At 31.5% G+C, this 72,089-nt stretch overlaps 1 protein-coding gene and 1 long non-coding RNA gene across 3 annotated transcripts; one reads left to right on the top strand and one right to left on the bottom strand.

The window, feature by feature from the left end:
* Positions 1-26,004: 26,004 nt before the first annotated feature.
* On the top strand, positions 26,005-40,437 carry LOC128221900 (properdin-like). Its single transcript, XM_052930552.1, has 10 exons — positions 26,005-26,072; positions 29,651-29,710; positions 31,068-31,136; positions 32,097-32,129; positions 33,980-34,009; positions 34,942-35,051; positions 36,322-36,414; positions 37,807-37,897; positions 38,916-38,981; positions 40,213-40,437. The coding sequence occupies exons 1-10, from the start codon at positions 26,051-26,053 to the stop codon at positions 40,389-40,391; spliced, it is 753 nt and encodes a 250-aa protein (XP_052786512.1). The 5' UTR covers positions 26,005-26,050; the 3' UTR covers positions 40,392-40,437.
* A 127-nt stretch (positions 40,438-40,564) lies between these two features.
* Positions 40,565-44,550, bottom strand: LOC128221904 (uncharacterized). 2 transcript variants are annotated; one of them, XR_008259023.1, is made up of 4 exons: positions 44,445-44,550; positions 43,024-43,102; positions 42,559-42,599; positions 40,565-42,168 (listed from the first exon to the last, which is right to left on the bottom strand). It is a non-coding gene; the product is annotated as an uncharacterized LOC128221904 (long non-coding RNA). The 2 variants fall into 2 exon arrangements; XR_008259024.1 differs by lacking the exon at positions 44,445-44,550 and adding an exon at positions 44,067-44,322.
* Positions 44,551-72,089: the final 27,539 nt, after the last annotated feature.

The raw sequence follows: 72,089 nt of genomic DNA, 5'->3' as shown, positions 1-72,089 counted from the left end.
TAGTCCCTGTAGTATCCAATGTTTTATTATAAAAGATACTTCTAGTCCTTGTAGTATCCAATGTTTTATTTTAAAAGATACTTCTAGTCCCTGGTGTATCCAATGTTTTATTATAAAAGATACTTCTAGTCCCTGTAGTATCCAATGTTTTATTTTAAAAGATACTTCTAGTCCCTGTAGTATCCAATGTTTTATTATAAAAGATACTTCTAGTCCCTGTAGTATCCAATGTTTTATTATAAAAGATACTTCTAGTCCCTCTAGTATCCAAAGTTTTATTAAAAAAATATTTCTAGTCCCTGTAGTATCCAATGTTTTATTATAAAAGATACTTCTAGTCCTTGTAGTATACAATGTTTTATTATAAAAGATACTTCTAGTCCTTGTAGTATCCAATGTTTTATTTAAAAGATACTTCTAGTCCCTGTAGTATCCAATGTTTTATTATAAAAGATACTTCTAGTCCCTGTAGTATCCAATGTTTTATTATAAAATATACTTCTAGTCCCTGTAGTATCCAATGTTTTATTTTAAAAGATACTTCTAGTCCTTGTAGTATCCAATGTTTTATTATAAAAGATACTTCTAGTCCTTGTAGTATCCAATGTTTTATTTAAAAGATACTTCTAGTCCTTGTAGTATCCAATGTTTTATTATAAAAGATACTTCTAGTCCCTGTAGTATCCAATGTTTTATTATAAAAGATACTTCTAGTCCTTGTAGTATCCAATGTTTTATTAAGAAGATACTTCTAGTCCCTGTAGTATCCAATGTTTTATTTTAAAAGATACTTCTAGTCCTTGTAGTATCCAATGTTTTATTATAAAGATACTTCTAGTCCCTGTAGTATCCAATGTTTTATTTTAAAAGATACTTCTAGTCCTTGTAGTATCCAATGTTTTATTATAAAAGATACTTCTAGTCCCTGTAGTATCCAATGTTTTATTATAGAAGATACTTCTAATCCCTGTAGTATCCAATGTTTTATTATAGAAGATACTTCTAGTCCCTGTAGTATCCAATGTTTTATTATAAAAGATACTTCTAGTCCTTGTAGTATCCAATGTTTTATTTTAAAAGATACTTCTAGTCCCTGTAGTATCCAATGTTTTATTATAAAAGATACTTCTAGTCCCTGCAGTATCCAATGTTTTATTATAAAAGATACTTCTAGTCCTTGTAGTATTCAATGTTTTATTTAAAAGATACTTCAAGTCCCTGTAGTATCCAATGTTTGATTTTAAAAGATACTTCTAGTCCCTGGAGTATCCAATGTTTTATTATAACAGATACTTCTAGTCCCTGTAGTATTCAATGTTTTATTATAAAAGATACTTCTAGTCCCTGTAGTATTCAATGTTTTATTATAAAAGATACTTCTAGTCCTTGTAGTATCCAATGTTTTATTATAAAAGATACTTCTAGTCCCTGTAGTATCCAATGTTTTATTATAAAAGATACTTCTAGTCCTTGTAGTATCCAATGTTTTATTATAAAAGATACTTCTAGTACCTGTAGTATCCAATGTTTTATTATAAAAGATACTTCTAGTCCTTGTAGTATCCAATGTTTTATTATAAAAGATACTTCTAGTCCCTGTAGTATTCAATGTTTTATTTTAAAAGATACTTCTAGTCCCTGTAGTATCCAATGTTTTATTATAAAAGATACTTCTAGTCCTTGTAGTATCCAATGTTTTATTATAAAAGATACTTCTAGTCCCTGTAGTATCCAATGTTTTATTTTAAAAGATACTTCTAGTCCCTGCAGTATCCAATGTTTTATTATAGAAGATACTTCTAGTCCCTGTAGTATTCAATGTTTTATTTTAAAAGATACTTCTAGTCTCTGTAGTATCCAATGTTTTATTATAAAAGATACTTCTAGTCCTTGTAGTATCCAATGTTTTATTATAAAAGATACTTCTAGTCCCTGTAGTATCCAATGTTTTATTTTAAAAGATACTTCTAGTCTCTGTAGTATCCAATGTTTTATTATAAAAGATACTTCTAGCCCTTGCAGTATTCAATGTTTTATTTTAAAAGAAACTTCAAGTCCCTGTAGTATCCAATGTTTTATTATAAAAGATTCTTCTAGTCCTTGTAGTATCCAATGTTTTATTTTAAAAGATACTTCTAGTCCTTGTAGTATCCAATGTTTTATTATAAAACATACTTCAAGTCTCTGTAGTATCCAATGTTTTATTATAAAATATACTTCAAGTCCCTGTAGTATTCAATGTTTTATTATAAAAGATACTTCTAGTCCTTGTAGTATCCAATGTTTTATTTTAAAAGATACTTCTAGTCCTTGTAGTATCCAATGTTTTATTTAAAAGATACTTCTAGTCCTTGTAGTATCCAATGTTTTATTATAAAACATACTTCAAGTCTCTGCAGTATTCAATGTTTTATTATAAAATATACTTCAAGTCCCTGTAGTATTCAATGTTTTATTATAAAAGATACTTCTAGTCCTTGTAGTATCCAATGTTTTATTTTAAAAGATACTTCTAGTCCTTGTAGTATCCAATGTTTTATTTAAAAGATACTTCTAGTCCTTGTAGTATCCAATGTTTTATTTTAAAAGATACTTCTAGTCCTTGTAGTATTCAATGTTTTATTTAAAAGATACTTCTAGTCCTTGTAGTATCCAATGTTTTATTATAAAAGATACTTCTAGTCCTTGTAGTATCCAATGTTTTATTATAAAAGATACTTCTAGTCCCTGTAGTATCCAATGTTTTATTATAAAAGATACTTCTAGTCCTTGTAGTATCCAATGTTTTATTTTAAAAGATACTTCTAGTCCCTGTAGTATTCAATGTTTTATTATAAAAGATACTTCTAGTCCTTGTAGTATCCAATGTTTTATTATAAAAGATACTTCTAGTCCTTGTAGTATCCAAAGCTTTATTATAAAAGATACTTCTAGTCCCTGTAGTATCCAATGTTTTATTTTAAAAGATACTTCTAGTCCCTGTAGTATCCAATGTTTTATTTTAAAAGATACTTCTAGTCCTTGTAGTATCCAATGTTTTATTATAAAAGATACTTCTAGTCCTTGTATTATCCAAAGCTTTATTATAAAAGATACTTCTAGTCCCTGTAGTATCCAATGTTTTATTTTAAAAGATACTTCTAGTCCTTGTAGTATCCAATGTTTTATTTTAAAAGATACTTCTAGTCCCTGTAGTATCCAATGTTTTATTATAAAAGATACTTCTAGTCCCTGTAGTATCCAATGTTTTATTTTAAAAGATACTTCTAGTCCCTGTAGTATCCAATGTTTTATTATAAAAGATACTTCTAGTCCCTGTAGTATCCAATGTTTTATTATAAAAGATACTTCTAGTCCCTGTAGTATCCAATGTTTTATTATAAAAGATACTTCTAGTCCCTGTAGTATTCAATGTTTTATTATAAAAGATACTTCTAGTCCCTGTAGTATCCAATGTTTTATTATAAAAGATACTTCTAGTCTCTGTAGTATCCAATGTTTTATTATAAAAGATACTTCTAGTCCCTGTAGTATCCAATGTTTTATTATAAAAGATACTTCTAGTCCTTGTAGTATCCAATGTTTTATTTTAAAAGATACTTCTAGTCCTTGTAGTATCCAATGTTTTATTAAAAAGATACTTCTAGTCCCTGTAGTATCCAATGTTTTATTTTAAAAGATACTTCTAGTCCCTGTAGTATTCAATGTTTTATTATAAAAGATACTTCTAGTCCCTGTAGTATCCAATGTTTTATTATAAAAGATACTTCTAGTCCTTGTAGTATCCAATGTTTTATTTTAAAAGATACTTCTAGTCCTTGTAATATCCAATGTTTTATTATAAAAGATACTTCTAGTCCTTGTAGTATCCAATGTTTTATTATAAAAGATACTTCTAGTCCTTGTAGTATCCAATGTTTTATTATAAAAGATACTTCTAGTCCCTGTAGTATCCAATGTTTTATGATAAAAGATACTTCTAGTCCTTGTAGTATCCAATGTTTTATTATAAAAGATACTTCTAGTCCCTGTAGTATCCAATGTTTTATTATAAAAGATACTTCTAGTCCTTGTAGTATCCAATGTTTTATTTTAAAAGATACTTCTAGTCCCTGGTAGTATCCAATGTTTTATTATAAAAGATACTTCTAGTCCCTGTAGTATCCAATGTTTTATTTATAAAAGATACTTCTAGTCCCTGTAGTATCCAATGTTTTATTATAAAAGATACTTCTAGTCCCTGTAGTATCCAATGTTTATTATAAAATATACTTCTAGTCCCTGTAGTATCCAATGTTTTATTTTAAAAGATACTTCTAGTCCCTGTAGTATCCAATGTTTTATTATAAAAGATACTTCTAGTCCTTGTAGTATCCAATGTTTTATTATAAAAGATACTTCTAGTCCTTGTAGTATCCAATGTTTTATTTTAAAAGATACTTCTAGTCCCTGTAGTATCCAATGTTTTATTATAAAAGATACTTCTAGTCCCTGTAGTATCCAATGTTTTATTATAAAATATACTTCTAGTCCCTGTAGTATCCAATGTTTTATTTTAAAAGATACTTCTAGTCCTTGTAGTATCCAATGTTTTATTATAAAAGATACTTCTAGTCCTTGTAGTATCCAATGTTTTATTTTAAAAGATACTTCTAGTCCTTGTAGTATCCAATGTTTTATTATAAAAGATACTTCTAGTCCCTGTAGTATCCAATGTTTTATTTTAAAAGATACTTCTAGTCCCTGTAGTGTTCAATGTTTTATTATAAAAGATACTTCTAGTCCCTGTAGTATTCAATGTTTTATTATAAAAGATACTTCTAGTCCTTGTAGTATCCAATGTTTTATTATAAAAGATACTTCTAGTCCCTGTAGTATCCAATGTTTTATTATAAAAGATACTTCTAGTCCTTGTAGTATCCAATGTTTTATTTTAAAAGATACTTCTAGTCCCTGTAGTATCCAATGTTTTATTATAAAAGATACTTCTAGTCCCTGTAGTATCCAATGTTTTATTATAAAAGATACTTCTAGTCCTTGAAGTATCCAATGTTTTATTATAAAAGATACTTCTAGTCCTTGTAGTATCCAATGTTTTATTTTAAAAGATACTTCTAGTCCTTGTAGTATCCAATGTTTTATTATAAAAGATACTTCTAGTCCCTGTAGTATCCAATGTTTTATTTTAAAAGATACTTCTAGTCCCTGTAGTATTCAATGTTTTATTATAAAAGATACTTCTAGTCCCTGTAGTATCCAATGTTTTATTATAAAAGATACTTCTAGTCCTTGTAGTATCCAATGTTTTATTTTAAAAGATACTTCTAGTCCTTGTAGTATCCAATGTTTTATTATAAAAGATACTTCTAGTCCCTGTAGTATCCAATGTTTTATTATAAAAGATACTTCTAGTCCCTGTAGTATTCAATGTTTTTATTATAAAAGATACTTCTAGTCCCTGTAGTATCCAATGTTTTATTATAAAAGATACTTCTAGTCCCTGTAGTATCCAATGTTTTATTATAAAAGATACTTCTAGTCCTTGTAGTATCCAATGTTTTATTATAAAAAATACTTCTAGTCCCTGAAGTATCAAATCTTTTAATATAAAAGATACTTCTAGTCCTTGTAGTATCCAATGTTTTATTATAAAAGATACTTCTAGTCCCTGTAGTATCCAAAGTTTTATTATAAAAGATACTTCTAGTCCTTGTAGTATCCAATGTTTTATTATAGAAGATACTTCTAGTCCTTGTAGTATTCAATGTTTTATTATAGAAGATACTTCTAGTCCCTCTTGCATCCAATGTTTTATTATAAAAGATACTTCTAGTCCCTGTAGTATCCAAAGTTTTGTTATGAAAGATACTTCTAGTCTCTGTAGTATCCAATGTTTTATTATAAAAGATACTTCTAGTCCCTGTAGTATCCAAAGTTTTATTATAAAAGATACTTCTAGTCCTTGTAGTATCCAATGTTTTATTATAAAAGATACTTCTAGTTAATGCAGTGTCCAATGTTTTATTATAAAAATACTTCTAGTCCCTGAAGTATCAAATCTTTTAATATAAAAGATACTTCTAGTCCCTGTAGTATCCAATGTTTTATTATAAAAGATACTTCTAGTCCCTGTAGTATCCAAAGTTTTATTATAAAAGATACTTCTAGTCCTTGTAGTATCCAATGTTTTATTATAGAAGATACTTCTAGTCCTTGTAGTATTCAATGTTTTATTATAGAAGATACTTCTAGTCCCTCTTGCATCCAATGTTTTATTATAAAAGATACTTCTAGTCCCTGTAGTATCCAATGTTTTACTATCAAAAATATTTCTAGTCCCTGTAGTATCCAATGTTTTATTATAAAAAATATTTCTAGTCCCTGTAGTATCCAATGTTTTATTATAGAAGATACTTCTAGTCTCTGTTGCATCCAATGTTTTATTATAAAAGATACTTCTAGTCCCTGTAGTATCCAATGTTTTATTATAAAAGATACTTCTAGTCCTTGTAGTATCCAATGTTTTATTATAAAAGATACTTCTAGTCCCTGTAGTATCCAATGTTTTATTATAGAAGATACTTCTAGTCTCTGTTGCATCCAATGTTTTATTATAAAATATACTTCTAGTCCTTGTAGTATCCAATGTTTTATCATAAAAGATACTTCTAGTCCCTGTAGTATCCAATGTTTTATTATAAAAGATACTTCTAGTCCTTGTAGTATCCAATGTTTTATTATAAAATATACTTCTAGTCCCTGTAGTATCCAATGTTTTATTATAAAATATACTTCTAGTCCCTGTAGTATCCAATGTTTTATTATAAAAGATACTTCTAGTCCCTGTAGTATCCAATGTTTTATTATAAAAGATTCTTAAAGTCCCTGTAGTATCCAATGTTTTATTATAAAAGATACTTCTAGTCCCTGTAGTATCCAATGTTTTATTTTAAAAGATACTTCTAGTCCTTGTAGTATCCAATGTTTTATTATAAAAGATACTTCTAGTCCCTGTAGTATCCAATGTTTTATTATAAAAGATACTTCTAGTCCCTGTAGTATCCAATGTTTTATTTTAAAAGATACTTCTAGTCCCTGTAGTATCCAATGTTTTATTTTAAAAGATACTTCTAGTCCTTGTAGTATCCAATGTTTTATTATAAAATATACTTCTAGTCCTTGTAGTATCTAAAGTTTTATTATAAAAGATACTTCTAGTCCTTGTAGTATCCAATGTTTTATTATAAAAGATACTTCTAGTCCCTGTAGTATCCAATGTTTTATTATAAAAGATTCTTAAAGTCCCTGTAGTATCCAATATTTTATTATAAAAGATACTTCTAGTCCCTGTAGTATCCAATGTTTTATTATAAAAGATACTTCTAGTCCCTGTAGTATCCAATGTTTTATTATAAAAGATACTTCTAGTCCCTGTAGTATCCAATGTTTTATTATAAAAGATACTTCTAGTCCTTGTAGTATCCAATGTTTTATTATAAAAGATTCTTCTATTCCCTGTAGTATTCAATGTTTTATTATAAAAGATACTTCTAGTCCCTGTAGTATCCAATGTTTTATTATAAAAGATACTTCTAGTCCTTGTAGTATCCAATGTTTTATTATAAAAGATACTTCTAGTCCTTGTAGTATTCAATGTTTTATTATAAAAGATACTTCTAGTCCTTGTAGTATCCAATGTTTTATTATAAAAGATACTTCTAGTCCCTGTAGTATTCAATGTTTTATTTTAAAAGATACTTCTAGTCCCTGTAGTATCCAATGTTTTATTATAAAAGATACTTCTAGTCCTTGTAGTATCCAATGTTTTATTATAAAAGATACTTCTAGTCCCTGTAGTATCCAATGTTTTATTTTAAAAGATACTTCTAGTCCCTGCAGTATCCAATGTTTTATTATAGAAGATACTTCTAGTCCCTGTAGTATTCAATGTTTTATTTTAAAAGATACTTCTAGTCTCTGTAGTATCCAATGTTTTATTATAAAAGATACTTCTAGTCCTTGTAGTATCCAATGTTTTATTATAAAAGATACTTCTAGTCCCTGTAGTATCCAATGTTTTATTTAAAAGATACTTCTAGTCTCTGTAGTATCCAATGTTTTATTATAAAAGATACTTCTAGCCCTTGCAGTATTCAATGTTTTATTTTAAAAGAAACTTCAAGTCCCTGTAGTATCCAATGTTTTATTATAAAAGATTCTTCTAGTCCTTGTAGTATCCAATGTTTTATTTTAAAAGATACTTCTAGTCCTTGTAGTATCCAATGTTTTATTATAAAACATACTTCAAGTCTCTGTAGTATCCAATGTTTTATTATAAAATATACTTCAAGTCCCTGTAGTATTCAATGTTTTATTATAAAAGATACTTCTAGTCCTTGTAGTATCCAATGTTTTATTTTAAAAGATACTTCTAGTCCTTGTAGTATCCAATGTTTTATTTTAAAAGATACTTCTAGTCCTTGTAGTATCCAATGTTTTATTATAAAACATACTTGAAGTCTCTGCAGTATTCAATGTTTTATTATAAAATATACTTCAAGTCCCTGTAGTATTCAATGTTTTATTATAAAAGATACTTCTAGTCCTTGTAGTATCCAATGTTTTATTTTAAAAGATACTTCTAGTCCTTGTAGTATCCAATGTTTTATTATAAAAGATACTTCTAGTCCCTGTAGTATTCAATGTTTTATTTTAAAAGATACTTCTAGTCCTTGTAGTATTCAATGTTTTATTATAGAAGATACTTCTAGTCCTTGTAGTATCCAATGTTTTATTATAAAAGATACTTCTAGTCCCTGTAGTATCCAATGTTTTATTATAAAAGATACTTCTAGTCCTTGTAGTATCCAATGTTTTATTTTAAAAGATACTTCTAGTCCCTGTAGTATTCAATGTTTTATTATAAAAGATACTTCTAGTCCCTGTAGTATCCAATGTTTTATTATAAAAGATACTTCTAGTCCTTGTAGTATCCAATGTTTTATTATAAAAGATACTTCTAGTCCCTGTAGTATCCAATGTTTTATTTTAAAAGATACTTCTAGTCCCTGTAGTATCCAATGTTTTATTTTAAAAGATACTTCTAGTCCTTGTAGTATCCAATGTTTTATTATAAAAGATACTTCTAGTCCTTGTATTATCCAAATGCTTTATTATAAAAGATACTTCTAGTCCCTGTAGTATCCAATGTTTTATTTTAAAAGATACTTCTAGTCCTTGTAGTATCCAATGTTTTATTTAAAAGATACTTCTAGTCCCTGTAGTATCCAATGTTTTATTATAAAAGATACTTCTAGTCCCTGTAGTATCCAATGTTTTATTTTAAAAGATACTTCTAGTCCCTGTAGTATTCAATGTTTTATTATAAAAGATACTTCTAGTCCCTGTAGTATCCAATGTTTTATTATAAAAGATACTTCTAAGTCCCTGTAGTATTCAATGTTTTATTATAAAAGATACTTCTAGTCCCTGTAGTATCAATGTTTTATTATAAAAGATACTTCTAGTCCCTGTAGTATCCAATGTTTTATTATAAAAGATACTTCTAGTCTCTGTAGTATCCAATGTTTTATTATAAAAGATACTTCTAGTCCTTGTAGTATCCAATGTTTTATTATAAAAGATACTTCTAGTCCTTGTAGTATCCAATGTTTTATTTTAAAAGATACTTCTAGTCCTTGTAGTATCCAATGTTTTATTATAAAAGATACTTCTAGTCCTTGTAGTATCCAATGTTTTATTTTAAAAGATACTTCTAGTCCCTGTAGTATTCAATGTTTTATTATAAAAGATACTTCTAGTCCCTTGTAGTATCCAATGTTTTATTATAAAAGATACTTCTAGTCCTTGTAGTATCCAATGTTTTATTTAAAAGATACTTCTAGTCCTTGTAATATCCAATGTTTTATTATAAAAGATACTTCTAGTCCTTGTAGTATCCAATGTTTTATTATAAAAGATACTTCTAGTCCTTGTAATATCCAATGTTTTATTATAAAAGATACTTCTAGTCCCTGTAGTATCCAATGTTTTATTATAAAAGATACTTCTAGTCCTTGTAATATCCAATGTTTTATTATAAAAGATACTTCTAGTCCCTGTAGTATCCAATGTTTTATTATAAAAGATACTTCTAGTCCTTGTAGTATCCAATGTTTTATTTTAAAAGATACTTCTAGTCCCTGGTGTATCCAATGTTTTATTATAAAAGATACTTCTAGTCCCTGTAGTATCCAATGTTTTATTTTAAAAGATACTTCTAGTCCCTGTAGTATCCAATGTTTTATTATAAAAGATACTTCTAGTCCCTGTAGTATCCAATGTTTTATTATAAAATATACTTCTAGTCCCTGTAGTATCCAATGTTTTATTTTAAAAGATACTTCTAGTCCCTGTAGTATCCAATGTTTTATTATAAAAGATACTTCTAGTCCTTGTAGTATCCAATGTTTTATTATAAAAGATACTTCTAGTCCTGTAGTATCCAATGTTTTATTTAAAAGATACTTCTAGTCCCTGTAGTATCCAATGTTTTATTATAAAAGATACTTCTAGTCCCTGTAGTATCCAATGTTTTATTATAAAATATACTTCTAGTCCCTGTAGTATCCAATGTTTTATTTTAAAAGATACTTCTAGTCCTTGTAGTATCCAATGTTTTATTATAAAAGATACTTCTAGTCCTTGTAGTATCCAATGTTTTATTTTAAAAGATACTTCTAGTCCTTGTAGTATCCAATGTTTTATTATAAAAGATACTTCTAGTCCCTGTAGTATCCAATGTTTTATTATAAAAGATACTTCTAGTCCTTGTAGTATCCAATGTTTTATTAAGAAGATACTTCTAGTCCCTGTAGTATCCAATGTTTTATTTTAAAAGATACTTCTAGTCCTTGTAGTATCCAATGTTTTATTATAAAAGATACTTCTAGTCCCTGTAGTATCCAATGTTTTATTATAAAAGATTCTTCTAGTCCTTGTAGTATCCAATGTTTTATTATAAAAGATACTTCTAGTCCCTGTAGTATCCAATGTTTTATTATAGAAGATACTTCTAATCCCTGTAGTATCCAATGTTTTATTATAGAAGATACTTCTAGTCCCTGTAGTATCCAATGTTTTATTATAAAAGATACTTCTAGTCCTTGTAGTATCCAATGTTTTATTTTAAAAGATACTTCTAGTCCCTGTAGTATCCAATGTTTTATTATAAAAGATACTTCTAGTCCCTGTAGTATCCAATGTTTTATTATAAAAGATACTTCTAGTCCTTGTAGTATTCAATGTTTTATTTTAAAAGATACTTCAAGTCCCTGTAGTATCCAATGTTTTATTTTAAAAGATACTTCTAGTCCCTGGAGTATCCAATGTTTTATTATAACAGATACTTCTAGTCCCTGTAGTATTCAATGTTTTATTATAAAAGATACTTCTAGTCCCTGTAGTATTCAATGTTTTATTATAAAAGATACTTCTAGTCCTTGTAGTATCCAATGTTTTATTATAAAAGATACTTCTAGTCCCTGTAGTATCCAATGTTTTATTATAAAAGATACTTCTAGTCCTTGTAGTATCCAATGTTTTATTATAAAAGATACTTCTAGTACCTGTAGTATCCAATGTTTTATTATAAAAGATACTTCTAGTCCCTGTAGTATCCAATGTTTTATTATAAAAGATACTTCTAGTCCCTGTAGTATTCAATGTTTTATTTTAAAAGATACTTCTAGTCCCTGTAGTATCCAATGTTTTATTATAAAAGATACTTCTAGTCCTTGTAGTATCCAATGTTTTATTATAAAAGATACTTCTAGTCCCTGTAGTATCCAATGTTTTATTTTAAAAGATACTTCTAGTCCCTGCAGTATCCAATGTTTTATTATAGAAGATACTTCTAGTCCCTGTAGTATTCAATGTTTTATTTTAAAAGATACTTCTAGTCTCTGTAGTATCCAATGTTTTATTATAAAAGATACTTCTAGTCCTTGTAGTATCCAATGTTTTATTATAAAAGATACTTCTAGTCCCTGTAGTATCCAATGTTTTATTTTAAAAGATACTTCTAGTCTCTGTAGTATCCAATGTTTTATTATAAAAGATACTTCTAGCCCTTGCAGTATTCAATGTTTTATTTTAAAAGAAACTTCAAGTCCCTGTAGTATCCAATGTTTTATTATAAAAGATTCTTCTAGTCCTTGTAGTATCCAATGTTTTATTTTAAAAGATACTTCTAGTCCTTGTAGTATCCAATGTTTTATTATAAAACATACTTCAAGTCTCTGTAGTATCCAATGTTTTATTATAAAATATACTTCAAGTCCCTGTAGTATTCAATGTTTTATTATAAAAGATACTTCTAGTCCTTGTAGTATCCAATGTTTTATTTTAAAAGATACTTCTAGTCCTTGTAGTATCCAATGTTTTATTTTAAAAGATACTTCTAGTCCTTGTAGTATCCAATGTTTTATTATAAAACATACTTCAAGTCTCTGCAGTATTCAATGTTTTATTATAAAATATACTTCAAGTCCCTGTAGTATTCAATGTTTTATTATAAAAGATACTTCTAGTCCTTGTAGTATCCAATGTTTTATTTTAAAAGATACTTCTAGTCCTTGTAGTATCCAATGTTTTATTTTAAAAGATACTTCTAGTCCTTGTAGTATCCAATGTTTTATTTTAAAAGATACTTCTAGTCCTTGTAGTATCCAATGTTTTATTTTAAAAGATACTTCTAGTCCTTGTAGTATCCAATGTTTTATTATAAAAGATACTTCTAGTCCCTGTAGTATCCAATGTTTTATTATAAAAGATACTTCTAGTCCCTGTAGTATCCAATGTTTTATTATAAAAGATACTTCTAGTCCTTGTAGTATCCAATGTTTTATTTTAAAAGATACTTCTAGTCCCTGTAGTATTCAATGTTTTATTATAAAAGATACTTCTAGTCCTTGTAGTATCCAATGTTTTATTATAAAAGATACTTCTAGTCCTTGTAGTATCCAAAGCTTTATTATAAAAGATACTTCTAGTCCCTGTAGTATCCAATGTTTTATTTTAAAAGATACTTCTAGTCCCTGTAGTATCCAATGTTTTATTTTAAAAGATACTTCTAGTCCTTGTAGTATCCAATGTTTTATTATAAAAGATACTTCTAGTCCTTGTATTATCCAAAGCTTTATTATAAAAGATACTTCTAGTCCCTGTAGTATCCAATGTTTTATTTTAAAAGATACTTCTAGTCCTTGTAGTATCCAATGTTTTATTTTAAATGATACTTCTAGTCCCTGTAGTATCCAATGTTTTATTATAAAAGATACTTCTAGTCCCTGTAGTATCCAATGTTTTATTTTAAAAGATACTTCTAGTCCCTGTAGTATTCAATGTTTTATTATAAAAGATACTTCTAGTCCCTGTAGTATCCAATGTTTTATTATAAAAGATACTTCTAGTCCCTGTAGTATTCAATGTTTTATTATAAAAGATACTTCTAGTCCCTGTAGTATTCAATGTTTTATTATAAAAGATACTTCTAGTCCCTGTAGTATCCAATGTTTTATTATAAAAGATACTTCTAGTCCCTGTAGTATCCAATGTTTTATTATAAAAGATACTTCTAGTCCCTGTAGTATCCAATGTTTTATTATAAAAGATACTTCTAGTCCTTGTAGTATCCAATGTTTTATTTTAAAAGATACTTCTAGTCCTTGTAGTATCCAATGTTTTATTAAAAAAGATACTTCTAGTCCCTGTAGTATCCAATGTTTTATTTTAAAAGATACTTCTAGTCCCTGTAGTATTCAATGTTTTATTATAAAAGATACTTCTAGTCCCTGTAGTATCCAATGTTTTATTATAAAAGATACTTCTAGTCCTTGTAGTATCCAATGTTTTATTTTAAAAGATACTTCTAGTCCTTGTAATATCCAATGTTTTATTATAAAAGATACTTCTAGTCCTTGTAGTATCCAATGTTTTATTATAAAAGATACTTCTAGTCCTTGTAATATCCAATGTTTTATTATAAAAGATACTTCTAGTCCCTGTAGTATCCAATGTTTTATTATAAAAGATACTTCTAGTCCTTGTAATATCCAATGTTTTATTATAAAAGATACTTCTAGTCCTTGTAGTATCCAATGTTTTATTATAAAAGATACTTCTAGTCCTTGTAGTATCCAATGTTTTATTTTAAAAGATACTTCTAGTCCCTGGTGTATCCAATGTTTTATTATAAAAGATACTTCTAGTCCCTGTAGTATCCAATGTTTTATTTAAAAGATACTTCTAGTCCCTGTAGTATCCAATGTTTTATTATAAAAGATACTTCTAGTCCCTGTAGTATCCAATGTTTTATTATAAAATATACTTCTAGTCCCTGTAGTATCCAACGTTTTATTTTAAAAGATACTTCTAGTCCCTGTAGTATCCAATGTTTTATTATAAAAGATACTTCTAGTCCTTGTAGTATCCAATGTTTTATTTTAAAAGATACTTCTAGTCCCTGTAGTATCCAATGTTTTATTATAAAAGATACTTCTAGTCCCTGTAGTATCCAATGTTTTATTATAAAATATACTTCTAGTCCCTGTAGTATCCAATGTTTTATTTTAAAAGATACTTCTAGTCCTTGTAGTATCCAATGTTTTATTATAAAAGATACTTCTAGTCCTTGTTGCATCCAATGTTTTATTTAAAAGATACTTCTAGTCCTTGTAGTATCCAATGTTTTATTATAAAAGATACTTCTAGTCCCTGTAGTATCCAATGTTTTATTTTAAAAGATACTTCAAGTCCCTGTAGTATCCAATGTTTTATTATAAAAGATACTTCTAGTCCCTGTAGTATTCAATGTTTTATTATAAAAGATACTTCTAGTCCTTGTAGTATCCAATGTTTTATTATAAAAGATACTTCTAGTCCCTGTAGTATCCAATGTTTTATTATAAAAGATACTTCTAGTCCTTGTAGTATCCAATGTTTTATTTTAAAAGATACTTCTAGTCCCTGTAGTATCCAATGTTTTATTATAAAAGATACTTCTAGTCCCTGTAGTATCCAATGTTTTATTATAAAAGATACTTCTAGTCCTTGAAGTATCCAATGTTTTATAATAAAAGATACTTCTAGTCCTTGTAGTATCCAATGTTTTATTATAAAAGATACTTCTAGTCCTTGTAGTATCCAATGTTTTATTATAAAAGATACTTCTAGTCCCTGTAGTATCCAATGTTTTATTTTAAAAGATACTTCTAGTCCCTGTAGTATTCAATGTTTTATTATAAAAGATACTTCTAGTCCCTGTAGTATCCAATGTTTTATTATAAAAGATACTTCTAGTCCTTGTAGTATCCAATGTTTTATTTTAAAAGATACTTCTAGTCCTTGTAGTATCCAATGTTTTATTATAAAAGATACTTCTAGTCCCTGTAGTATCCAATGTTTTATTATAAAAGATACTTCTAGTCCCTGTAGTATTCAATGTTTTATTATAAAAGATACTTCTAGTCCCTGTAGTATCCAATGTTTTATTATAAAAGATACTTCTAGTCCCTGTAGTATCCAATGTTTTATTATAAAAGATACTTCTAGTCCTTGTAGTATCCAATGTTTTATTATAAAAAATACTTCTAGTCCCTGAAGTATCAAATCTTTTAATATAAAAGATACTTCTAGTCCTTGTAGTATCCAATGTTTTATTATAAAAGATACTTCTAGTCCCTGTAGTATCCAAAGTTTTATTATAAAAGATACTTCTAGTCCTTGTAGTATCCAATGTTTTATTATAGAAGATACTTCTAGTCCTTGTAGTATTCAATGTTTTATTATAGAAGATACTTCTAGTCCCTCTTGCATCCAATGTTTTATTATAAAAGATACTTCTAGTCCCTGTAGTATCCAAAGTTTTGTTATGAAAGATACTTCTAGTCCCTGTAGTATCCAATGTTTTATTATAAAAGATACTTCTAGTCCCTGTAGTATCCAAAGTTTTATTATAAAAGATACTTCTAGTCCTTGTAGTATCCAATGTTTTATTATAAAAGATACTTCTAGTTAATGCAGTGTCCAATGTTTTATTATAAAAAATACTTCTAGTCCCTGAAGTATCAAATCTTTTAATATAAAAGATACTTCTAGTCCCTGTAGTATCCAATGTTTTATTATAAAAGATACTTCTAGTCCCTGTAGTATCCAAAGTTTTATTATAAAAGATACTTCTAGTCCTTGTAGTATCCAATGTTTTATTATAGAAGATACTTCTAGTCCTTGTAGTATTCAATGTTTTATTATAGAAGATACTTCTAGTCCCTGTTGCATCCAATGTTTTATTATAAAAGATACTTCTAGTCCCTGTAGTATCCAATGTTTTACTATCAAAAATATTTCTAGTCCCTGTAGTATCCAATGTTTTATTATAAAAAATATTTCTAGTCCCTGTAGTATCCAATGTTTTATTATAGAAGATACTTCTAGTCTCTGTTGCATCCAATGTTTTATTATAAAATATACTTCTAGTCCTTGTAGTATCCAATGTTTTATTATAAAAGATACTTCTAGTCCTTGTAGTATCCAATGTTTTATTATAAAAGATACTTCTAGTCCCTGTAGTATCCAATGTTTTATTATAGAAGATACTTCTAGTCTCTGTTGCATCCAATGTTTTATTATAAAATATACTTCTAGTCCTTGTAGTATCCAAAGCTTTATTATAAAAGATACTTCTAGTCCCTGTAGTATCCAATGTTTTATTTTAAAAGATACTTCTAGTCCTTGTAGTATCCAATGTTTTATTATAAAAGATACTTCTAGTCCCTGTAGTATCCAATGTTTTATTATAAAAGATTCTTAAAGTCCCTGTAGTATCCAATGTTTTATTATAAAAGATACTTCTAGTCCCTGTAGTATCCAATGTTTTATTATAAAAGATACTTCTAGTCCCTGTAGTATCCAATGTTTTATTATAAAAGATACTTCTAGTCCCTGTAGTATCCAATGTTTTATTATAAAAGATACTTCTAGTCCTTGTAGTATCCAATGTTTTATTATAAAAGATTCTTCTATTCCCTGTAGTATTCAATGTTTTATTATAAAAGATACTTCTAGTCCCTGTAGTATCCAATGTTTTATTATAAAAGATACTTCTAGTCCTTGTAGTATCCAATGTTTTATTATAAAAGATACTTCTAGTCCTTGTAGTATTCAATGTTTTATTATAGAAGATACTTCTAGTCCCTGTAGTATCCAATGTTTTATTATAAAATATACTTCTAGTCCTTGTAGTATCCAATGTTTTATTATAAAATATACTTCTAGTCCTTGTAGTATCCAATGTTTTATTATAAAAGATACTTCTAGTCCTTGTAGTATCCAATGTTTTATTATAGAAGATACTTCTAGTCCCTGTAGTATCCAATGTTTTATTATAAAAGATACTTCTAGTCCCTGTAGTATCCAATGTTTTATTATAAAAGATACTTCTAGTCCTTGTAGTATCCAATGTTTTATTATAAAAGATACTTCTAGTCCTTGTAGTATCCAATGTTTTATTATAGAAGATACTTCTAGTCCCTGTAGTATCCAATGTTTTATTATAAAATATACTTCTAGTCCCTGTAGTATCCAATGTTTTATGATAAAATATACTTCTAGTCCTTGTAGTATCCAATGTTTTATTATAAAAGATACTTCTAGTCCCTGTAGTATCCAATGTTTTATTATAAAAGATACTTCTAGTCCCTGTAGTATTCAATGTTTTATTATAGAAGATACTTCTAGTCCCTGTAGTATCCAATGTTTTATTATAAAATATACTTCTTGTCCCTGTAGTATCCAATGTTTTATTATAAAAGATACTTCTAGTCCCTGTAGTATCTAATGTTTTATTATAAAAGATACTTCTAGTCCCTGTAGTATCCAATGTTTTATTTTAAAAGATACTTCTAGTCCCTGTAGTATCCAATGTTTTATTATTAAAGATACTTCTAGTCGCTGTAGTATCCAATGTTTTATTATAAAAGATACTTCTAGTCCCTGTAGTATCCAAAGTTTTATTATAAAAGATACTTCTAGTCCCTGTAGTATCCAACGTTTTATTATAAAAGATACTTCTAGTCCCTGTAGTATCCAAAGTTTTATTATAAAAGATACTTCTAGTCCCTGTAGTATCCAATGTTTTATTATAAAAGATACTTCTAGTCCCTGTAGTATCCAATGTTTTATTATAAAAGATACTTCTAGTCCCTGTAGTATCTAAAGTTTTATTATAAAAGATACTTCTAGTCCCTGTAGTATCCAATGTTTTATTATAGAAGATACTTCTAGTCCCTGTAGTATTCAATGTTTTATTTTAAAAGATACTTCTAGTCCCTGTAGTATCCAATGTTTTATTATAAAAGATACTTCTAGTCCCTGTAGTATCCAATGTTTTATTTTAAAAGATACTTCTAGTCCCTGTAGTATCCAAAGTTTTATTATAAAAGATACTTCTAGTCCCTGTAGTATCCAATGTTTTATTATAAAAGATACTTCTAGTCCCTGTAGTATCCAATGTTTTATTATAAAAGATACTTCTAGTCCCTGTAGTATCCAATGTTTTATTATAAAAGATACTTCTAGTCCCTGTAGTATCCAAAGTTTTATTATAAAAGATACTTCTAGTCCTTGTAGTATCCAATGTTTTATTTTAAAAGATACTTCTAGTCCCTGTAGTATCCAATGTTTTATTATAAAAGATACTTCTAGTCCCTGTAGTATCCAAAGTTTTATTATAAAAGATACTTCTAGTCCCTGTAGTATCCAATGTTTTATTATAAAAGATACTTCTAGTCCCTGTAGTATCCAAAGTTTTATTATAAAAGATACTTCTAGTCCTTGTAGTATCCAATGTTTTATTATAGAAGATACTTCTAGTCCTTGTAGTATTCAATGTTTTATTATAGAAGATACTTCTAGTCCCTCTTGCATCCAATGTTTTATTATAAAAGATACTTCTAGTCCCTGTAGTATCCAATGTTTTACTATCAAAAATATTTCTAGTCCCTGTAGTATCCAATGTTTTATTATAAAAAATATTTCTAGTCCCTGTAGTATCCAATGTTTTATTATAGAAGATACTTCTAGTCTCTGTTGCATCCAATGTATTATTATAAAATATACTTCTAGTCCTTGTAGTATCCAATGTTTTATTATAAAAGATACTTCTAGTCCCTGTAGTATCCAATGTTTTATTATAAAAGATACTTCTAGTCCTTGTAGTATTCAATGTTTTATTATAGAAGATACTTCTAGTCCCTGTAGTGTCCAATGTTTTATTATAAAAGATACTTCTAGTCCCTGTAGTATCCAAAGCTTTATTATAAAAGATACTTCTAGTCCTTGTAGTATCCAATGTTTTATTATAAAAGATACTTCTAGTCCCTGTAGTGTCCAATGTTTTATTATAAAAGATACTTCTAGTCCCTGTAGTGTCCAATGTTTTATGATAAAAGATTCTTCTAGTCCCTGTAGTATCCAATGTTTTATTATAAAAGATACTTCTAGTCCTTGTAGTATCCAATGTTTTATTATAAAAGATACTTCTAGTCCCTGTAGTATTCAATGTTTTATTATAAAAGATACTTCTAGTCCTTGTAGTATTCAATGTTTTATGATAGAAGATTCTTCTATTCCCTGTAAAATCCAATGTTTTATTATAAAAGATACTTCTAGTCCCTGTAGTATCCAATGTTTTATTATAAAAGATACTTCTATTCCTTGTAGTATCCAAAGTTTTATTACAAAAATATACTTCTAGTCCCTCTAGTATCCAATGTTTTATTATAGAAGATACTTCTAGTCCCTGTTGAATCCAATGTTTTATTATAATAGATACCTCTAGTCCCTCTAGTATCCAATGTTTTATTAAAAAAATATTTCTAGTCCCTTTAGTATCCAATGTTTTATTATAAAAGATTCTTCTAGTCCCTGTAGTATCTAATGTTTTATTATAAAAGATACTTCTAGTCCCTGTAGTATCCAATGTTTTATTATAAAAGATACTTCTAGTCCCTGTTGTATCCAATGTTTTATAATAAAAGATACTTCTAGTCCCTGTAGTATTCAATGTTTTATTATAAAATATACTTCTAGTCCCTGTAGTATCCAATGTTTTATGATAAAAGATACTTCTAGTCCCTGTTGTATCCAATGTTTTATTATAAAAGATTCTTCTAGTCCCTGTAGTATTCAATGTTTTATTATAAAAGATACTTCTAGTTCCTGATGTATCCAATGTTTTATTATAAAAGATTCTTCTAGTCCCTGTAGTATCCAATGTTTTATTATAAAAGATTCTTCTAGTCCCTGTAGTATCCAATGTTTTATTATAAAAGATTCTTCTAGTCCCTGAAGTATCCAATGTTTTATTATAAAAGATACTTCTAGTCCCTGTAGTATTCAATGTTTTATTATAAAAGATACTTCTAGTCCCTGATGTATCCAATGTTTTATTATAAAAGATTCTTCTATTCCCTGTAGTATCCAATGTTTTATTATAAAAGATGCTTCTAGTCCCTGTAGTATCCAATGTTTTATTATAAAAGATACTTCTAGTCCTTGTAGAATCCAATGATTTATTATAAAAGATACTTCTAGTCCCTGTAGTATCCAATGTTTTATTATAAAAGATACTTCTAGTCCTTGTAGTATCCAATGTTTTATTATAAAAGATACTTCTAGTCCTTGTAGTATCCAATGTTTTATTATAAAAGATACTTCTAGTCCCTGTAGTATCCAATGTTTTATTATAAAAGATACTTCTAGTCCCTGTAGTATCCAATGTTTTATTATAAAAGATACTTCTAGTCCCTGTAGTATCCAATGTTTTATTATAAAAGATACTTCTAGTCCCTGTAGTATCCAATGTTTTATTATAAAAGATACTTCTAGTCTCTGTAGTATCCAATGTTTTATTATAAAAGATACTTCTAGTCCCTGTATTATCCAATGTTTTATTATAGAAGATACTTCTAGTCCTTGTAGTATCCAAAGTTTTATTATAAAAGATACTTCTAGTCCCTGTATTATCCAATGTTTTATTATAGAAGATACTTCTAGTCCTTGTAGTATCCAATGTTTTATTATAAAAGATACTTCTAGTCCTTGTAGTATCCAATGTTTTATTATAAAAGATACTTCTAGTCCTTGGAGTATCCAATGTTTTATTATAAAAGATACTTCTAGTCCCTGTAGTATCCAATGTTTTATTATAAAAGATGCTTCTAGTCCCTGTAGTATCCAAAGTTTTATTATAAAAGATACTTCTAGTCCTTGTAGTATCCAATGTTTTATTATAGAAGATACTTCTAGTCCCTGTAGTATCCAAAGTTTTATTATAAAAGATACTTCTAGTCCTTGTAGTATCCAATGTTTTATTATAGAAGATACTTCTAGTCCTTGTAGTATCCAATGTTTTATTAAAGAAGATACTTCTAGTCCCTGTAGTATCCAAAGCTTTATTATCAAAGATACTTCTAGTCCTTGTAGTATCCAATGTTTTATTATAAAAGATACTTCTAGTCCCTGTAGTATCCAATGTTTTATTATAAAAGATACTTCTAGTCCTTGTAGTATCCAATGTTTTATTATAAAAGATACTTCTAGTCCTTGTAGTATCCAATGTTTTATTATAAAAGATACTTCTAGTCCTTGTAGTATCCAATGTTTTATTATAAAAGATACTTCTAGTCCTTGTAGTATCCAATGTTTTATTATAAAAGATACTTCTAGTCCCTGTAGTATCCAATGTTTTATTATAAAAGATACTTCTAGTCCCTGTAGTATCCAATGTTTTATTATAAAAGATACTTCTAGTCCTTGTAGTATCCAATGTTTTATTATAAAAGATACTTCTAGTCCCTGTAGTATCCAATGTTTTATTATAAAAGATACTTCTAGTCCTTGTAGTATCCAATGTTTTATTATAGAAGATACTTCTAGTCCCTGTAGTATCCAAAGCTTTATTATAAAAGATACTTCTAGTCCTTGTAGTATCCAATGTTTTATTATAAAAGATACGTCTAGTCCCTGTAGTGTCCAATGTTTTATTATAAAAGATACTTCTAGTCCCTGTAGTGTCCAATGTTTTATGATAAAAGATACTTCTAGTCCCTGTAGTATCCAATGTTTTATTATAAAAGATACTTCTAGTCCTTGTAGTATCCAATGTTTTATTATAAAAGATACTTCTAGTCCCTGTAGTATTCAATGTTTTATTATAAAAGATACTTCTAGTCCTTGTAGTATTCAATGTTTTATGATAGAAGATTCTTCTATTCCCTGTAAAATCCAATGTTTTATTATAAAAGATACTTCTAGTCCCTGTAGTATCCAATGTTTTATTATAAAAGATACTTCTATTCCTTGTAGTATCCAAAGTTTTATTACAAAAATATACTTCTAGTCCCTCTAGTATCCAATGTTTTATTATAGAAGATACTTCTAGTCCCTGTTGAATCCAATGTTTTATTATAATAGATACCTCTAGTCCCTCTAGTATCCAATGTTTTATTATAAAAATATTTCTAGTCCCTGTAGTATCCAATGTTTTATTATAAAAGATTCTTCTAGTCCCTGTAGTATCTAATGTTTTATTATAAAAGATACTTCTAGTCCCTGTAGTATCCAATGTTTTATTATAAAAGATACTTCTAGTCCCTGTTGTATCCAATGTTTTTATAATAAAAGATACTTCTAGTCCCTGTAGTATTCAATGTTTTATTATAAAATATACTTCTAGTCCCTGTAGTATCCAATGTTTTATGATAAAAGATACTTCTAGTCCCTGTTGTATCCAATGTTTTATTATAAAAGATACTTCTAGTCCCTGTAGTATTCAATGTTTTATTATAAAAGATACTTCTAGTTCCTGATGTATCCAATGTTTTATTATAAAAGATTCTTCTAGTCCCTGTAGTATCCAATGTTTTATTATAAAAGATTCTTCTAGTCCCTGTAGTATCCAATGTTTTATTATAAAAGATTCTTCTAGTCCCTGTAGTATCCAATGTTTTATTATAAAAGATACTTCTAGTCCCTGTAGTATTCAATGTTTTATTATAAAAGATACTTCTAGTCCCTGATGTATCCAATGTTTTATTATAAAAGATTCTTCTATTCCCTGTAGTATCCAATGTTTTATTATAAAAGATGCTTCTAGTCCCTGTAGTATCCAATGTTTTATTATAAAATATACTTCTAGTCCCTGTAGTATCCAATGTTTTATTATAAAAGATTCTTCTATTCCCTGTAGTATCTAATGTTTTATTATAAAAGATTCTTCTAGTCCCTGTAGTATCCAATGTTTTATTATAAAAGATACTTCTAGTCCCTGTAGTATCCAATGATTCATTATAAAAGATACTTATAGTCCTTTCATTTTTCAGGTTTTCATTATAAAAGATGTTTTTCCCGAATGATTTGTAAATGAAAGATGATACTGCTGTTCAATAATTTGATAAAAGTTTATAGGTGATCGATATAGGTTGATGCAAAAAGAAAATGCATTTTTATGTTAACTCCTTTGTGTTTAATGAGAATAAAGAATAAAAAGAGGATTTTGCTCTAGGTATAAGGCTATTTTTTAATTTGTTTTTATGAATAGTTTCTTGGCCACAAATACTCAAGGTAATCACGCACCAAAATATCGTTAATAATGTTTTATCTGTACCTATATTTATGCATACTTTTGTTCAGATCATTGAAGTCAATGAGTTTAACAAGATAATGCATTAAAATAAGTAAAATATCAATCTTTATTGTTGCCTTTAAAGAATGTTGACTGTGATGTGTATGCAATTGCTTGTTAGGTTTATACACACATTTAAATTAAACCATTAATTGAGTTTATTCAAAATTAAATTAATTTAATCGTAAGGATCCCAGTGGTGTTTAAGAAACACAATGCTTATTAAGGACTTCGTGAAACGAGCCCCTGTTTTATTGTTTAGACTAAGATCGTTTCAACCATTCGACAATAAAATCGAAAACGTCCTTAGTGACATTAAAACTAGAATCACATAGAGCCTTTTAACTTCCCCTCTTCATATGTTTAACCACAACATGACTAAACAGATTATAAGGACATGCGTCCTGGCATGTATTTCTGTCTTAATATAGAGGAAAGTGGCCTATTTGGTCTCATTATCTTTGAAGGCCTGAGCTGTGACAAGCGAAACTCTCACCTTTCTAGCATAATCATGTTACAAATAGAGGTATATCCATTCAACTCTGATATGCTGATGTATTTGCCCGATTTTCCCTTTTGTGACATATAGCCCTATAACTTCACTTATAAAGTAAGTTTTGTGTAATGTTTTGTTGTTTGATATGACTTTATATTTAGCAATTGGTGTAATTAAATCCTGGCGGTAGGATACAAGATTGAGCGAGAGGTAAAATTGATCCTCTATAGTCGAATATTTATTGAAGGGTGTATGAAATTGACTGATGACGTCAAATAAATATTTAGCGATACGTGTTTTGAAAACCAAAGGACACAACTATTAAGCTACAGATTTTATGAAATTATGACGTCAAAACATATTTAGCGATACGTCTGTTTGAATATCAAAGGACACATGAATTAAGCTACAGATTTTATGAAATTATGACGTCAAAAGCATATTTAGCGATACGTCTGTTTGAATATCAAAGGACACATGAATAAAGCTACAGATTTAATGAAATTATGACGTCAAAGGCATATTTAGCAATACGTGCTTTTTGAATATCAAAGGACACATGAATTAAGCTACAGATTTAATGAAATTCTGACGTCAAAATCATATTTACCGATACGTGTTTTTGAATATCAAAGGACATATGAATCAAGCTACAGATTTAATGAAATTCTGACGTCACAAACACATTAAGTAATACGTTTTATTTTAATATCGAAGGACACATAAATTGAGCTATTAGATATATATATATATATATATATATATATATATATATATATATATATATATATTGAGCGATAGATGAAAGTGTTTACGTAGCTATAGATGTAACGGAATACAATGCATATATAAAGGTACATCTGATTGATAAAGAAAGGAGAAATACATTATGAAAGAGAGAGTATTCGGCAGCACGATCTTTATCAATATTTTTGGAACTCATGAATATCGTGGTCTCGTTCTTCGCCACTTGGAATTGCCAAAAAAGAATACTTGAGCTTATTATCATGTTACATTCTCTCATCGAACTTACTATTCATTTCATAATTAAACATCTTTCTTTATGTATTTTGAAGTGATAACTGATAGGTTTACTGTATAGATTAAACGAAAATAAAGTTATCTCGAGTTTTTTCATTGCATGATACAGCGATTTCCAAAACAGAATTCTACAGGAAACAGAACGTCAATTCAGTAATGATCTGTGCTTCACTGTCAACGATTCATATGCACTACGTACGCCCATTGGCCAAAATGTACAATGATCATTTTTTATGGCAAACAAATTACGAACGGACAACCAAAGTGGCATATGTAAATAATATGAAATACTCTCAACATGAACTTCAAAGGGTCGCATATTTGTATTTTTTAGATTATTTACTACTACACAATGGTGATTTCCTATTCATGTACACTAATGCATATAATGTGAAGATGATCAAAATCCTTTGACCGCTCCAAAAAATTCCAGTATGTTTTTATGATTAAATATGAAACCTGTAATTAGTCAAAGATTAACAAGACAACGCGATAAAACAAAATTAATATCTGCATAAATAAACAAATGCATTCGAGCTAATTTGGGTTCGCTGAGTAAGTTTATCCCTGCTCATCAAACGATATCCCAGAGTAGGAGATTGACAACGTATTATAATCGGACATGAACACCATATTCAATAGCTGTATGTGCGGTCGGACTTTTCCTTTGGCGTGCTTGTAGTGATTTATATAACATATAACATAAATCAACAGGCAACGGTCTTTTGCCTTTCGTTTTCAACTCTCAGGGATCAACGGAAGCCATAACAATGCAACAGTTTCTAACACTTGGTAAGTCATATGTTTTGTACATTGTGTTGCTAATAAAGTGGATCGCACATGGGGAAGGTGGGGGTGTAATTATATACAACGACTAATAAAACGATTTTTCTAAAATTGATTAAAAAGTAATTTTTGGTAAAATTTCGTTTGAAAGGACATATAAATGGTAGATTCGATTTAAATCATAAAACCTTATGTTCATCTTGACAGAGCTAAATACATGAAACGTCGTTTTATAACGTGGTCATTTTCAACGCTATTTATTAATGACATATTGTCACTCTTTGAATAGTAATAGCATTAGTTTTAGAACAACATTTATAATGACTTCATTTCATTAATGCAACGTTATTTATGTTAGCAAATATTTTATCAAAACAGCAACTGAAAAGTTCAATAGTTTTGAAAATAAACGGACTACACTATTGTCTCCGTGTGAAAAGATAAAGACGGTTCGGTTGATAAGTCATGTTCTAATGGGATGTTCACCAAATGACCCTAAAATCATTTAATGAAACGGCCGCCTGATATGTATCAATTTGTCATCTATTGTTGACTGATTGTCTCAATGATAACTGGCGGCTAATATATTGCATGTTATGTAATAGGAAATATACTAGTTCAGCTGGGTGTTTTAATGTATAAATAGTGAGTGCAAAAAAAAAAAAAAAAATCAGCCTAAATGCAATTAAACACAATTTTGTGATTTTTTTTTTCTGAAAATTGCAAATTGTATGTGCAATTTTATGACATAATAATATTTATTTATGAATGCTATCTTAATGATTTTATCTCTATGAACTTAAGATATATTTAAATGTGTCTTCCTATATCAAACTTTTTTTACCGCAAGGACCATAGAAATAATTTCTTTTTAGTGATATCCTTTGTGTATAATGTAGCTGACATGGTCTACCACTTTATAAATGTTGTTCTACTCATGTATATTTTTCCATGTTTTCTTACTGTATACAGAATTAATCATATATATTTTATCTAGCATTAATTATATCTGACGGCTATGTGTCATTCTTTTTTCAAACATGTATACTTTAAAATGACATATAATGATCATATCATCAGAATACGTTATAAAAATAATAATTTACTTATTAGCTGTCAAAGATGTCGTGGTATAGACCGAAATAACATCCAACAACATATCTTAAATCTAATTAATAACTTATCGGTTGTTACTCTATTTCATTACCGAAAAATACACAATTTCTCGTGAGTTTGGCGCTCGACGCAAAATATGTGCCATACTTTATTAGTTTAAGATTTTCCCTAATCATGTTCTGAATTTCTACAAGTCAATATAAGATTATAAATCAAGGCTCTCTTATTATTAATTGTTTCATAACATTGGCATTAGATAACCACTTTCAGTTTAATGTGCGCTTGTGTTCCTTTATCAGTTAAAGGGATCGAGAGGTCCAAGTTTTGATTCCATATTTGTCTTTCGAATTGTTTCTATTATCACGGCATTGACATTCTTTTACATTATCAGTGCCAACATAAGTCAGATTTGGTTAAATAGTTTAAATAAGAATATGAATATTTATTTATTTTCATAATAAAACTTGTTGTTCACAAATAGAATTAACTGAAATGACCGCCTATTGAAATAATTTTTAAAAGTCAGACACACCAAACATTACAAATAATAAACATTTACTTGTTTGATGAAACATTTCAATTGACAATACTTTGTAAGAAACAAATAAAAACATTTGTCAAGATATTGATACAATGCATGAAAAATATCTTTATACATAAGTCTATGAATATAAGATTAAAACCAACAATCTTGGATAAAACAGCACAAATCGTTGATAGAATAATGACACCAACATTTTCAATTGTTGCAAAGATATGTCCAAGATTGTATTTCAACTTCTCTAACACTATGAAATGAAATATGTGCAAGATAGCAGAGATGGTATTAAAACATCTTTAGTCATTTCATGTCTGAAGTCATTTTGTTTGTTGGCTTACACAGAGGCCATTATCATAAGTCAGGCGGTCCGAGGTGGCCGCAATCACTTACATGAAAAAGAAACATAATTATGATGGGTATAATTTATATTAGCAGTAAAATCGAAAATAGATCAACTTGTATTGCTAAAACGTTGGGGCTAAATAAAGTTAAAGTTAGAATGCAGTTTAAAGCTGATTTTCCCTGTCATTTCTTTGTTGTCATTTATAATTAAGAAATTTCACACACCTCTAAGGGTCATATGACATTATCAGGACCGGCCAGTCAGCCCCTGAAGGTGTTTATGGACCGAGGCGTTATTTCTTATTTTTTACCGAACATCTTATATTACTATTCAATATTTGTGAAGAGCTTTTTATGTGTGTTGCATGGAAAATAATGTGTGTGACAATCTTTCGCCGTTATGAAAATCGCAAACCACACACGGTCCATATCATATTTTTGACGAGGTCCGGACCGCAAAATATATAACAGGGACCGCTGACGTCATAAAATTTGATTGTTTTTATTAAAATAAAATGACATACGGACTGATCGACTGTATATATATAAATAAGGAAGGAATCCATTGCTGTAAAGTGTTATATAACATAATGCGCAACATATAGACGTATTGTAGCTTCAACTTTATTCAGAAATCACACGGGCAATACAACCAACATATTAACACCTGTTTAGTATACTGTTGATAAGTTGTGGTATTCAATATCTGTCTTAAGTTATTCTTATGGTAATACATCATTAATTTAATTCACTCTACATGTCACTTATTAATAACCAGTACTTTGATTAGCTACATCGATCTTAGATCCAATTAAGATCAATATTAAATATCAGCCTAGAAAAGTTTTTCTGTTTTCTATTAAAACTGCGACTAAAATGTTTTGTCAACTGAATGTATAATTCCACAAACTTTAATATATTTATATGTGAACGTTTCACATAAACCGTACAGTTTACGTGTAAAGAAACTGTTCTGTTATATTCAGTTTGTTTGCACCTTTAACAAATAAACATGATACAAAGCGAAACAAAATGTTACGTAGTATGGGGTCACCGTACTCTGATGTTGCAGTAAATATAACTGATATAGATATTTATTTGAAAATAAATACTTGTAATCAAACATGTATCACCAAAACTTCTAAAAAATATCCCTGAAACCTATTGTCTATGTTATGTTATTTATTGTTCTGTTTATACTGTTTGTATGCTATGATACTATGTAAACTTTTATCATCCGATTGTCCATTATTAAATGAACGAATGTCCATATTTAAAACGATGGACATTAAGTAGAAATAAAGTCATTGTCGCTATTTATTGCCTTAAACATTTAAATACAAATCGGAATTCCCTTAAGAAAAGTGTCCATATATTAATATAAGGATTGAAAAGTATGTTTATACATAAGTTATTACTATATGATATTTGAATAAACGCTCAAAACAAAACTTTTGGTCAAAATAAAACGTCATATTCAAATCTTAACTTCACAATATATTGCACAATTGTTTGTAATATTCATTTGCACATGCCGTTTAAAGCTGAATAAAGAAATGTTATATTATATATTTTATTTTTTCAGCCCTTGTGCTTATCAGCATTTACATAACCCACGCCCAGGATTGCTCCTCACTCTTGTCAGGTAATAAAAAAACACATTGAAAGGAAATGTTTGCTCGTTCGTTTATCCTTTATGAATCCAAATGAGTATGTGCGGTATTTCCAACAAAGGACTTTCCCAATTGTTCATAAGATACTTAAATATATTTGTAATTAGATTTGTTAGAGATTTCTCCAGAATTACAAACATTACAAATTATAAAAATACTTTGTGTATTTTTCAATCTTTGGTTCTTGATTAGAGGATTGTGGGTGCGCATTTAAAAGTGAGCAATTTTGTGTATATTGTACCTTACATAAATATGTCCCTTGTTTGTATTTTTAAAGTCAATTGGTCCGTTTATCAATGTATTTTGATAAAAATCCAGTTTTATGAAGTCAGCGGTCCATATCATATTTTTGACCGGTCCGGACCTCGCCAAATTGTAATGTAGGCCGCTGACCTCATACAACTGGTAAGTGTTGCTTGCTTTTTTCACAACGCCAAAAAATGTCGCAAGTAAACATTATAAGCTATGTTCAATAAAAACACATCTAAAGTGCTTTAAAAAATGGTGAAATAAGGTGAATGAACCTCTGCTAACGCATCGGTCCATATACACCTTCGTTGGCTTACTGGACGGTCCTTATAATGTCATATGACCTTCAGTGGTGATTGGAGACAACGGTTCTCCCTTCAGTTACACTTGAATGAGTGTGTATATTTCCGCATTGGTACCTTGCGAAACCAATGACACTGCCTTACTGCTTGTTCATGATTACGAGGGACTTTTTTCTACCCCAATCGCCTACGGTACACAACGAAGCATAGCACAAACGTTTATCGGGGTATCTGAAGATAGGTGACAGCACATTTGAAAAATATTTATATTTATCATCAGCATAATAGTAACACAGTTAATACACATTCGCAATTTAAGAAAACGTTAGCCCAGTCCGTGGGAGTGCAGCTTTAATAACTGAATGGATATATAATCTAGCGGTCGATTTTATTGGTCTTGCACTTAATAATAGTGAGCTTTTGGTATCGCAGTAATCTTGAATGAGTAGTTATCACAATGCATAGCCGCGGGGGAGAAAACAATTGCAATTCGATATTATCAGGCTGATAAATGTTCTAAAAACGTGGGGACAAACACTGATACAAATGAATTTACCAACAAATTAACCATTTATTTCAACATTTGCCCGGTGGCTCAAGAATTGTAATCAATATGCAACTTCAGTCGTCGATTTTATTATAATGCATTTTTGAATTCATTTACTGTATAGGTCCGTTATTTGTATCAAGCTAGTTGCAAGCTTGATTAGTTACATCGTTCTAAGATATCCAATAAAGAACAATATTTTAAACTCGTACACGTTTAATATTTTTACAGGGAAGAAAAGGTTTATTTTCGACGATGTATACCAGCATTTCCCAAAGGAAGTCAAAGCAGTATTGCCAGGTAGGAAACGTTCAATCTTTAAGTTATTCTAGTTACAAAAAAGGTTATTTGTTTATCTTCTATTTTGTTAACTTTTGATGGCTGTTGATCTCAAACCAGTGTCAGCAGTGTTAGCTGTTATCTTCTTTGTAAACAGACGACCATCAGGACGTTCGCAACAACATACCTATTCCGCTGCATCTGTTTATCTTCTATTTTGTTATCTTTTGATGGCTGTTGATCTCAAACCAGTGTCAGCAGTGTTAGCTGTTATCTTCTTTGTAAACAGACGACCATCAGAACGTTAGCAACAACATACCTATTCCCCTGCCGAGCGTTCGGGGTAAAATCATTGAACACACTTGTCATAAAAGTGTTTACGACCTCTGCATTCAAAGTTATATTGAAACGAGTCCCCAATCAGTATTTGCCCAGAGCGATTCGACTGCCAACAAACTTGTCTCCAAATATTAGTCTTTCTGTCAATTCCTCGATGGAGGGAAAGAAGTCAGAGATTTTTTGTGATATATCAAAAGCTTTTGATGGAGACTAACATCGTTGTTATTATGTTCGTTACAAAGAAGCGATGCAACAGTGTGTCTTTTTTAATGTTTTAAGAACTATTCATCACAACGAAAACCATGTGTTGTCTTTTCAGTAAAATCTTTAACAGTTTTCATCTCGGTGAGAGTTTCTCGGCCTTTATCGAATTAAATGCCGTTTGAGTGACTATGCATTTTTAGCTTTGACATTCCGTAGAAATATATACAATATGGTTTTAGGATGTATACAATATAATTTTAGAGTGCTCCAATAGTACAATTCAGGCCATAGACTGACGACCTAGCCTTAGCCACTGTGTACCCGATCACACTTAAATAAAGCTATCGGCATAGACTCATAAGAGGCGAAATCGGTTTGATGTGTTTAGTGCGTATGTTTGATGGACTTTTATAATATTTATTATTTTTGTTTAACCAGCTAACTCCGAAGTGACCAACAAATGCCGATTCGGTGAGTAACTTATCGGTTCCAATGGCTCAATTATGTGTAAAGTTTGTGTGTTTCAATTATGGTGAAAAAGTCTTAAAATTGTATATTTTTAATTACTTAAAAAGAGTTATGCTAGCATCATTGTTTTTCAAACAAATATTTCTAAAAAAACATACTCTATTATTTACTATTTAGTTCAAGTATTTTACAAAGCATTTCCATGGTAAAAATAATATAGAAACTTCAATTGTTAACCAGAAAATTTCCTTACATTGTCGCAAAGTCGGTACAGCAACATCTGTATTGTTTTAACGTTATATGTACATGGAAACGTATAGACATCAACTTTTATCTTAAGATATGTATTGATTTGACTATACATGTACAAGGAAACGTATAGACATCAACTTTTATCAAAAGATATGTATTGATTTGACTATAAATGTGCATGGAAACGTATAGACATCAACTTTTATATTAGGATATGTATTGATTTGACTATACATGTACATGGAAACGTATAGACATCAACTTTTAATTTAAAATATGTATTGATTTGACTTTACATGTACATGGAAACGTATAGACATCAACATTTATCTTAAGATATGTATTGATTAGACTATACATGTACATGGAAACGTATAGACATCAACTTTTATCTTAAGATATGTATTGATTTGACTATACATGTACATGGAAACGTACAGACATCAAGTTTTATCTTAAAGCTGCACTCTCACAGATTGAACGCTTCGACAACTTTTTTTTTATTTTTTGTCTCTGAACGAACCAATTTTTGCGAAAATCAATGGAAACTAGTTAAATAAGACTGCTGACAAAAAATAGATTGCAGATTTTATATTAAAGTTAAAAAAATTATGATTTATGCATATTTCTTAAACCATTAGTAACGATTTAAGCTGTAAAACATTAATTTTCGAACGGAAATATGATAATCTGCGATTTGATCTTTTATCAGCAATCTTATATCATTGGTTTGCAGATATAAACTCAAAAATTTGCTCTTTCCAAGACAAAAAAATAAAAAGGTTGTAAAATTAATCAATCTGTGAGATTGCAGCTTTAAGATATGAATTTCAAATCGTAGGGGAACATTTAAGAAGCCTTCGTTGGAGGTCAAATGATATATTTCCTTCCGATTTTATAAAACATATTGTTAACTAGTTTTTAAAGACTTAGGAAAAGAGACTGATCTTGACTGTAATCAGAAAAGAAGGTCAAACTTGATTTCAAACAGTCGATCAGTGTTCGCGGAAGTTTTGAACATTTTAAATTTCGTTTAGGGAGCTCTGATGAATATTTCTGAATTATCAGAAAAGTGTTTTGCCGTTCTAAATTAAATATGATATTGCTGATATCGAACCTGCGTTTTATTTGTATTTTATCCGGCATTTTTAATTTGAAATGCGCGGAGTTTTGCAGATTTGGGTTTCACCTGGTGATATCTGAGTGAAATCAAATCATGCAATAGTCATAAAGGGTCGAATACGATCCAGATAATAAAACATTAAGCCCTTTTAGTATATGCATTACTGGTTTAATTTACCTTTAAGACACAGCATTAACCCAAATAATGTATTTATGCATTTTGATGAAGCTCTAATTAGTTGTATCAAGCCATTTTAGTATCGCGCAATAAAACTTTCTACGATGTGACGTCAGAAGATTGGAATTCGGCTGAGCTTTTCTGCGATATATATAACTTGCGTCAGTTTTTAACTTAAAGATTCTGATTAATTAATTTATGTAAATAAGCTCAATCTGAGTACATTTGATTGGACATGCTTTTATGTATAATTTGGTATAATTAGTTAACCTTTTTTGTAATTATGTTCTTATTTTAACAGATTTATTGAGCCTTTCTGCTGGCGACAAGCGTAAGTACATTTTCTATGTGATGGTATATTCGCGACTTAGTGAAATTAAGTAATTTTAGAAATCAGCAGTCAGACGTATTGGATTTTAACAACGTGAATCGTTATGTTAAAAGGGAAAACTTAAGCACTAGCAGCTAGATAGTCAAAAATACAAATACATATGTATAGCGCAAAAAGTATTGTTCAATTTACGATTGCGTTTCACACGGTTCATGCGCTATTTTATACTAGGCTATAAACAGTCATTTACATATAAAATCAGGGAGACTCTTCAATCATAAAACAGTCTAAACAAATAAGTTTCCAGTTCATTTCTAAAATTAAGTTCACTTTTGATGTGTTTTATGTCCCTGGGAAGAGCATTTCACCATTTTGGCCCACCCAGAGCAAGTGATATGTCTGCAGTTCTGATTCTAGTTTTGGAAACAATATATTAAATGTCATCAGGGGATCTTAGTCTGTATTTCCTTGAAAATGGTTTAGAAAAGAGAAGCTTATACAGGATATAGCCTATTGTGTTACACACACACGTATAACGTTTTAATTTTCCTTTAGGTTTTGTTATTATCATCGTCACAATAATGGCCAGCAACCAAATTCGGGATAGATAATGGAATAAACAAATCTTCAGTATTTTATACATGTTTTCGGAACTTATTTTTATCGGTGAAAATTATATAAATAAAAATGAAATTTGAAACTTTTTACCTCGCATCGACTCAGAAAAAATCAGGTTTTTTATAAAGTGCAAAGTAAATAATAACAGAGAGGTTACTTGTTCTATTGGAATCAAGATTTTACATGTACAAAATGCTTTCCTAATTGCATAGCGACGACAAGAAACGGTTGTATTTGTACAAATGAAAACAAGGTCACGAAGATCCATAAAAAACTGTCTTCACTCCAAAACCAAGTTTTTTGTTGAATTTCAGAAACCATGAAACAACTATACAACGACGGGTATCATCTCTGTATCGGATGTGGTTACAGTGACAGTGACTTTGGGAGGTGCCATGCTATTGACGTGTGCAGCAAGGGGTCGGTAAGTCAAGCATAGAGGAACTGTTTGAATGGCGTATGTGGTTACAGTGACAGTGACTATGGGAGGTGTCATGCTATTGACGTGTGCAGCAAGGGGTCGGTAAGTCAAGCATAGAGGAACTGTTTGAATGGCGTGTGTGGTTACAGTGACAGTGTCTATGGTAGATGCCATGCTTTCGACGTGTGCAACAAGGGGTCTGTAAGTCAAGCATAGGGGAACTGTTTGAATGTCGGATGTGGTATCAATGATAGTGACTTTGGGAGGTGTCATGCAATAGACGTTTGCAGCAAGGGGTCGGTAAGTCAAGGATAGGGGAACTGTCTGAATGTCGGATGTGGTTACAATGACAGTGACTATGGGAGGTGTCATGCTATCGACGTGTGTAACAAGAGAACGGTAAGTCAAGGATAGGGGAACTATTTGAATGTCGTATGTGGTTACAGTGACAATGTCTATGGTAGATGCCATGCTATCGACGCGTGCATCAAGGAATCGGTAAGTCAAGCATAGGGGGACTATTTGAATGTCTTATGTGGTTACAGTGCAAGTGACTATGGTAGATGCCATGCTATCGACTTGCGCAGCAAGGGTTCGGAAAGTCAAGGATTTGGGAAATATTTGAATGTCGTCTGTGGTAACAGTGCCAGTGACTATGGTAGATGTCATGTTATCGACGTGTGCAACAAGGGATCGGTAAGTCGAGCATAGTTGAACTGTGTGAATGTCGGATGTGGTTACAATGATAGTGACTATGGGAAATGTCATGCTATCGACGTGTGCAACAAGGGATCGGTAAGTCAAAAATAGGGGGACTGTTTGAATGTCATATGTGGTTACAATGATAGTGACTATGGGACTTGTCATGCTATCGACGTGTGCAACAAGGGATCAGTAAGTCAAGCATAGGGGGACTGTTTGAATGTCGGATGTGGTAACAGCGACGGTGACTTTGGAATGTGTCATGCTATTGACGTGTGCAGCAAGGGGTCGGTAAGTCAAGGATAGGTGAACTGTTTGAATGTCGTATATGGTTATGTGACTATTGAAGGTTTCAATTTCTAAACAGATTATTTGGCCTTGGTTATCATATTTCTACAAGGCTACTGATATATGATATTGTTTCTACTTTAAATGTATTTCAGTTACGCCTACAATTCCAGTTTTTTATATCTCTGCACGTTACTGCGATGATCACCCTGGCTCAACTTTTTACTTTCCATGGTGCGGCAAACCTTCACTAAATATATCTGAGTTTTATCTTCATTTACAGGTTTGCATAAATGCACATAACCGCGATCAGCGTCCAGCTCCTAGCTACTACTTCCATGGATGTTGCAACCCCTCTGATTCTAAATGCATAACCGTAAGCCTGCGCATGCGCCACCTATTTGAATATTCTAAAACATAAGATTTTAAAGTATGCTTGAAACTTCTTACAGAATAAGATGTGTGGATATAATATCATACCTAAGATGCTAGAACCTTCTTATACATAAGGTTTCAATTGATTTTCTCGTACCAAGGATACTAGACTCTTTTTATAAAGAAGATTTCAGGGTATATTATCATACCTAGGAAACTATAATATTCTTACACATACGATTTCAAAGTATATCCATATACCTATAACACAAGACTTTTCTAATACGTCTTAATTTTTATGCAAACCATACTGGAATCTTTTACATAAGATTTCAAAGTATTTTCTCAAATCAAAACTACATTAATTTTCTGTTACTTTAGACGAAAAGATTTATCGAAAGATTTATAAGGATTGATCGCATTTTTTCTTGCGTGTATGCTGTATGAACGCAGTAGGGCACGCGCGCAAATTTCGTAAAGGGCGCTAGCTCTTTTGGGTCATTTACCATCTTGTCCTACTGCGCTCAAACAGCATAAACGCAAGAAAAATGCAACCAATACTTATATTTACATTTAAGATAAATATCCATTATGATTAAAAAATAGCAGTACCTTTAGCAATTGAGTATTTAATCTAAATGAAATGCAACCGACAAGATAAATGTGTTTACGAGAATAGCTGGATGTTGTAGCGTCATATATCGTTGGTGGATATGACGGAGTCCTTATTCAATCGTTCCGCAATATTGAAATAAGCATTGACATCTCATAAACTCGTTGCGTGTTGTACAATAGAAACGTCAAGCTTCACAATACAAAGAACTAAACGAATGTTAATATTTTATTAAGAAATTTTCCTGTTTCAAAACAGAGAGCTCTTATGCAGTGTGTGTATACCACGTGATAAATTGCTTCATAGATGCTACGTCGGAAGGCAAATTTTTGCTCCGAATGAATACTTTAGCTTCACTATTTCTTCACCATTTAAAATGAAACATGGCGCAGTGTAAGTCGCTTACGGAGCCCCATCTTCGGTCTTCTACCAGAGTTTGATCGAGAGCTTAGTTTCTTATAAAACTTCGACAAATCTTTTCACAAAACGGCCGTCTGACGTGGCACTGTCAAAACATTAGTTTGGAAACATGTTCGTCAAGTGTTTGAGGAAACTTATCGTCTAATTAAACTCCGGTAATACAACGAAGGCGGGGCTCTTTAAGCGGCATAGACTGACCTTTGTGTCATTTAAAATGTGTTAAAACAAAAGTTATCTTTGTTTGAAGTCTTCATTTTAAGCAAAACGGTTCCTTCCAACGTAGTATATATGACGTATTTTATCACGTGGTACACACACACACATGTTATGGTCAAAACGTTTTATTTGCTTATTATCTAGGGCGACGATAACGTACATTTCAACGTCTTTGGCCGGGATGTTACCTTGCACTACATCAAGAAACGTTGTGGTGGTCCTATTTGTAACGAAAGTAAGTCAGACATAAAACAAAGCTTGTTTTCGCTTTTCCGACTTATCTACACATATTCCACATTTTTTTTATTATTACACGATTTCATTCTCATATATATATTGAGATAGTTATGAAAGCAATTATCCCATATGAACGGTTTTAATTAAAGGAACTGCATTTGAAAACTAGTAGTTTTGATACCTTTGTGTTCAAAAAGCACAAATTTTGGATTCAGATTGTGTTAGGCTTCATGTTTTGATGGCGGAGTATTTTGTGTTCAAAATATACAATTAAGTCAATGCCTTTCTCACAGCCAATCACATCCATGCAAGTGACAGTGTGTGTACACCACGTGATTAATTACGCCATAAATGCTTAGACGGCAAGAATGCTTAGAATGCTTCAACAAAGATAATTGTACTATCTCCATACCATTTGAAATCAAACATTGTACAGTCTTCGCCGCTTACACAGCCCCGCCTTCGGTCTGTTAACAGAGTTTAGTTTTATTTCAAAAACCTTTTCGCTAAATCACTGCCTAATGGATCACTGTCAAAACAGTTTTTTGTCGAAGTGTTTGAAAACTTATAACCGTATCGAACTTTAAGCTGCATAGACTGCCATATTTCATTTAAAGCTGCACTCTCACAGATTAACCCTTTAATTTTTACATCTTTTTTTTATTTTTTGTCTTGGAATGAGCATTTTGGGGGTAAATATCTGCAAACCAATGATAAAAGATTGCTGACGAAAGATCGTTTTATGACGACTTACTGTTTAAAAATGCATAAATCATCATTTTTTGAGCTTAAATATAACAATCTGCGATCTATTTTTGTCAGCAGATGTATATAAATAGCTTCCATGTAATTTCGCATAAATTCTCATTCTAAGACAAGAAATAAAAAAAGGTTATAAAAACGTTCAATCTGTTTGAGTGCAGCTTTGGTGTAGTTAAAGAACAGTTCTTTTTCACGTGATATACACACCGGATGTTGAAAATGTAGGTTACATACCACTGATGTTTACATTACAGATGGTTACGCAAATGAAACACAGGCGTTGGTGAACTTCCTGCAATCAGCAGCAACTACAGTATCAAGTAAGTGTAACAATATTCCATTAAAGCGGCAGTGTTTATTGGGTGTTGTTCTATATAGATATTGTAAACTTTGGCTCGATTGTTCAGAACTTTGTTAAAGTTAAAATCTTGATGTTTGACGTCGTTGTTAACTTTAAAAGGTGAACTTTTCGATGATATGCTCATATGTTAAAAAAAAAAACAAGTACAGCTGAAACTGTTGTCTCATCTCTTGTTAGGAATACTGCAGACCATATGTGTATCGAGGAGGATTATCAATTTTAAAGTTAACATAGATGTCAATTACAACGTTGTTAACTTTAACAAAGTTCTGAACAATCGGCCCTTTGTGGGGGGTTTTATACGGTGAAGATAGAAGAACTTTATTCATCGAACTATTTGTTTGAAATAGGTCATATTGACTCTTGATTAAACATTTGAACAGAACACAAAGACAAACAGACATATACATGTGCATTGCATTTACAAATTGATTATCTGACTAGTTGTACATTATGCATTGTACATTACTTAATTGCCTGCTTAAAGTGTAATAAATAGTACACACGTATTAAACATCAAAACATCAAAATTGATAGTGGATGTTAACCTAATGTTCCGTTAGCCTACTTTTTTGGTCACATGTTATTGTTTAATGTTTACACCCTTTAACAAACACGTGAATTAACAAAACAAAGGAATACATATAAAAAGCAAAATACAAATTAATACATATTATATAAAGTTAAATGCATTCAAATACTCATTTCTCTATCAGCCAAATTTAAACACAGATAACTAATTAACGATTTAATAAAACATGTATTGTGATAATAAATTGTACTTTGTTTCGATAATAAAGTAAGCATATCGATGGCCTCACTCACTTCATAATGCCGAAGCTGCATTTTTTCTGTTTAGGAATGTTTGCATCACTAAAATCATAAAGATGAGCCGCATCTAACTGCAAAATGCCGAGAAAATAGTCCAATGAGAAAATGGTGTTGGATCATGTGATCAAAATGTCAAACAATTTTTGGACATCTCACAGAGAAGCAAAAAATGCCGAACCTTTAGAAAATGTAACTTAAAAAATTGTAACTTCGGCTTTTTTAAAAAATATATGTGATCAAACTACTAAGATAAAATAGCATATCTGTGCTACTGAAAACGTGGGATTTTGTAGCTTCGACATTTGGAAGTGAGGCAATTGATATCAGTTTATTTCATAATTATATATTTCTATTTATAGCGCTGCCAGTAGATGGCATGTGGGGTCAATGGGGCTCATGGTCAGCATGTGACAAGTCATGTGACCTCGGAGTACACACTAAGACGAGGTCATGTGATTCGCCCGCACCAATGAACGGCGGTGCAACTTGCGCAGGGGAGGCGAGTCAGACGGACTTCTGCAATGCGTTTTCTTGTTAACTCTCTTTCCTGTATTTTTCAATAAACGGTTGAGCTTAAGAAGTTATATGTTAAATACAATTCAGTTTATTTCATACAATAGTATACTAAATACAGAACGTAAATTGAAACTTATTTATATACACACATGCATATGGAAATTTAATAATAATAAAATAGAAACTAAAGTGAGGAGCTCAGGTAGCAATATCAGCGTAAAAAATTAATGTAATGCGGTATATTAAAGTGATATATCATTTTAAAGGTTACGTCATTACAAACTCAAATATGCACATTTTTTCAAAATCCATCAATTTTTGACAGAATTATGGCCCTTTTAATTTAACATTTTTATCAATTTTTCTGCCAAAATAGGTCAAATTCAAAACTTCGGAATTTAAATGAAATAAATAATGTCAAACAACACATTTTGTTTATTTTCTATAAATTTAATACACATTCCTAAATATCAGAACCTAAACAAAGTTTTAAGCAAATTATTTTACTTTAAAAAAATGATGAAAAAACGTCCATTTTTAAGAAATTTTAAAATTGCTTTATATTTTGAAGAATGAGCTTGAAAAAGGTAAAAGACAAAGAACATTTACATTCTTCCATTCATTGCTTGACTGTTGCATTTTTACAATTAATAGTATTATAAATAGGAAGATTAAAGGCAAACAAAAAATTAGTTGCCATGGTAATCATTCAATAAAAATACAAAAAATGCTTTAAACATCGATTTTTGTTAAAAAGGAGAATTATGTACATCTTGCCATAATTTGCCTGACAGTTGTAATAAAGGTAAACTTCAACCCATCTAGCAATTCTGAATATTTCAATATAAGTATGAGATTGTCAGCAATTTTCAAGGTTAAATTATAAATATAATTGTATACAAAGTATGACCAAATGATTAACAAATATTTCATTGACTGAAGCGGACATGCTAAAAAGTATCACATTGAAAATACAAAGGTTTTTAGACAACAATTACAGTTTCTTAAGAAAACTAGACTCTATAGTTACCATGGCAACTGTTTAAAGTGACACTCTTATTCAGTATCAATGCATACACATGCATAACAAACATATACTTTGACTGTTAACCCTTTAACAACTTACTTAATAATTCATTTTTTGAAAATATTAAGTATTGATAAAAATATTGTAACCGTGTATTTAAGCTGAAAAAGCAAAGATATTAAATGATTGGTGAATGCATAAAGATTTACTGTGATCTACTATGATCTCAAATGGTAGAAATACTGTCTTTTATGCACATTTCCTTCAAGTAGAAGTAGGCATCCTTCATTAGAACCATTGTTTCCAACATTTATTCATCCTTTTTGGAATAATAAAACAAAAGTATTAATTGTGGTAAATCTTATGTGGGAGTAAAAGTGCATCTTTAAAAGAACCGACTTTTTTTTAAATTGACATGGAAACTATAAACACGAATAATACCAGATAATGTTTAGAAACAAACATAAGGACAATATTTCTGTTTCAAACCAAATTTAAAATACTTTAATTATTGGAATCAAAATGTGCATAGATTTGGAATCATAATGAACATGCATGTATTTGTAACCATTCATGACAAGTTTTACACATAAAAAGAAAACATTTTATATGGAAACATTTTCACTCTATAATCACTCAAAAAATGAAGGAAATGTTCATGCTGTACGAGACACTTCATGGTATGACTGTTGCATGATAGAACCACTGTCAAATACTGAAAAATACTGTCAAATTACACCAAGCTTTTTTTTTCTCAGAAACCATCATGAGCCTGAAAATATAACAAAGGAATGTGTTGATTTCAATTAATACACATGTTCACAAAAGAAACTACATGCATTCAGTTTATATGGCAACATACATATACAGATGTATACAAACAGTTTAAAAAGGTTTTATCACATTTAATTAAGAGAATACACTATATTACCAGATATTGTCTTAATATTGTCTTAATAAAGTTGACATACATACAGAGAGAAATAAGGATTTTCTAATTTAAAACTTCATACTGTTCAACATTTTTGTCCACTTTTTGTACATAACAAATTACCTTTTCTCTATAATAATTTATTTTTCCTTTCAAAATTATTCCTCAAAAAAGTCAACATTATATTTTTAATAGAGCAAATAAATACAATTTGACAAAAAAAGTACATACAATTAGGGTACTGAATCTGCATCAGTCAGGTGAGAGTGAAACTGAAAGTAAACAGAAACATAGATAATTATGTATTATTCAGAGAGGGACAACTATGTATCTATATATATATATATATATATGTATATATATATATATATATATATATATATATATATATATATATATATATATATATATATATATATATATATATATATATATATATATATATATATGTAATGAGGTTTGATGTCTATACACAGTTTGGTATTTACCAGAATCAATTTAAGAATCAATTCAACTTTACAGCTCAAAAAAATGTCAAAAGCATTTATTTTACAAATAATAAAATATGTCATCATACAAAATGTCAAAGTTTATAAAGAGTTCTCAATAACTTCAGGTATGATTTCAAAGAAAATTAAGCAAATGGCATGTTTATGAGATATTCTCTGGTAAATATGCATCATAGTTCTAAGTTACCTCAGTTCTGCAATCCTTCCCATCATTCTGACTGGCTGAATTTGAATGGTATGAATGTATTCTATGGCTTTATTTCTCACTGAAAGGAAGAAAAGATTAAATAAAAAAGGGAAAAAAAAGACTAATAAATGACAAAACTGACCATCCCTGAATTGGCAGACATACTAATGTGTAAAAATACTCAAAATATTTAGTCAAAAAGAAAGAACAGCCATTTATGGAATGTGAAGTTTAAAATAATTTCAAATGAATAATCAAAACATTGAGTTGAAAATTAATGACAGCAATTGAAATCCTATCATAACAGGAATTCCAATAAATCTGAAGACAAATAATGTTTGAAAAGTTGAAAAAAAATTTCAGAGAGTGATTTTATAATCCAATTAACTATACAGAACATAAAAATGTTTCCTGAAATTTACACATTAAAACATTGATATGTTGAAATTTGAAACATTCCAATTATTATTTAAGTATTAGTTACTTGGTGATAATGTATGATCTATAAACAATTAAAGTTGGTAGGCATCCAATTAACTGTTTAGAAGATTAAAACAAATGCTTACTTTCTTAGTTTCAATTGTGAAATGCCTATATAAGCCAGCCTGCATTTTTCTTATTAACCAATAAAACACTAAATGGAAACTTGGCGTTGTAATTTGATTAATTGGGTTTTGGTTGTCGAGCTCTTTTAAGTAATTTAATATGAATTTGTCGGTCAATGCCCGTTGCAGAAACATGCGCATAAACAATAACAAACTTCAGCTTGACAGATTCTTAATTAATAATATAGAATGGCTTAATTAAAAATAACTGCCAATTCTCTAATAGTTTATTTACATTTTTTAAAACCGAAAGTGACCAGATCCTTAAAGAACCCGGTCTGTTTATTTCATTAAAACCAATCACAATATTGCAAATGTCTTATTTATTCAAATTTATATTATTTATAAAACATTTGACCAATGTTCATGCAAAAGAATTGGCAACCCCTTATAAATAGCATTCTAAATATAATAAAACAATGATATGCATAAACCTACCTCAATGTTTACTCCAAGTAAATTACTATTTACAGAGGTTGGCATTTAAAAAGTAAACAAAAATTACTTCCTGGTTAATTCGGATACTCTCGGCTTTTAAGGTTGCATGCCTTATGAGTCATCAAATTGTTCTTGTTTTTGGCCACTCTCAGAAACGATGTGTTTATAAATAGCCCTTGCGGAAAAATGCGACAGATTACTGAATCAAATGGATAGTATCACTGTGTAGATAAATGAATGAATTTTCAGAAATTCGATGATGCATTGTCGTTCTCTTTCGATTTGGACCTATAGTTCAGCATGTTTTATCCCCTGTTTCAGTTTTTGTCAAAATAAAAGCAGAAAATATACATAATAATTCATTAAAGTTATACTCACCGATGCACGAGACGTCAATGTATCCTTGTAAAGTCATTGACAATCAAAACAATTCTTAAAATATCCGAAATCGAAAGTATAAAATGACAGTCAAAACGTCCCAAGACCTGCAGAAAAACGACATATTACAAAAAATGCTTGTGAAACTTTTTGCTCGTTTTATTTTGTTTCACATAATTAGATAAAACCCGTACTCCAGTTGATAGATAATTTATTCATGATTATTTTGGTACCATTTTCGGCAGTAAGTATAAAAGTTTGCTGGAGTATTATCCATTGCAGTGAGTAGTGGTATAAGCATTGTGCAGAATAGGGAAGTGTAAAAAACGACGTTACGTTGTTATTGCTAGCTCAGGTACCAAATATCATCTCGCTTAGACTCATTTAATTTGCTTGGATTTTATTTCAACAGTGGATATAACGGCAATACTTTGAAGAGTACTTGCCTTCTTGTTTTTAATGATGAATTGCTTATACAAAATGTATGGTTGAATATGGCGTTCTTACATGACTAAACCTTCAGTGCTTTGATTTTATAAACTTTTGCAGATTCATGTTATCTTTAAAACCGCTTTTTCTGCTGGCTAGGGAATTGCTCCAGCGTGTTACGTCTCTTTCTTGTACAAATTTACTTAGGTAAAATTTGGAAGAAAAGTTAAGCTACATGTAGTTTTTTTATTTGTAATAATGTTGTTTGTTGGGTTTTAGTTTTAGTACAAGGATAATTTTTATTATGAAACTCTATGATCGATTTATCAGTTTTAAGCCTTTTATTTGCTAAGGTAGACTCTGTGTGATGCTCATAGTTTCAAACAATAACTGCATCGTATATTTGAACAGTTTGCCTTAGGTAATCTGAATTGTATTCCTTCGTCTGTAGATAGAGTTGGGATCCCGAATCATTGAAGTACTCGGGGTTAACCTATTAGTTTATTATTATTTGTTGTATCATTAAGGTCCCTCAAGTTTAATATGCATACTTTGATAAGATTTACCTTTGGTGCTTTTACCTTATTCAGGATTGTTGGGATAAGAGTGAGGTTGTTCGAGCAAACTGGTTTAAATCCCAAGAAAATTTATTTTACTGACCGTGTCAAGGCGGTACCTTACAATCATTGATCCACACACCTAGTTTTAAATGGTATATATGCACTGTGTTGTTTGCGGAGTTTTGTGCTGTTGTTTCGTTTTTCTTGTTCGTGATTTTTTTGTTCTATATCTTTGTCGTTTACACAATGCCGTTAAACGGGGGTTATGTTTAAACTTTTGGCTACTGAGCTTGTTTCTGTAGCTTTTCATAAGAATACAGTATAATTAACAATACACGAGTCAGAGAACGCTGCAATATGAATATGAACAACTACAGAAACAACCTCAATAGTCGAAAACGTAAATATCTATCCCGTTCCAAGGCACATGGCCAAAGCCCAGAACACAGAGTAACAACAACAACAACAACAACATCAACAACAGCATCAACAACAACACAGTTAATCTACAAATAACTCACAATACATAGACTGTTTAAGAATAAGGTTGTCAATCAATGATTGTTGGGTGACGCCTTAGAACGGTAAGCAAAATGAATTGTTACTAGGGGTTAAGACTAGTCTACGTTGAAGACAAGACTCATTACACCACTATCACAAAAGCATCATAGGTAATTACATGGCTTACAACCTCGACAACGGAAATGACAACTAAGTAAGAACTTAGTTGGGACACACGTTTGGTGCTTCCGATTTGTATACATAGACACCTTCTTGTAAAACATGCTTTTTATCCTTTACCTTATGAGTATAACTTCAATATACGATCCATCCTTACTATGTGCTATTATTTTATGTTTTGCATTGCGATTTGTTATCATGTATTTATATGTCACAAGAGAATTAAATACTGTTATGTTGTGTTAAAAGATCAAAGTGCCGTGGAAACCGGTTGGATGGCTACGAGATGTCTTAAACCACGAACATACGGTGTATGTCTGTTCGAAGTATTATGCTGTACAAACCTATGTTCATTTTGATTTTCATGGTTAAATCGGTTGGGGTCTGTTATTCAATCGACGAACCTTTGTTATTTGTCGTTCTGAAGTATTATGTATACGTGAAGTATAATATGTAAGTTCTCATTTGCAAGGTTAAAAATAATAATTGTTCGTTGGGAGGTCTGTTACCAAATGTTTTTAATCAACAAGCATATTTCTTATCTATACATCATACTATATATTAGTTGTGAGGTATTGTATTCATTTATCGTTGACTTTTAAAAATAATCCCATTTATTTAATGAAACATTATTCAGTTCTTACTGCAGAATTAATGCTAACCTGTTGCATGACCTTCTATATTTAATAGTACTTACTAGATATATCTGCTTTGCTTTAATCGTTTGTTTTCTTGATTCTTAAGTGCTTCTGAAATGGTTGTTAGAACTCATTCAACATTATCGAATGGTTCTGGGCCAAGTCTCACAAAAATGCTAAAAAAATACTCGATAAAACACTTTTTGACATATGTGACCCCATTTTTGGACACTGGACCCTAGCTATATATTCGAATAGTTTGTGACCCTGCCTACATTCTCGAATGGTTTTGGAGCCTGCTGGACAATAGCTTCATGTTTGGATGTTTTTGGAACCTTTGCACGTTATCGAATGGTTCTGGACCCTTTGAACGTTATCGATGGTTTTGGACCCTTTGCACGTTATCGAATGGTTTTGGACCCTTTGCACGTTATCGAATGGTTTTAAACCTTTTGCACGATTTTAAATGGTTTTAGGACTCTAGCTTCATGTTTGGATGGTTTTACCCTTTGCACGTTATCGAATGTTTTTGGGCCCTTTGAACTTTATCGAATGGTTTTGGACCCTCTGCACGTTATCGAATGGTTTTGGATCCTTTGCACGTTTTGGAATGGTTTTTGGACCCTAGCTTCATTTTTGGATGGTTTCCGACCTTTGCACGTTCTGGAATGGTTTTTGGAGCCTAGTTTCATTTTTGAATTGTTTTGGACGCTTTGCACATTCTCGAATGGTTTTTGGACCCTAGCTTCATTCTTGAATGGTTTTTGAACCCTAGTTTCATTTTCGGATGCTTTTGGACCCTTTGCACGTTGTCGAATGGTTTTGAGACCCTAGCTCCATTTTTGGATGCTATTGGACCATTTGCATGTTATTGAATGGTTTTGGGACCCTAGCTTCATTTTTGAATGGTTTCCGACCTTTGCAAGTTCTCGAATGGTTTTGGACTCTAGTTTCATGTTTGGATGGTTTTGAATCTTTGCACGTTCTGGAAAGGTTTTTGGACCCTAGTTTCATTTTTGGATGGTTTCCGACCTTTGCAATTTCTCGAATGGTTTTGGACTTTAGTTTCATGTTTGGATGGTTTTGAACCTTTGCACGTTCTGGTTTGGTTTTTGGACCCTAGTTTCATTTTTGAATTGTTTTCGACCCTTTGCACATTCTCGAATGGTTTTTGGACACTAGCTTCATTCGCGAATGTTTTTGGAGCCTAGCTTCAATTTTGGATGGTTTTGGACCATTTGCACGTACTCGAATAGTTTTCGGCCCTAGCTTCATTTTTTGATGGTTTTGGACCCTTTGCACGTTATCGAAGTGTTTTGGACCCTACCTTCCTTTTTTGATGGTTTTGGACCCTCTGCACGCTATCGAATGGTTTTGGGACCCTAGCTTTAATTATTGGATGGTTTTGGACCCTTTGCACTTTCTCGAATGGTTTTGGACCCTATCTTCAATTTTGGAAAATTTTGGACCCTTTGCACATTCTCGAATTGTTTTTGGACCCTACATATATTTTTGATGGCTTTACACCCTTTGCACGTTCTTTAATGGCTTTGGACACTAGCTACATTCTCGCATGGTTCTTGGCCAAGTTTTGAATCCTAGCTTCATTCTTGAATGGTTTTTGAACACTAGTGTCATATTTAGATGCTTTTGGACCCTTTGCACGTTGTCGAAGAGTTTTGAGACCCTAGCTCCATTTTTAGATGCGTTTGGACCCTTTGCACGTTCTCAAATGGTTTTGGGACCCTAGCTTCATTTTTGGATGATTTCCGACCTTTGCACGTTCTCGAATGGCTTTGGACTCTAGTTTCATGTTTGGATGGTTTTGAACCTTTGCACGATCTGGAATGGTTTTTGGACCCTATTTTCAATTTTGAATTGTTTTGGACCCTTTGCACATTTTCGAATGGTTTTTGGACACTAGCTTCATTTTCGAATGTTTTTGGAGCCTAGCTTCATTTTGGGATGGTTATGGATCCTTTGCACGTTCTCGAATGGTTTTGGGACCCGAGCTTCATTTTTGGATGGTTTCCGACCTTTGCACGTTCTCAAATGGTTTTGGACTCTAGTTTCATGTTTGGATGGTTTTGAACCTTTGCACGTTTTGGAATGGTTTTTTGGACCCTAGTTTCATTTTTGAATTGTTTTGGACCCTTTGCACATTCTGGAATGGTTTTTGGACCCTAGTTTCATTTTTGGATGGTTTCCGACCTTTGCACGTTCTCGAATGATTTTGGACCCTACCTTCATTTTTGCATGGTTTTGAACCCTTTGCACGTTCTTTATTGGTTTTGGACCCTTTGCACATTCTCGCATGGTTCTTGGCCAAGTTTCAAAAATATTCTGGGTAGCAACTCTTACTTTTAAATCAAAATATGTATTGTTTAATTTATTACGATAGTACAGATAATTGTTCGCTCAAAACATATTTCTTAATAATATGATCCGCTTTAGAAATTTCAGCTTCTTCGGGAAAATCAGGCCTTAATTTCTGGAACATTCTCAAGTCCAATATATCGGGAACGAGCTAACCACAATATTTTGATTATATATGTATCAAAACTTTTCAAAATTAGAATATAAATCAAAATAAACTAAAAAGAAGTTTAAGTTAGGAAAATCAAATAAACTATGTTATAGTTCGACAAATCTTATTTTAGTAAATTATTTCAGTAAAATAAAATAAGATACTTACGTGTGTTATGCTTAAGGTCTACAATTAGGAGAAAGTTGGGCCAGGATTGGTTTTCAATATTGGTCTTATGTAGATCTAAGAACGATGTAGCTAATCGGATGACTTGTCATTAATAACTGACCATTATAATGTATTAAGGCAATGATGTTTGACAATAAGAAAAACTTCTGTTGAATATTGAAAACCACTCCAAGACAAGAAAATGTATACCTTTTACAGAATCGCCATGATTATATAGAGAGGGAATAAATCACCGAGCTCTACGCATTCTTATAACGTTTATTTCTCGGTTATTTGTAAGAAAAAAACTCCACTAATGAAGTGCATACCTCTGTGGGTTGTTTGAGCAACCTGGATTAGGATAAATAATATTCCATGCTGATGTAAAACATTTAACTTGTCTTGCAGGTGTGAATGAAAGATTTTCTTCGCACATACATAACAATTTCTTGGCACATAAAGACGTAAAAATGCCGTTATGATTTATATCACAATTATGTACATAATTTATTATATGGGATATTGAAATATTTCATCCAAAGAATTTATTAGGTCCAAATGTAGTATTTTATTTATTTAAATACGGCGTTATTTCGTTTTATTCCGGTTAATTAGCATTCAGCTGGTATCGATTTAAACCATTCACATTGCTTTATAATATGGTATGACATTGAAGCCCAAAATACATCTTGTGTTATTACTTCTACATTTTGCCTGGATGCATCCTTAATTTGTCATCTGAGCAATTGTAGGATTAAAAGTTTTGTTGGTCATGTTGTTTAATGCTAGATACAAAATACAAGATACACGCGAATTTATTTCACATCGGATATAAATAAATTAAAACACTAGCTCGCATAGCTTTTTCTGACAAATGCAAATCACATAAAATATCATTGATGCAAATCAGAACCACATGGATATTGCAGACACAGCAGATAAAAACGTGACAAATCAATAGAAAAGGGCACTTTTAGAATTGAATTAAATGTAAAAACAACATAAATGGAGATAAGAGATTTTATTGCGAACGGTGAGTGAAATCAGAATTTCATTTCATGGTTATTCTAACGGTCATCAGTATTTTTGTTCCATGTTTGGGCAAGGCGAAGGACACACGCTTGTCTTATTATTTGAATTTGGTGAGGTCTGTTAAGTACATATATACACCGATGTTATTCTTACCTTAGGTTTGCTTCCTTTAGGTTATTGAACCGATCGCAATTTTGTCTGTTCATGATGTTTTTCCGCATTAAATCACGCGTATACATTCCTTGCGGCGCTAAAATGTGATCAATCATTATGTTTACATTTTTATGATTATTCATCGCTAGCAAAAATTATTAAAATCGTGTGCAGTTGAGTATTGATTGTTGAATAGCTGATACTTGTAACGTCGTTTACCTGTCATCGTGTTTCCTTCAGACAATAAAACAATGTACACCTAGAACTCAAATAATGAATACGAAAAATGAAATTTGTACTCATGAATATTCATTGGATAAAAAACGATTTCGTCATTTCTGGTTGATATTGCCAGTACGAATATGTGATCGTGAAAAACATATACATATATAATTAGATCTTGTTTCAATTTTCATTCATATCATTCGAACTCACGAATATTTATTGGTATGAAAATGTGTTTGTTAATTCTGATTGATATTGCCACCTTTGATTGTAAATGGCATGCTTTGATGAGCATTGTTACATTTATGCAATGATTTTTATAGAACAAAGACTTGCACATTTAGGGTGTTCAGAGTGGGTTGATTTATTTTTATTGACAACTTTGACTTTAAATCCTATTTTTAACGGTAAAGTAATTTTTATGAGCCTATGGTTTGATTGTATTTCTGTTTGTATTTGAGTTTGTGGTGTAAATTTGTTTTTGGTCTTTGTTTTTGTGATTGTAATGTCTATATGTTTGTTCTATAGTTCATTGGCGTTTGCGCCCTTGCCTTGTGCCCCTTTACAGGGTTTACCTTTTTTATGTTCGACTATTTGGCTTGTCCCATTATTATAAATGTACGAAAGCATTTATTTTGTTTAAGGAACAAAATTGTTTAAGTGAATTTATTTCAAGATAAAATTGATGTTCATAAAGTATCTAATTAATGCTTCGTACTACAACAAAAACAATAAAAATGAAAAACCCAACGCTGTCCTCTGTTACAAATCGTCAACCAGTGTTCATGTGCACTCAACGAGTTCATGAAAGCTGTGAGAAAGCGAAGTTTGGCCATCGCACTAACATATTTCCTCGAAGATGAAATGTTGTTGTTGTTTTTTTTTTATTTTAAGATGACGATTCTTTTTATCACATACATTATTCCGGAATTAATTGAATAAAAACCTTACCTGTTTGACTTGCGCCTTAACTGAGCCGAATGCCACAAATCGACAAATCAATGTTATTTCGTGCTCTATATGCATTGCAGAATTCTAGTGCTGGTAGAATTTAAAACAAAACTGTTTATCTGATCATAGTTATTCCTTTTGTGAGTAGAATGCTGATATGATATTTGCGAATCATCCTCTTTATTAGCATTTAAAACACAGTTCAAAAAACACCTTATGACAAAACAATGACATTAGTGAATGACTGTCTGTTAAAATTGTGTGTTTAAATGCGATTTTACTTTTATAATTTTGAAAATTGCACTGAGTATATGTTGTGTTTATATGTCGTCGTGTTTGTTATTGTTTGAATGAGAAATGTATACCAATACGTTTGTAGAATCCATTGAAGATCACATTTTAAAGAAGATAATTATGTAACTGAATGTGTTATCTTCGTGAAATAAAGTTATTAGTATTATAGTATTATTAAATTATAAATATCATAAGCACCATAATTTCTTTTTAAATGTAGACTTTACACCTTGTTGGGCATGTTATATGTTCATGACGTAATTGTCCTATTTAAATAAAGAGATGAAGTGTATTTTCATATAATCAAGCGAAAATAACACTTAATTCTCTTGTGATTCAAATGAGAAATAACTACTTTATTCCAATAAAGTAAACCACAAGTAAACGAATAACTTTCTCGAAGATAACTAATTAAGCATTTTTTGTTACCAATTAAAATGTTTACAAATTTGTGGAAAAAATTATTATACGTACTTCTGTGTAATACAAACTACCTGGGTTTTTTAATTGGAGAAAAGGAATAGCATATGATAAAAATACATAAAAACTAAATCAAAAGCTAAATGATGACATTGTTTAAAGGTTCTCAGCGATTGTGATAGATACCACAATGGAAACTTCAGAGAGAAGGCCAACGGTGATCATGTTTAAAGCTTCTCAGAGCGTGTGATACATACTAGAATGGGAAAAACAGGGTGAGGGCCAACGGTGACCATGTTTAAAGGTTCTCAGAGCGTGTGATACTTACTACAATGGAAACTACAGGGTGAAGACCAACGGTGACCTTGTTTAAAGGTTCTCAGAGCGTGTAATGCATACTACAATGGAAACTACAGGAAGAAGACCAACGATGACCTTGTTTAAAGGTTCTCAGAGCGTGTAATGCTTACTAAAATTGGAACTACAGGGTGAAGGCCAACGGTGACCATGTTTAAAGGTTCTCAGAGCGTGTAATGCATACTACAATTGGAACTACAGGGAGAAGACCAACGGTGACCTAGTTTAAAGGTTCTCAGAGCGTGTAATGCATACCACAATTGGAACTACAGGGTGAAGGCCAACGGTGACCTTGTTTAAAGGTTCTCAGAGCGTGTAATGCATACTACAATGGAAACTACAGAGTGAAGGCCAACAGTGACCTTGTTTAAAGGTTCTCAGAGCGTGTGATACATACTTCAATGGGAACTACAGAGTGAAGGCCAACGGTGACCAAGTTTAAAGGTTCTCAGAGCGTGTGATACATACTTCAATTGGAACTACAGAGTGAAGGCCAACGGTGACCTTGTTTAAAGGTTCTCAGAGCGTGTGATACATAATTCAATGGGAACTACAGAGTGAAGGCCAACGGTGACCATGTTTTAAGGTTCTCAGAGCGTGTAATGCATACTACAATGGAAACTACTGGGAGAAGGCCAACGGTGACCTTGTGTAAAGGTTCTCAGAGCGTGTAATGCATACTACAATTGGAACTACAGGGTGAAGGCCAACGGTGACCTTGTTTAAAGGTTCTCAGAGCGTGTGATGCATACAACAATGGGAATACTGGGAGAAGGCCAACGATGACCTTGTATAAAAGGTTCTCAGAGCGTGTAATGCATACTACAATTGGAACTACTGGAAGAAGGCCAACGGTGACCTTGTTTAAAGGTTCTAAGAGCGTGTATTGCATACTACAATGGAAACTACTGGGAGAAGGCCAACGATGACCTTGTTTAAAGGTTCTCAGAGCGTGTAATGCATACTACAATTGGAACTACTGGGAGAAGGCCAACGGGGACCTTGTTTAAAGGTTCTCAGAGCGTGTAATGCATACTACCATTGGAACTACAGGGTGTAGGCCAACGGTGACCTTGTTTAAAGGTTCTCAGAGCGTGTAATGCATACTACAATTGGAACTACAGGGTGAGGGCCAACGGTGACCTTGTTTAAAGGTTCTCAGAGCGTGTAATGCATACTACAATTGGAACTACTGGGAGAAGGCCAACGGTGACCTTGGTTAAAGGTTCTCAGAGCGTTTAATGCATACTACAATTGGAACTACTGGAAGAAGACCAACGGTGACCTTGTTTAACGGTTCTCAGAGCGTGTAATGCATACTACAATTGGAACTACAGGGTGAAGGCCAACGGTGACCTTGTTTAAAGGTTCTCAGAGCGTGTAATGCATACGACAATTGGAACTAGAGGGTGAGGGCCAATGGTGACCTTGTTTAAAGGTTCTCAGAGCGTGTAATGCATACTACAATTGAAACTACAGGGAGAAGACCAACGGTGACCTTGTTTAAATGTTCTCAGAGCGTGTAATGCATACTACAATGGAAACTACTGGGAGAAGGCCAACGGTGACCTTGTTTAAAGGTTCTCAGAGCGTGTAATGCATGCTTCAATTGGAACTACAGGGTGATGGCCAACGGTGATCTTGTTTAATGGTTCTCAGAGCGTGTGATACATACTTCAATTGGAACTACTGGGAGAAGGCCAACGGTGACCTTGTTTAAAAGTTCTCAGAGCGTGTGGTACATACTACAATGGGAACTACAGTGAAAAGGTTTAACATTATAATCTATTTGTTATAGCACTTATTTTGTATTATATATCAGTTATTACTTTTTAACATGGTCGTTTTATTACTGTAAATGATTTATTTGTCGAAATAAACATCAATAGATCAATCTACTTGCACTAGACTGGAGCACAATCTTGGAGCACAGTCGTGGAGCGACGTTATGTCCCAAATAACGTAACATTCCCTTACAATTATGCGTTGTTTTTTTCTAGATAGTATTACAATACCTTGCTTTTTAGAACTCAGGCTACATTCTAAAATGTTTGAGGACCATGTTTCGCAAAGAAACAGTAGACACATTTAACCCCATTAAAGCCTTTCCCGAATCTACTTCCGAAGTATATTCTATATGGTACGCTTATTCTTGTACAAGCAAAAGTTCCAAAACATTGTGCAGATATTATGTTTTGGTCAATATTTTAAGTATGTGTTTACTTTAGAACAAAAAATGTTTAATTGACTTAGTTGTTTTATGCATATACATGATTTTATTACGATAGTACAAATCATAAACATAAAATAAAAACATAAACAATATTAAGCCAATGAAGTACGTACCTCAGACCAAGTTCATGATCATAAATACTCAATGCTGAACAGGTGTGAATTACTGAAACTTTATGGTGTTGCTGGGGCAGGAAATTATTTATTGACCAGGCAAATTGTCTTGTCATGTTCAGAACTAATTCTTGGCACATGAAGGCCTATCTATGATGTATCTCACACGGGTGCCCGTATATAAGGCATTAATCTATAAAGTATACTTGGTGCAAGGGAATGACAGTGTTTTTCGATCTCGCAGTGCTTTTGTTTCGGTAAATAAGCATTCAGCTGTTAAGATTTAAACCCATGCTTCTGGCGTAAAACAGCGTGACATTTGGGCCAATACAAATTAATTAGTAAGAAACTTATAAGCTGGTTCGTGTTAGTTTGTCGATCACGTTCAAATAGATCAAGTATATATAAAGTGACACTAACCTATACAGTGGAACAAACTTCAACTCACAGTCGTTAAAAACAGACAGCTTTAATAATGATACCACAGTGACTCAATTGATTTAGATAAAACATTAATTTAACAATGAATTACCTGATAAACGCATTGTAAGCTTGATTGAAGTTATTGTTTATCATTCAAACCACAAATTCATCATTAGGTGCAAAATTAAGATGTGTTCCTGACTGTATAATATATAAACGTCTAAAGTGTAGGAACAATCCATCATTACAAGACCCCGAGAGAGCATGTTTGAACACTGAATACTTCACGAATACACATGTGCAGCCGACAAGCCTGAACGTGCTAATCCAGACATGATTTATCTACCTGATGGCCAAATACTTTTACCATCCTTCCATCTTATTCGACAACATGTTTTTTCACCATGATCGCACAAAAAGTCCAGAAATGGCTTCACTGTTTTTCGACTGATTTGGTTGCGCTTGACATACTGTCAAACCACGTACTCGCTATATTATTAAGAACGGGCCGAAAATCAACTGAATGTGAAGTTGACTTATTCGGTGAATATTTGAACATTTGGTACCCGGAAAGCGCTGAATAAACATAGTTTTGATTGTACTTCTCTATTATTTGGAATGTTTTGATTGTGCATAGTTGTACACGTACACATTGAATATTTAAATAGTTGGTACCCGGCGCCCTCTGAATAATATAGCGAGTACTTGGGTCCATCGGGTGACGCAATAAACAGCCGTAAGGAGATAGAGAAGTCATGTTTGTGCTTTCTTTGCGAGTATGGTGAAAATACTTATTTGTATATCATAGGATCAAAACTTGAATGTTAACGAGTTTGCCAACGAAGAAACATAATGTCGATTTATGATCCGCGATTTACCAACACCTACAGCTTTGTCTTATAAATTGTTATTTTTTTCATAAATATAAAAAGGAAAAAGATCACGTGGGTAAAATTAATGTTTTTTCGACGAACTGCTGTTCAATAATTGGGATTCAAATAGTTTCTGTGAAAATGAGATTTTAAAAAGTTCATTATTGTTTTTTATAAATCAGTCAACTTTTTTTCTGATTGCGATAAAATAAATGATACATTTCCTGGATAGTGTTTGCGTCTTTATCACTGTAAATACGTTGAAGACGTGATATATACTTTATGGAGTTTAAGGTGACCCAAATATGGTTTCCTGCACCCAATATATCCCATACCGGGTCACCTACTAGCCCTGCCACAACTTGGAAGTTAGGACCTATAGGTTATATAACTCAACAATTGTAAGCCGTTTTCCTGACATTCTAAAATGATGTAGGGCACGTCAGTTTGAGTAAACATGTTCAGTTTATCTTAGGTCGTCCATATGAATATCTAGTTTGCCTTACATTTTTGCGGTTTAGCACAGTCACAATAATAAAATTGGTATGACTTAAAATTCTAATAAGGTCTCTTGAAGCTGTGGTTCCAATGTTTGTCGTCATATTTATTCATAATAGTGTCGATATTAATGAAGAAAAACATTTGCTTTTGTTATACAGCGCACTTTAATCACAACGTAATTATTACGAATGTAGAGTATACTCCTGACGTTAACACATGGTCGATTGACTGATGATTTTTTTTTCAAAACAAATACCTTCGATAAGCTCGATTACGGAATAACATTTCAGATTGGACTGGTTTTCAAGTTGTATAATATCATAATTTTATCTTATTTCGATACAAACTGATTGTGTACGTGTATTTATGTTAATTTCATCGTTTCATGTATTTGTGTAAACACTGAAATTTGTTTTCTAAATTCATTGTATTTTAAAATATTTTATGACTCATTTAAGACGTTAACACACAAGTTGTGTTAAAATATTAAGGTTTAAAATATAAACAATTTGGCCATGCTCAAGGGCAAAGAAAAAAAGTACCAGTAACACTTTTCCTATATATTCTATCGATATATATTCTAAGGTTTGATAATGATATATCTAACCTCTGATTTAATCTCTGCAAAATCGAATGCAAAACTATAAATAGATCATTTTCCTGTTGACATCTTCGATATGTTTAGATACGTGACATGAATATAATTATAACCGTATGCATTAAGACTATGCACTATTGTTAAAGTCTAATAAACTGTCTGTTCTATGTTGTTCTGTCCTGGTCATTAATAACCCATGCTGATGTAACCATTATACCTGTCCTGTAGGTGTGAATTGTTGGTAGTTTACCGTCTGTGTGTCATGGGCAAGAATTTATTTAATGACTAGGCAAATGTTTTTGACACGTGCATAACTAATTCTTGGCATACGAAGCACGTGTACCAATAATGCTCCAATGAATTATTTCATTCGTTTGGGCATACATACTTCTATGGTAAGAGTTTGAGAAATGAAGGTATTCAACAAAAAGGTGTATTTGGTACAATAAATGAGATCTTGTTCAGTATTGCCCTGCATTTGGTTTCAAAACTGGCGGATCCGTGGTCAAGTCGTAGTTTATATAAGCAGCCGCTTCGGAGACTTTGACGATTTTTGTTTTAGCGACTCTACGCATCCATTTACCACGTGCTAATTTCCAAGTCCAGAATGACAGATCTCAGCGCTAAGTATATTTAGCGAAAAGATAACGGGCACCTGCTAGATAGTTCCAAAATGGAGATGCTTTGTTGCTAGATGTCGATCTGAATTAGTGTTTCATGAAACACTTAAGCGTTATAAGAGAAAAGTATTGGCTAAAAATACTTTTAGTGTAAATGTTATGTTTCTATTTCACAATGCAGTGTCAACTATTTTTGAGTTACAGTTGAAGAATATATTTTACATTGGTATGAATCAGTCGATTTGTGGCGTATAGGAAATAAAATGAATATCCAAATGTTAAAAAAGTTACCTAAACGTGCATTATTGTGGCTAGTCTACTCACCTGACTGTCAATACAGGGGTCAATGGAATGGGCCTTGCACGAGTGTGAGTATAAATAAGCTTACACACCGCATAAACCTTTGATTTGAGCTTTTATGATTTGTTTGTATTGTTTACTTAAACAATACCACCAGGTCATAATCACAAACGGAATATCCGCTTTAAATACATATAAATAGTTTACATATCAGATATCTTGAATCATGATATAAATGGGAAATTTCTTAAATTTGATGCAAAAACAAATAATCTCTTGAACATAGATACTTATGAAATATTTCATGATGTTTTGATAAACAAAGTAGAAATACAGTACCGTTTGCATTGCACCAACGTTTGGTTTATCGGGTAGGTGCTTTACCAACTGAGCTAAATTGTCAACTCGTTATCTTATCGCAAACTACAAGCCAAAAACTATTAACTTGCCATTAATCATCGTGTTTTACGAGTTTTACAACGAAAAAAATTACTAGTAATTTTTGACCCGTGGAATACCTTAAACTACAGCTTTGTCTTTTAAGGGGTTTTATTTTCCATCATGGAATATAAACACGAGACTTATGTGTATGTACATTTAAAAGTAGATGTTCAGAACCATTAATCATAATCTGTTTATGTGTTTGTGCGTGTGTGTGTATGTCCGTACGTGAATCTGTTATAATTAACGTATAAGGTTATTATTTAGTGTGTAGTGTCAATGTGAACAAATTATATTGGTAAATTGCTAAAAAGCAAACTTTAACAAAAGCTGTCACAGAGACAGCGCGCTCGACTATTCCACCGCTTTTCAGTGTAAGGATTGAAAAGTTTTGGCGAAACATGCATAGATCACTGTTAATTAGATTTCAATGCAATACATGATGTATTTGCTGACATATTAACATTATGTGGTTTCAGGCAGAATTTTAACCAGAATTTCTAAGTCCAATAATAAAGGTTCATTATTTCCATAATACAGTTATCTAACTTATTCAAGTAGGTTGGGTGGTTGATTACCATTGTATAAAGTCTCAATGCAATTCATCAAGTAGTTGCTGAGACATTAACCTATGTGTGCTTACATGCAAAACCTTAACCAGATTTTCTAAGTCAAATAATAAAGGCCCATTATTTGCATTATTTTTAAAAAAAATGTTATCTAACTACATCAATTAAGTAGGTTAGATAGTTGGAAAAACATATCCAAAGTTCCAATGAAATACATTATGTATTAACTGAGATAATGACTTAAAGGTGCTTACATGCAAAACCTGAACCAAGGTGTGACGCCGACGACGAGGCTAGGGTGAGTAGTACAGCTCTCCTTATTCTTCGTATAGTCGAGATAAAAACTAGTGTTACACTGCAAAACCTGAAACATCATACAGCGTTAAAATATTTTCCCTTAAATAGACACCCTCTATGCCAATCTTACACCTCCATTATGGTAAACAATTTGAGTACAATACAGATAAGAGATTTCCTACGGTAAGAAATCATCTTACCATTATATTGCCTTGTAATTCGCTATTGTTGTTTTGTTTAAGCTGTTAAAGCTTTTCGACATACTTTCCATAGAACATATATTGTCTTTCCCGGATGATTGCTAAAACGGTAATATCGTGGAAAAATCAAATACATACATGGAATCATAATAACAGGGTGGTCATCTTGCGCCTAACCTTATGAAACAACAAGTTCTCGATTACTTAAGTATTCTACTACTTCACCTCGTTACGATTAAACACGTTGTAAACGTTCGTGACAATTTTATCCATTTCATTTATTTCATATCTGTTTAAAGTGTCTCGTAAATCGCCCACAGCGTAGTTGCTTATGTTCTGGTTCTTCGCAGGTCATGTAGGAATATGCATTGTATGACATTTGTCTATTCTGGACTGTCGTAAATTATATAGGGCACATTAATAAACACTTTTGAAAAATAAAGTTATTTTTCGTCATCCACATGAAGAGAGATACTTTGCCTTGAAGTTTTGCGGTTTAACACGGTGACAATAATGACAATTTATGATGATACTTGCAAAAAACGCTAATAAAGTCACTTAAAAATGTGGTTTAAATGATATTCGTCATACTTATTCATAATTGTGTTAAATTATATTCATATATCAATTTTCTGTCGTAAAGTTATAGCACTAAATATTTACAACAGAATCATTACGTTTCAAGAAAAACGTTTCGACAACGAATGTTTTTGATTCAAATATTTACTAATTTTTAAAGAACATAGTATTTACATCATAATCATTACGTTAAAATAAAACAGTTTTGACAACGAATGTTTATGGGGTTTTTTATTTTTATGTTTACTAAAGAACTAAATATTTACAACATAATCAATACGTTTTACAAAACACTTTTGACAATGAATGATTTTGGATTGTATATTCCTTACTTACATTTCAAAACAGATTAAGATGTCGACTACTTTCCTCTGGTGTTGTTTACCACCGCAGACAGGTTGTAATCCATCGCTTCACATCGTTACGATTGGACACGTTTAAAAAAAGGTTACAATTGTTTCCATTTCATTTATTTCATCCGTCTGTTTAAAAGTGCCTCCTAAATCGCCCACAGCGTAGTTGCTTATGTTCTGGTTCCTTTGGGTCATTGTATATGTTTTGTTGTCTCCTTAAAATATATTAAAGGTAAAGCCGGTTGTAGGTGATGGTGCAAGTGTAGGAAATTTCGTCACTATCAATTAACAGTTTCAACCACACCGACACTATTTTGGTATGATTGCCTTCAATTTTGTCATATAAGATAAAGTACAATAGAACATATCTCAATTGGTTTAGAAACTGCCGAAAAGCTCATTTTTTCTTAAAGCTGTAGCAACGAATTTAGCCACAAAACTTCAGTTTTCGAACGTAAATATGAGAAACAGCGATCTGGTATTTGTTCAGCAATCTTGAATCACTGGTTTCGAGACAATAACGCAAATAGTGTTTGAGTGCAGCATTTTTCATTACCTGTCCCCATTTACACAAAGCAGCTTAATTCCTTATAATGAAATATTGAAGTATCTGCAGGTCATGTGGGAATATGCAATGTATGACATCTTTTGTCTATTGTGGACTGTCGTAAACTATGCAGAGCACATTAATAAACACTTTTGAGTTAAAAAAGTTTCGGTATTTTTTCAATTCATCCACATGAAGAGAGATACTTTGCCTTGAAGTGTTGCGGTTTAACACAGTGACAATAATGACAATTTATGATAACACTTACAAAAAACGCTAATAAAGTCACTTAAAAATGTGGTTTATATTATTTTCGTAATTGTGTTAAATTATATTCATATAACAATTTTCTGTCGTAATTTTATAGCACTAAATATCTACAGTATAATCATTACGTTTCAAATAAATTATTTGACAACAAACGTTTTTATTCTTATATTTACTAAAGAACTGAATATTTACAATATAATCATTACATTTAAAAAAACACAGTTTTGACAACGAATGTTTTGTTTTTGTTTTTATTTATTCAAATATTTACTAACGAACTAAAAAATTACAATATAATCATTACATTTCAAGTTGCACTATTACTCCCAAATAAGATTTAACACATTTAATACAATTGTTTTAATATACCAAAAAGGATGAACAAATGTCGAAAACAATGATGCTTCTGAGGGATACCGAGTTTATTTAAAAGAAATGTGCAGAAAACACGATAATGCTACCTAATGAGACGATAGTAGATCGCAATAAATCTTTTATCATTCACCAATATTATTAATTTTTTTTGCGTTTTCAGCTATTAAATACACTGTTATTATATTGTTTCATTAACTGCATTATTTAGTAATTAGTTGAGGGTTTATCAAATCATAATTTATGTTTGTTTTACATGTGTATGTCTTGATTTTGAATAAGAGTGTCACTTTAAAAAAAACAGTTTTGACAACGAATGTTTCTTTTATTATAATATTTACTAAAGAACTAAATATTAACAACATAAGCACTACGTTTCACACAAAAGTTTGACAACGAATGTTTTGATTCGAATTATTTTCCCTATGCATTTCAATTCACACAGGAAACACTTAACATTGCGGATAAAAATGCCATTCCTAACGTTTCACGTAAATAACTACTGTACATTGTATAAACATTAAGTTTAAACCCAATTGAATTAAACAATAAAATGTATTTCGCTTTTATCCAAAAAAATATCCCTTTGATGTTTACCACCGTTTTTTTCCTAGGAATCCATGTAACGTCAGACCGGAAGACAGCCAAAGTTCTGGTTCAGCAAAAACCTATTTGGGCCGGCAGTCGGTACTTACAGTCGAACTTCGTTGGCTCGAACCTCCAGGGAAGAATTCGAGCCAAGCGACAACACTGATACCGCGTATCAACCTTTTATTGTCACAACAATCATCAAAATACCATAACGTCAATGCATTTAGTCTAATCTAAGTTTGTTGCCGTATGGTATTGATAATACAGGGACGAGCCCAGTAGTCGAAAATTCAAAAATAAACCCTGTTTTGGGACACAAGGCAAAGGTCCAAACGGCAATGAACTATAGACACAAACGGCAATGAACTATAGACACAAACGGCAATGAACCATAGACACAAACGGCAATGAACTATAGACACAAACGGCAATGAACTATAGAAACAAACGGCAATGAACTATAGACACAAACGGCAATGAACTATAGACACAAACGGCAATGAACTATAAACACAAACGGCAATGAACTATTAACACAAACGGCAATGAACTATAAACACAAACGGCAATGAACTATAAACACAAACAGCAATGAACTATAGACACAAACGGCAATAAACTATAGACAAAAACGGCAATGAACTATAAACATAAACGGCAATTAACTATAGACACAAACGGCAATGAACTATAAACACAAACGGCAATGAACTATAGACACAAACGGCAATAAACTATAGACACAAACGGCAATGAACTATAGACACAAACGGCAATGAACTATAAAAACAAACGGCAATCAACTATAGACACAGACGGCAGTGAACAATAAACACAAACGGCAATGAACTATAAACACAAACGACAATGAACTATAGACCCAAACGGCAATGAACTATAAACACAAACGGCAATGAACTATAGACAAAAACGGCAATGAACTATAGGCACAAACGGCAATGAACTATAAACACAAACGGCAATGAGCTATAAACACAAACGGCAATGAACTATAGAAACAAACGGCAATGAACTATAAACACAAACGGCAATGAACTATAATCACAAACGGCAATGAACTATAGATACAAACGGCAATGAACTATAGACACAAACGGCAATGAACTATAAACACAAACGGCAATGAACTATAGACACAAACGGCAATGAACTATAAACACAAACGGCAATGAACTATAGACACAAACGGCAATGAACTATAAACACAAACGGCAATGAACTATAGACACAAACGGCAATGAACTATAAACACAAACGGCAATGACCTATAAACAAAAACGGCAATGAACTATAAACACAAACGGCAATGAACTATAAACACAAACGGCAATGAACTATAAACTCAAACGGCAATGAATTATAAACACAAACGGCAATGAACTTTAGACACAAACGGCAATGAACTATAGACACAAACGGCAATGAACTATAGACACAAACGGCAATGAACTATAGACACAAACGGCAATGAACTATAGACACAAACGATAATGAACTATAGACACAAACGGCAATGAACTATAGACACAAACGGCAATGAAGTATAGAACAAACGGCAATGAACTATAGACACAAACAGCAATGAAATATAGACACAAACGGCAATGAACTAAAGACACAAACGGCAATGAACAATAGACACAGACGACAGTGAACTATAGACACAAACGGCAATGAACTATAGACACAAACGGCAATGAACTATAGACACAAACGGCAATGAACTATTATTAACATACTAATATGAACTATAGACACAAACGGCAATGAACTATTATTAGCATACTAATATGAACTATAGACACAAACGGCAATGAACTATTATTAACATTCTAATATGAACTATAGACACAAACGGCAATGAACTATTATTAACATACTAATATGAACTATAGACACAAACGGCAATGAACTATTATTAACATACTAATATGAACTATAGACACAAACGGCAATGAACTATTATTAACATACTAATATGAACTATAGACACAAACGGCAATGAACTATTATTAACATATTAATATGAACTATAGGCACAAACGGCAATGAACTATAGACACAAACGGCAATGAACTATAGACGCAAACGGCAATGAACTATAGACACAAATGGCAATGAACTATAGACACAAACGACAATGAACTATTATTAACATACTAATATGAACTATAGACACAAACGGCAATGAACAATTATTAACATACTAATATGAACAATAGACACAAACGGCAATGAACTATTATTAACATACTAATATGAACTATAGACACAAACGGCAATGAACTATTATTAACATACTAATATGAACTATAGACACAAACGGCAATGAACTATTATTAACATACTAATATGAACTATAGACACAAACGGCAATGAACTATTATTAACATACTAATATGAACTATAGACACAAACGGCAATGAACTATTATTAGCATACTAATATGAACTATAGACACAAACGGCAATGAACTATTATTAACATACTGATATGAACTATAGACATAAACGGCAATGAACTATTATTAACATACTAATATGAACTATAGACACAAACGGCAATCAACTATCATTAACATATTAATATGAACTATCGACACAAACGGCAATGAACTATAGACACAAACGGCAATGAACTATAAACACAAACGGCAATGAACTATAGACACAAACGGCAATGAACTATAGACACAAACGGCAATGAACTATAGACACAAACGGCAATGAACTATAGACACAAACGGCAATGAACTATAAACACAAACGGCAATGAACTATAGACACAAACGGCAATGAACTATAGACACAAACGGCAATGAACTATAAACACAAACGGCAATGAACTATAAACACAAACGGCAATGAACTATAAACACAAACGGCAATGAACTATAGACACAAACGGCAATGAACTATAAACACAAACGGCAATGAACTATAAACACAAACGGCAATGAACTATAAACGCAAACGGCAATGAACTATAAACGCAAACGGCAATGAACTATTATTAACATACTAATATGAACTATAGACACAAACGGCAATGAACTATTATTAGCATACTAATATGAACTATAGACACAAACGGCAATGAACTATTATTAACATACTAATATGAACTATAGACACAAACGGCAATGAACTATTATTAACATACTAATATGAACTATAGACACAAACGGCAATGAACTATTATTAACATATTAATATGAACTATAGGCACAAACGGCAATGAACTATAGACACAAACGGCAATGAACTATAGACGCAAACGGCAATGAACTATAGACACAAATGGCAATGAACTATAGACACAAACGACAATGAACTATTATTAACATACTAATATGAACTATAGACACAAACGGCAATGAACTATTATTAACATACTAATATGAACTATAGACACAAACGGCAATGAACTATTATTAACATACTAATATGAACTATAGACACAAACGGCAATGAACTATTATTAACATACTAATATGAACTATAGACACAAACGGCAATGAACTATTATTAACATACTAATATGAACTATAGACACAAACGGCAATGAACTATTATTAACATACTAATATGAACTATAGACACAAACGGCAATGAACTAGTATTAGCATACTAATATGAACTATAGACACAAACGGCAATGAACTATTATTAACATACTAATATGAACTATAGACATAAACGGCAATGAACTATTATTAACATACTAATATGAACTATAGACACAAACGGCAATCAACTATCATTAACATATTAATATGAACTATCGACACAAACGGCAATGAACTATAGACACAAACGGCAATGAACTATAAACACAAACGGCAATGAACTATAGACACAAACGGCAATGAACTATAGACACAAACGGCAATGAACTATAGACACAAACGGCAATGAACTATAGACACAAACGGCAATGAACTATAAACACAAACGGCAATGAACTATAGACACAAACGGCAATGAACTATAGACACAAACGGCAATGAACTATAAACACAAACGGCAATGAACTATAAACACAAACGGCAATGAACTATAAACACAAACGGCAATGAACTATAGACACAAACGGCAATGAACTATAAACACAAACGGCAATGAACTATAAACACAAACGGCAATGAACTATAAACGCAAACGGCAATGAACTATAAACGCAAACGGCAATAAACTATAAACACAAACGGCAATGAACTATAAACACAAACGGCAATGAACTATAAACACAAACGGCAATGAACTATAGACACAAACGGCAATGAACTATAGACACAAACGGCAATGAACTATAGACACAAACGGCAATGAATTATAGACACAAACGACAATGAACTATAGACACAAACGGCAATGAACTATAGACACAAACGGCAATGAACTATAGAAACAAACGGCAATGAACTATAAACACAAACGGCAATGAACTATAGACACAAACGGCAATGAACTAAAGACACAAACGGCAATGAACTATAGACAGAGACGACAGTGAACTATAGACACAAACGGCAATGAACTATAGACACAAACGGCAATGAACTATTATTAACATACTAATATGAACTATAGACACAAACGGCAATGAACTATTATTAACATACTAATATGAACTATAGACACAAACGGCAATGAACTATTATAAACATACTAATATGAACTATAGACACAAACGGCAATGAACTATTATTAACATACTAATATGAACTATAGACACAAACGGCAATGAACTATTATTAACATACTAATATGAACTATAGACACAAACGGCAATGAACTATTATTAACATACTAATATGAACTATAGGCACAAACGGCAATGAACTATTATTAACATACTAATATGAACTATAGACACAAACGGCAATGAACTATTATTAACATACTAATATGAACTATAGACACAAACGGCAATGAACTATTATTAACATACTAATATGAACTATAGACACAAACGGCAATGAACTATTATTAACATACTAATATGAACTATAGACACAAACGGCAATGAACTATTATTAACATACTTATATGAACTATAGATACAAACGGCAATGAACTATTATTAATATACTAATATGAACTATAGACACAAACGGCAATGAACTATTATTAACATATTAATATGAACTATAGGCACAAACGGCAATGAACTATAGACACAAACGGCAATGAACTATAGACGCAAACGGCAATGAACTATAGACACAAATGGCAATGAACTATAGACACAAACGACAATGAACTATAGACACAAACGGCAATGAACTATAGACACAAACGGCAATGAACTACAGACACAAACGGCAATGAACTATAGACACTAACGGCAATGAACTATAGACACAAACGGCAATGAACTATAGACACAAACGACAATGAACTATAGACACAAACGGCAATGAACTATAGACACAAACGGCAATGAACTATAGACACAAACGGCAATGAACAATAGACACAAACATATTAACATCATATACATAAATACAAACCATTTTAACTACTGGGCTTGTCCCTGTATTTCATTATTATTGTTTCTCTCTTATTATAAATATTATGGAGTACATATATATAATCAATGCTCTAAACCTATATAAGTGTTTACACTTATATAATCCCCCTCAAAATCATACGACCAGTAAGACGCCCATCCAAAATGTCTGACATCCTGTAAACCTCCTTATAATAGTCCGTCCAGTTACTCCCAAACGCAGTACCTTTAATAGAATACATTTGTTTATAACTTAATTACATATTGCAAAAAACTTCGTAGTTTATTATGGCGCTCGTATTTATCAGTTGCCTGATCATGAGAAGGCTTCATTTGTCAAGCCGTTAGTTTAGGTGTTAGTATTACGTACTTTAATTCGTGCATTTTCTCATGACGTAAGTAAACATATTAACTTAAGAGGATTTTTGTAACATTCTTATAAGAAAACTAAAAATAAAAGTTTTAGTGGTTTAACATATCAGTATTAAATGCCTATCAAAACGAAGTCAATAAAAAGGGTATTTCTTAACTTGTTAAATACATGATAATAATGTAAATACATCATGTGACAGTTGAGAGTGTGTCCTTAAAGAAATCTTCCTGGAGGTAATTGAAGAGTTGTGTCCCTTGTTTGGAGAGTTTGTCCCCAAAGTAGTCTTCCTTGAGGTCAATGAAGAGTTGTGACTTCCTTTTTGGAGAGTTTATTCTCCACAAATTCTTCCTGGGGCATGAAGAGTTGTGTCCTTTGATTGGAGAGTTTGTCCTACACCTTGTCTTTCTTGAGGTCATTGAAGAGTTGTGTCTCTTTTTTGGATAGTTTGTCCCCCACGTAGTCTTCTGTGTGGTCATTGAACAGTTGTGTCTCTTGTTTGGAGAGTTTGTCCCCAAAGTAGTCTTCCTTGAGGTCAATGAAGAGTTGTGACTTCCTTTTTGGAGAGTTTATTCTCCACGAATTCTTCCTGGGGGCATTGAAGAGTTGTGTCCTTTGATTGGAGAGTTTGCCCTACACGTTGTCTTTCTTGAGGTCATTGAAGAGTTGTGTCTCTTTTTTGGAGAGTTTGTCCCCCACGTAGTCGTCCGTGTGGTCATTGAACAGTTGTGTCTCTTGTTTGGAGAGTTTGTTTTCCACATAGTCTTTCTTGAGGTCATCAAAGAGTTGTGTCTCTTGTTTCGAGAATTTGTCCGCCACGTAGTCTTCCTTGAGGTCATTGAGGAGTTGAGGCTCTGGTTTGGAGAATTTGTCCGCCACGAAGCTTTCCTTGATTTCATTTATTTCATACGTCTGTTAAGAATGTCTCGTAAATCGACCACCGTGTAGATGTTTACGTTTTGTTCCTTTTGACGTCATTAAATATGTCGCGTTGACTCCTAAAATTAGACTATAGCTAAGGCCAACTGTAGGTGGTGTTGCAACTGTAGAAAATTTCGTCACTATCAATTAACAGTTTCAACCACACCACGTATGCTTTTTGATTGTCCATACCTTATTAACATTTCAAAACTGATTAAGTTGTCGATTACTTTCCTCTGGTGTTGTTTACCACCGCAGAAAGGTAGTAATCCACCGTTTCACCTATCCTTATGAAACAACAAGTTCTCGATTACTACTTCACCTCGTTACGATTGGATACGGTTAAAAAGTTCGTGACAATTGTTTCCATTTCATCTATTTCATCCGTCTGTTAAAAGTTTATCGCATTATCATCATCGTACTGTCGTATTATCACGTTTTCGTTATCGTAATGTCGCGTTTTCATCATCTTACTGTTGCGTTTTCATCATCGTCGTTTCGTGATTTCGCGTTTTCATCATCGTACTTTCGAGTATCGCGTTTCAGATCAACGCATTCACAGGCGATGGCCCTAACTGCATTCCGTAAAAAACAGCCAATTTCTGGGTCAGCGAAAACTATTTGGGCAGAGACTCGGTACTTAAATACATATTTACAACCCTGATTACGTGTTACCGTGTCAGCCTTTTATTGTCAAAACAATCATCAAAATACAAGAGCGTCAATTCATTTAGTGACACTCTTATTCTAAAACAGTACATAAATGTTTATGACAAATATAAACTTTGACTGATAAACTTTTAACTTGTTACTAAATAATGCATGTATTGAAAATATGAGTGACTGCTAACAAGATTTTACAATGTATTAAATAGCTTAAAAGTAAAAAATATTATATGATTGGTGAGTGCTTAAATATAAAATGTGATCTACTATCGTCTCATAAGGTAGAAATACCGTGTTTTTTGCACCTTCCTTTCAAATTAGTTCGGTCTCCTTCATAACAACCATTGTTTTTGACATTTTTGTCTTAAAATGAATCAATTTTTGCGTAAATATCAAACAACCAAGATTGCAGATTTTCATATTTCAGTTCGAAACTGGTTTATGGCTAAAAGCGTTACAAACGATGAAAGAAAAATGCATAAAACATCAATTTCGGAACTTAAAATTAAATTTGTGCGATCCGATTTTTTGTCAGCAGTCTTATATCACTGGTTTCCACACACTTTTTGCAAAAATTGACTCGTTCCAAGACAAACAATTAAACAAATTGTCAAAACATTCAATATGTGAGAGTGCAGTTTTAAGCCGTGCCTGTTCATGAGAAGGCTTCATTTGTCAAACCGTCAGTTTAATTGTTAGTATTACGTACTTTTGTTCGTGACGTAGGTAAACATATTTACTTAAGAGGATTTTATATATAACATTCTTATCAGAAAACTAAAAATAAAAGTTTTAGTGATTTAACATATCAGTATGCAATGAAATAAAAAAAATCAATAAAAGGAGTAATCTTATTTTGTTATGTGAATAATATCATGTGGCAAGCAAGATTATGAAAATAATTTAAGTAAGAAAATGACTTGAAATGTTTGATGAAAACCGTTCAATGTATAGATAAATTGTGAGGCAAATATGAGGTTGACCGCTCGTCAACAGTTTTAATCCCCCAATGATTTCTCACTTAATATTCAATGAACTTGACAAGGCGGTTACCTCAGCATTAGCATATTATGTTATTTTGATAGTTGTGGAATGCCTGTTGTTTTGTCATGATGTATGTTTTGTTTGTAGAGTTTGTCCCCCACGTTGTCTTCCTTGAGGTAAATGAAGAATTGAGCCTCTTGTTAAGAGAGTTTGTCCCCACGTAGATTTCTTGACGGTATTAAAGAGGTGAGTCTCTTGTTTGGAGAGTTTGCCGCCCATGTAGTCTTCAATGAGATAATTGGAGAGTTGTGACTCCTTTTTGGAGAATTTTCCCCAACGTTATCTCCCTGAAGGCCATTCAAGAATTGTCTCCCACGAAGTCTTCCTGGAGGTCATTGAAAAGTTTTGAGTTTTGTTTGGAGAGTTTGTCCCTCCACGTAATCTTCGTTGATGTTATTGAAGAGCTGTGGGCTTGTTTGGTGAGTTTGTCCCCAAAGAAGAGTTGTGTCCTTTGTTTGGAGAGTTTGTGCCCCACGTAGTCACCCTTAAGGTAATTGAAGAGTTGTGTTCCTTGTTTGGAGAGTTTTTCTCCCACGTAGTCTTCTTTGTGGTCATTGAAGATTTGGGTCCTTTGTTTGGAGAGATTGTCTACCACATTGTCTTTCTTGAGGTAATTGAAGAGTTGTGTCCTTTGTTTGGAGAGATTGTCTACCACGTTGTCTTCCGTGAGGTCAATAAAGAGTTTTGTCCCTTGAATGGAGAGTTTGTGCCCCACGTAGTCACCCTTGAGGTTATTCAAGAGTTGTGTTCCTTGTTTGGAGAGATTGTCTACCACGTTGTCTTCCGTGAGGTCAT

This window comes from Mya arenaria, chromosome 16 (assembly GCF_026914265.1).
Source record: "Mya arenaria isolate MELC-2E11 chromosome 16, ASM2691426v1".
NCBI lineage: Eukaryota > Metazoa > Mollusca > Bivalvia > Myida > Myidae > Mya > Mya arenaria.
Note: the sequence above shows the minus strand (reverse complement) of the source record. Positions and strands in the feature narration are given on the sequence as shown.

Bases quoted from the DNA above. Each gene is read 5' to 3' on its own strand.
- LOC128221900 (XM_052930552.1), top strand. From the start codon at position 26,051: ATGCAACAGTTTCTAACACTTG. The intron at 26,073-29,650 runs GTAAGTCATATG...TTATTTTTTCAG, and splicing joins GCAACAGTTTCTAACACTTG to CCCTTGTGCTTATCAGCATT. The intron at 37,898-38,915 runs GTAAGTCAGACA...TTTACATTACAG, and splicing joins TGGTCCTATTTGTAACGAAA to ATGGTTACGCAAATGAAACA.